The sequence below is a fragment of the Lathyrus oleraceus genome, chromosome 1, assembly GCF_024323335.1.
Source record: "Lathyrus oleraceus cultivar Zhongwan6 chromosome 1, CAAS_Psat_ZW6_1.0, whole genome shotgun sequence".
Taxonomy (NCBI): Eukaryota; Viridiplantae; Streptophyta; class Magnoliopsida; order Fabales; family Fabaceae; genus Lathyrus; species Lathyrus oleraceus.
This window is the reverse complement of record NC_066579.1, coordinates 29,513,972-29,586,060: the sequence shown is the minus strand read 5'-3', so window position 1 is coordinate 29,586,060 and position 72,089 is coordinate 29,513,972. Positions and strand designations below refer to the sequence as shown.

At 36.3% G+C, this 72,089-nt stretch overlaps 1 protein-coding gene across 4 annotated transcripts; it reads right to left on the bottom strand.

Annotated features, from left to right (window-relative positions):
• Positions 1–36,645: 36,645 nt before the first annotated feature.
• Positions 36,646–52,775, bottom strand: LOC127075871 (regulator of nonsense transcripts UPF2). Of its 4 annotated transcripts, none has more exons than XM_051017406.1 (18): positions 52,560–52,775; positions 52,252–52,349; positions 51,348–51,438; positions 49,379–49,581; positions 45,239–45,583; positions 44,956–45,060; positions 44,690–44,817; positions 43,569–43,742; positions 43,285–43,366; positions 42,361–42,648; positions 42,061–42,258; positions 41,863–41,964; positions 41,288–41,539; positions 40,956–41,174; positions 40,460–40,630; positions 39,771–39,956; positions 38,218–38,682; positions 36,646–37,898 (listed from the first exon to the last, which is right to left on the bottom strand). In XM_051017406.1, the coding sequence occupies exons 2-18, from the start codon at positions 52,327–52,329 to the stop codon at positions 37,392–37,394; spliced, it is 3,594 nt and encodes a 1,197-aa protein (XP_050873363.1). In that variant the 5' UTR covers positions 52,330–52,349; positions 52,560–52,775; the 3' UTR covers positions 36,646–37,391. The 4 variants fall into 4 exon arrangements, with proteins under 4 accessions (XP_050873363.1, XP_050873437.1, XP_050873510.1 ...); XM_051017480.1 differs by having other exon boundaries at positions 51,348–51,435; positions 52,560–52,760; XM_051017553.1 differs by having other exon boundaries at positions 52,252–52,322; positions 52,560–52,760.
• Positions 52,776–72,089: the final 19,314 nt, after the last annotated feature.

Genomic DNA, 72,089 nt, shown 5'->3' with positions numbered 1-72,089 from the left:
CCTTAGCCTTGGCTTCAGCTTCCTGAATCCTTAGAAGTTCTGCTTCCTTTGCCAGGCGTTCTTCTTCCAACCTCTTAGCTTCTTCTTCAGCTTCCCTAGCCAATCTTTCTTCCTCTAACCTTCTGGCCTCAGCTTCTCTAGCCAGTCTCTCTTGGAGCCTTTCCTCAGAGTCTCTGATGTAGCCATTTCTGACTTGTTCAGAGATACTCTTCAGCCTATAAGACTCAGAGGTCATCCAACTAATGACTCTGTTCCAGTGTGTCCTAACAGATTTAGGATCATCACTTACTTCAGAGTTTTTAGCCAGAGACTTGATCTTCTGGACTGAGGCTTCTGCAACCTGTATAATGGCCTCCTCAAGGGTAGGTATGGTAAGTTCAGGTTCAGGTTCAGGTGAATGAGGTGGAGAGTTTTGAGGGCTGAGATTTAGAGGTTGAGGTTCAGTTTGTTGAGGTTCAGATTGTGGAGGTTCAGTTTGTTGAGGTTCAGATTGTTGAGGTTCAGTTTGTTGAGGTTCAGATTGTTGAGGTTCAGTTTGTTGAGGTTCAGATTCTGCTTGAAGTTCAGAATCTGCGTCTGGTTGAAGACTAGGAGATGAAGCATATAATGGATTTAGGTCTAAAGGGTCAGAGTCTGGTCCAGGTACAGCGGGAATAATTGGTGGAGTGATATTAGAGGTGAAGGGATCAGATGGTTGAGTTTCAGAGGGTAAGGTTGTTGTTTGTTGTGGAAGGGAAGTTTGATTTTCAGAGGAGATGGTTGTTGTTTGTTGTGGAATAGAAGTTTGGAGGGTTGAGGTTACTTCAGTTTGTGTTTGAGTTTGTGGGGCGAAATTTTTAGCATAAATTTCAGCTATTGTTGGGGAGTTTGGGTCAGAGTGTTCTTGATCAGAGGACTCATGATCAGATAACTCTTGGTCAGAAGAAGGGGAAAGGTAAGGGGGTGATTCATATTCAGAGGATGATGAAGAGCTGTGGTGATATAGTTGATTAGGGTCAGAGGTTGTTGTGAAATTACGAGCAATTTTTAGAACAGGTGGAGGTTGAGAGGTTCTGGTGATTGAGGGTGGTATTTCAGAGGTGGTATATATTGGTTGAGAGGAGAGAGGGTTAGAGGAAGCCATTATAGATTCAGAAGAGACAGGAGGAATAGACTTACCAGAAGAGACATCCAGAGGTGCTGAAGCTTTGGTGCCAGAGGTTTCTCCAAGTCTGGCTTTCTTTGCCTTCCTTGCTTCCTCAGCTATCTTCTTCTCAGAAAGACCTCTTTTGTATCTGACCAAATCTTCTACAGAGTCCAGACAGTCTTCAAGGCGGAAATCAGAAATATCAATGCCTTCATCCAGACGATCCTGGAGGTAGATAGCAATGGCATCTCTGGGTTCATTCTTGAAGAACCTTTCAAGGCCATGAGGCATCTTTCTCTGATCCTTCAGAGCTTCCCAGGTCACTTCCATAGTGGGCTTGACTCTGATGTCTTTGATGATTCCCATACTCCTCAGATTTTTGGCATTCAGAGGCTTTCCAACGTCAATTGCCAGATCATCCATACATCTGGTCTTCTCCAGAGCATCTACCAGCCCATGCTCAATGAAGATGTCAGAGAGCAATCTACCCAGAGGAATGTAGGATCTGGGCTTCATGTTATTCCTCGTTTCTCTGACTGAATCCCTCAGATATCTGAAGAGGAGAACAGGGAGGTTGATTGGAATACCCTTCTGAATACAGTAGAGGATGCATTTCTGGTCAGCATTTATGTAATCTGAAGAGTTGGAGGCTGGACGATGATGGATTGTTCCCAGAATAATCTTCAGCCAAACTCGGAGGTTCTGATGAAGCTCCTTGTTCTTAGATGGGTTTCCTTCAACATTTGCTTTGAAGATTGTAGGGTTAATGACTTCTGTGATGCGCTTGGACCTTGGAGGAATGTTGTAAATCCTTTTACCTCCAGCTTTCTCCATGTTTAGCAAGGAAGCAATTGATGCTTCAGTGATGACAATCTTCACACCCAGAACAAACGAGACAATGAACTGGTCATCAGCATCTGCACATCTCCAGAATTCTTTCACCAGAAGAGGATAAATTGGGCCATAAAGCCTGTTGAAGTAGGTTTCCCAACCTTGCTTGTGAAGATCTTCAGTAAGATCAACACCGTTTCTTCTTAAGTTCTCAAAATCCACCAGCGATTCACACAGTACATCTAAACCTTCAAAGGGAGTTGAAAGGTTTATGTGTTGTTCGCGTTCCAAAATGTGAGGTTCTTTGTAGACTGGGGTTGTGGTAACGTCTACAACCATGGGTGTTTGAGTGTTTGAGGTTTGGGGATTAGAAGCGGCTTCCATTTGTTGGGAGAAGTTAAAAACTGCTTGCTCTTGAGGATTCATGACTAAGATTGATGAAGAAGATGAAGAACTGAGAAAGTTGCAGAGAAAACTTCGAGAGAGGGTTTAGGGTTTAAGAGTGAGTGAGAGTGATAAGTGTGTGAAATGTGAGAAAAGTGTTTATATACTTAAGGGTAAAAACACATGCAAAACGACACATATACCAGCGTTAGCACAAAAACCAAAATAGCACGTTTGGGGGAAAAATGATTACAGCTCATTAATGAATGTCTAATCCCAACAGTAAGCACACTGCTCGAGGAGATTTCAAGCGTTCTGACCTTTGATTTCTTTTGACAGCTGTCTAGAAGTTCTAGGGTTAGACGCATGTTCCCCACGTGTTGATGTTTCTGATCTTCAGGAATACCAAAGGATTTCTGAAGATTTCTAACTCAGATATCTTCTTAACTTGGTAGAAGTATCAGAGTCAGAGGCAGAAGTGTATTTGTTTTTATCAGAGTCTCATTTTACATGTTCAGAGCCAAATTTTACTCAGAACAATTTTTAATGTTCAGATTTTCTAAGATGAAAAGAAATCTATCTTCAGCTAGAGGCTTAGTAAAGATATCTGCCCATTGATGTTCTGTATCAATGAATTTCAGCGTTACTATCCCTTTCTGAACATAGTCTCTAATAAAATGATGTTTTATTTCTATGTGTTTGGCTCTGGAATGTAGAATGGGATTCTTACTTAAACAAATAGCAGCAGTATTATCACAAAAGATAGGAATGTTACTCTCAAAGATTTGTAGATCTTCTAGCTGATGTTTCATCCAGAGCATCTGAGTTGTGCACAGTGATGCTGAGATATATTCTGCTTCTGCAGTTGATAGAGCGATAGTTGACTGTCTTTTGCTAGCCCAGGAGATTAGATTGTTTCCCAGAAGCTGGCAATTTCCAGATGTGCTTTTTCGTTCTATTCTATCTCCTGCATAATCTGCATCACAATAACCAGAAAGCCTATACTCTGATGTTTTCTCATACATCAGGCCCAGGTTAGGAGTTCCTTTCAGATACTTAAGAATTCTTTTAACAGCTGTTAAATGAGATTCTCTAGGATCTGATTGGAATCTGGCACAGAGACAGACACTAAAGAGAATATCAGGACGAGTAGCAGTCAGATAGAGAAGAGAGCCTATCATACCTCGATAGAGCTTCTGACAAACCTTGTTGCTTACCTCTTCCTTTTCCAGAATGCAAGTTGGGTGCATAGGAGTCTTTGCAGAGTTGCATTCAGACATATCAAACTTCTTCAGAACATCTTTAATGTACTTGCTTTGATGAATGTACGTGACTTCTGGAGTTTGATTGATTTGAATTCCCAGAAAGAACTTTAGTTCTTGCATTAGACTCATTTCAAATTCTGCCTGCATTAACTTAGAAAATTCTCGCGACTGGAGCAAAAGTCTCATTATAATCAATACCTTCTTGTTGACTATAACCTTGAGCTACCAGTCGAGCTTTGTTTCTGACAACTTCTCCTTTCTCGTTCAGTTTGTTTCTGAACACCCATCTGGTTCCAATGACATGAGTGCCTCTGGGTTTAGGAACGAGATCCCAGACATCATTCTTGGAGAATTGATCTAACTCTTCTTGCATAGCTGCCACCCAATCGTTATCTTGAAGAGCTTCATCACAGGACGTAGGCTCAATCAGAGACACTAGTCCCAGAGGAATATCTTCAGAAGTTCTGAAGGTAGATCTGGTTCTAACAGGTTCATCTTTGTTTCCCAAAATCAAATCTTCAGATACGTTGCTACGACTCTTGACTTTCCTTGGAATTTCTGGAGATTTAATTTCTTCAGAGTCTGGAGTGACAGTTGCTTCTGGAGTTTTCTTAGATTCTACCAGAGTGATCTCTAAATCTGCAAACTTTTCAACTAGCTTTGACTTTTCAGGGTCAAGCTTATCATCAAATCTAACATGAATTGATTCCTCCACAATTTTGGTTTCTGTGTTGTATACTCTATAGCCTTTAGAGCGTTCTGAGTATCCTAACATAATACCTTTCTGTGCTTTGGAATCAAACTTGTTCAGATGTTCTTTAGTATTTAATATAAAGCAAATGCATCCAAAAGGATGAAAATATGAAATGTTGGGTTTTCTTCCCTTACACAGTTCATAGGGAGTCTTATCCAGAATAGGTCTAATAGAGATTCTATTCTGAATGTAACACGCTGTATTTACAGCTTCTGCCCAAAAGTGCTTTGCTACATTTGTTTCATTGATCATGGTTCTGGCCATTTCTTGGAGTGTCCTATTCTTCCTCTCTACAACTCCATTTTGTTGTGGAGTTCTAGGGCAGGAGAAATCATGGGATATTCCATTAGAATCAAATAATTCTTCAAAATCTTTATTTTCAAATTCTCCACCATGATCACTTCTGACTCTAACAATTTTAGAGTCAAATTCTTTTTGCACTTTAGAACAGAAACTGGTGAATACAGAGTGAGACTCACTCTTGTGCCTTAGGAATTTTACCCATGTCCAGCGGCTGTAATCATCAACGATTACTAGTCCATACTTCTTTCCATTGACTGATGCTGTTTTCACAGGACCAAATAGGTCAATGTGAAGAAGCTCCAGAGGCTTGGAGGTAGAAACAACATTTTTCTTTTTAAAAGATGTTTTTGAAAACTTTCCTTTCTGGCAAGCTTCACACAGAGCATCTGAAGAAAACTTCAGTTTAGGTAGGCCTCTGACTAACTCAAGTTTAGTTAGCTGAGAAAGTTTCCTCATGCTAATGTGGCCTAAGCGTCTATGCCATACCCATTGCTCTTCGTGAACTGACATTAAACATTTAACATTTTGATCTTTTAAATCAGAAAGATTTATTTTATAAATGTTGTTTTTCCTCTTGCCTGTGAAAAGGACAGAGCCATCGTTCTGACTAATGGCTTTACACGTTTTTTGATTAAAGATTACATCATAACCGTTATCACTTAATTGACTTATGGATAACAAGTTATGCATTAATCCTTCTACATAAAGAACATCAGATATAGAGGGAAGAGTACCATTACCAATAGTTCCGGAGCCTCTGATCCTTCCTTTCTGATCTCCTCCGAAGCCTACAAAGCCAGCGTCTTTAAGTTCCAGGCTTTGGAACATAGACTTTCTTCCCGTCATATGTCGCGAGCATCCAGAGTCCAGGTACCATGACTGGTGTCTGAACTTTGCTGCATAGGATATCTGCAACATAGATAATCTTATCTTTCGGTACCCAGAATCTCTTGGGTCCTTTCAGATTAGTTTTCCCAGAGTTTCTTACAACTTTGGGTCTTCTAGCATTTTTAAATTTGTGTTCTTGTGTGTGTGTATAGTGGTATGAAAAAGGTGATTTAATTTGGTTACTGGTAGAAGTTTTATCAGAATCAGAATCATACCCAATTCCCCTTTTATTGTTCTGACTTACTCCATAAATCATGGATGCCATAATACTCCTATCTATTCCACTCTTCAGAAACTTCTGAAAGGCTTCTTCATATTTATAAATAATTTCATTTGAAGTTTGTGGTGCTTGAGACAACGCTTCTTCTAATTTTAAGCTTTTTGTTTTAGCTCCATCTTTTTCTAACGTTAAAGATTTGATTGTATCTTCATGTGCTAGAATTGTTGTCTCAAGTTCACTACATTCTTCAGATTTTGCTTTAAGAAGGCCTTTAATGCTTTTAACTTTTTGTTTTAATTTCTGAAGAGAGGTAAGAGTTTCTGATAAACATGATTCTAAGTCAGATCTAGAAAGTTCAGAAAATACCTCTTCAGATTCTTCATCTGAGCTGCTGGATGTGGTAGCCATAAATGCTACGTTGGCTTGTTCATCAGAGTCAGATTCTGATGATCCTGATTCACTATCGTCCCAGGTGGCCATTAATCCCTTCTTTGTTCTGAAGGCATTTTTCTTGAAGCTTTCTTTCTTAGAGTTATCTTTCTTCAGCTTGGGGCATTCATTTCTATAATGACCTGTTTCTTTACATTCAAAACAGGTAATATCTTTATTAGGTTTACCTTTTGAAGTTGACTCTGATCTATCCCCTCTGGGTCTTGATCTTCTGAAGTTGTTGTTGTTCCTTCTTTTCCAGAGTTGCTTAACTCTTCTGGTTAGTAAGGACAGTTCTTCTTCATCATCAGAGTCTTCAGGTTCAGAATCGTCAGTATCTGCAGTTTCTGCCTGGAGAGCTTTGGTTCTGTCTGACTTCCGTCTTTCAGGTCTGGACTTCAGCGCCACTGACTTGTTCCTTTTCTGAGGCTCATCCTCCTCTAGTTCTATCTCATGGCTTCTGAGAGAACTAACAAGTTCTTCAAGGCTGATATTGTTCAGATCCTTTGATAACTTCAGAGCAGTAACCATTGGTCTCCATTTTTTTGGCAGACTTCTGACTATCTTCTTAACATGATCTGCAGTCGTGTATCCTTTGTCTAGCACTTTAAGACCTGCAATAAGAGTTTGGAATCTGGAAAACATAGCTTCTATAGCTTCGTCATCTTCCATCTTGAAGGCTTCATATTTCTGGATCAACGCCAGAGCCTTCGTCTCCTTGACTTGGGAGTTTCCTTCATGGGTCATCTTCAGAGAGTCAAGTATATCTTTAGCCGTCTCTCTGTTGGTGATCTTTTCGTATTCGTTGTATGATATAGCATTTAGAAGTATTGTTCTGGCCTTGTGATGATTTTTGAACTCACGTTTCTGATCTTCTGACATTTTGCTTCTGGGAACTTCAGCTCCATTTAAGGTTGGAGGTTTGTATCCATCTGTGACAATGTCCCAGAGGTCAGCATCATAACCCAGAAAGAAACTTTCGATTCTATCTTTCCAGTAATCAAACTTTTCTCCATCAAAAACAGGAGGCTTGGCATTGTAAGAATCTTTCTCATTTGAGTGGGCCATCTGTTTTTCTCGCACTGGATCTCTCTACACGGTTAAGTGTTTGATTTGAAAATCAATAACAGAGCCGGAGCTCTGATACCAATTGAAGGTGAGAAAAACAAGAAAGGGGGGTTTGAATTGTTTGAAAAATAAGCGCTTTTGCAAAATAAAATCACACAATGATTTTATACTGGTTCGCTTATAACACAAAGCTACTCCAGTCCACCCGGCCAAGGTGATTTCGCCTTCAACAAGGACTTAATCCACTAATCTTGAAAGATTACAAACAACCCCTAAGAGAGAAGAAAATCTCTTAGTCCTCTCAAGTCTACAGACTACAAAGAGTCACTTGAGGAAATCAAATAAAAATTAGATACAAGATGTGTAATCTAGAGTGCTTCTAAGAAAGCAAATATTACAAACTTAAGAACAAATTTTTCACTTGATAAGCAAAAGCTTAGTGAAAATCTTTGAAGAACAAAGATGTTTTTCTTGAGCGTGATATGATTTCAGTATAGTTTTGGCTAGTGATTTCTTGTTTTCTGAATGTTGATTTCTTCTCTATTTATAGGAGTTGAAGTAGAGTTGAAGTAGCGTTGAATCTGTTGGATATTGAGATGTAGTTACGCCATTCCATTAATAGCTTCTGCAGTAGACTTTTTCTTTTAGAAGTGACTACTTACCACAAGTAGTATCTTCTCTCTTGGAAGTGGAGATTAACGTCTCTTTCTAATTGAGGAAATCCATTTGCAGAACTTTAACTTGGCTTAAACGTTACTTCATCATGATTAACAATTCTGATTAGAGTTTTTGTGTATCTGGAGAATCTTGCTTCTGATGTCGCTGATAACTTCCAGAGTTTACAGAAGGCATTTGTTCAGAGTCAGAGCTTCTAGACTTTACTTCATGTTCAGATGCTTCTGATACTTTGTAGTTTTGTCCAGAGTCAGAGCTTCTTGAAACGAGATTCCACTTTAGATGCTTCTGATACTTGAGATTTTGCATCTGATCTTGTTATGCATCTGATGACATCATCAGATTTATTTCTTCTTTCTTTAGAACCCTGCACACTTAGAAACTTTTCGTTAGGGTGCCATTTTTGGTTTCATCCTTTGTTATCATCAAAATCAAGGAATCTGTTGTAGAACAATTTTTGTTCTTACACCAATAACCGAAAACAGTTGGTGAAGAGGATGAAACAAGATCAATCCAAAAAGAAATTCGAAAATTGGTTGAGATTCGATGAAGTTTGATGAAATTTTGTGTTTATGGTGTTCTTGAGATTTTGAGAGAAAACTTGAGAATTTGGAAAGTTTTAGATCCAATCTTGGTAAAAGTGATTTTCTGTTATGATTAGAGAGTGTTTATGTTTATATATGATAGCTTAATCCAACTCTAATCAAGTTAATTAGCAAAAATGGATTTGTTAATGAAAGTGTAATTTCCAAATGAGGGGTAAAAATGGAATTTCCACATGACAGCTCATTGACACCTGTTGACAGCTCATGCAAACTCTAAATATCATATGTGAACCATTGCAACTTGTCCCACTCCCATTGGTGGTGTAAATCTCAAATTCACTATGTGTATGCATTTGGTCCATTTTTACAACTTCCATTCTTCAAGCCAAATTCCAATTTACAAGGCCCATGTATGAAATGATTATTCAAACACACTCCAAATTCCATTTATGAGGTGTAGAAAAAAGTCCCATCTCAAAATTCCAATTATTTTGAGAGTTGGACAATTTTGCCCCTGGTCCAATTCAGCTGTCCAGTTGAAAAGTGACTTTTTGCCTTGGCCACTTTTGGGAAAATCCAATTATGCACCCTCAAAGTACATGTTAAATGGAGTTTGTGCATATAAAGAACTTGCAATTTGGACAAAGCATGTGGAAATTATGGCCTCCTGATTACGGGTCATTTTTGAATTTCACCGAGCCATAACTTTCCAACCATACATTGGATTTTCAAGTTCTTGGACTTTTTGGAAAGGTGAGAACAAAATCTACAACTTTCATGTTGAACAAATTTTCATTTGAAGCTTCCTTGGACACGTGGCTTTGAGGTCCAAAACTTTCCATTTTTGGAAACTTCAGTCACAAGTCACTTTCTATTTTTGGCAGTTTTTGTCCTGACTTGATTTTCTTCATTTTTAAGCTTTGAGATGCCATTCAACACTTGTTCCAACATGAATGAAGTGTATCCAACTCATTTCCACCTCCAAATCCATCAGATCATGTACAGTTGACCACAGTTGACCTTTCATCCGATAGATGAATTTGGCAATGCATAGATCAAATTGAGCCCCAATCTCCAACTGAAATGGCTCAAGGGTGAAACCCTAGCCTCCATAAGCACAAAATAATCATATAATGAACCCCACAACCATCATAAACCCCATCTCCTGACTAAACCCTGCTTGGCCCAATGCAGCTGATTAGGGTTGACCAGTGGTCAAAACCCTAATCTCAAGGAATCTTCTTCAATATCCTGATGACATCCAACCATGATGATGATGATGTATCATTTCAATCAAAGTGAAGACCAATATCCTTTGAGAATCATGAAACCCTGATTCACAGCCCAATCCTCAGATGGCCCATGATCAATCAATAAAACCCTGGCTTGCACCTGACTTCCTCATCTTCTGATCAAGACTTGGGAGAATGGCTTGCATAATGTAACCACATGATATGCAACATGAAATGCCTAATGTCCTAAAATGAAATGCAAATATGTTAATGCTAGTCCCAAGAGAGGAGGGCAAATTTTGAGGTGTTACAGCTGCCCCTATTCAATCCACTGTGAACCTGTCGATACGAATAGCCTCGGCGTTCGGATGATCAGGATGAAGAGTGATTGAATACCAAGAAACAGATGAACAATTTGCACTCTGATGGGATAATAATTAACAACGCCTGTCAGCATCGGCAAAGAAACAAACTCTGAAAAACGTCGACCTGGATACCAAAATAAATGGTAACGCAGGGATAACCATGGTCTGATCACCACACATCCGCTCGGGATTATCATTCTCTCTTTAAGCTTTTCTTGAACCCCGAGAACTTTCTCTGCGCAAACGACCCTCGGATCTCTGCATTTGAACCCCATTCTCCTGTTTGCCAAAATAAATGGACCCCATTCTCCGATTTGGACCCCAGTCGCCTGACGATAACCCGCGATCGCCAATATGAACCCCGTTCTCCAGAAAATGCCGCAACATCTCCCTTTCTCCATTTGAACCCCATCTCCAGAAAATGTCTCCACATTTTCTTTTCTCCATTTGAACCCCGTTCTCCAATCTCTCGTGATAATTCCGCTGGCAACGCCGGAAATAACACCAAACACCACTCTGAGGGCGACATATCAGAGGGTACACCTTCACAAAAGGAAGGTAACATGTGCATCTCTTCTTCCGAAGACACCCGTAACGACCTCCACTGGCATCCGCCAAAGTCTAAGGTGACACATGAACAGAAGATAATCCCAAGGACCTCATCCCGGATATAATCTTCAACTCTATCTCCATTTGAACCCCAGAAAATGCCTCAGCATATACTCTTCTCTGGTTGAACCCCGATCTCCAGAAAATGCCGCAACATCTCCTTTTCTCCATTTGAACCCCGGAATCGCGCTGATCGCGTAACGTCTTCTGATATCATTTCCATCTCTGTCCGACGGAAACACTTCCTCCAATATCGCACTACTGGGGAACACTGCTGATCTGACGTCATGGTACCACACTCCTCAGAGTAACACTTTCAACCAGACACTGACTGATGACTGGGAGAAAACTCGACGTTTACTGAACATCGAACAATGATGTTGACAGGACATCGGACAATGATGTTTACAGGACATCGAACAATGATGTTGACAGGACATCAAACAAGGATGTTGACAGGACATCGAACGAGGATGTTGACAGGACATCGAACAAGGATGTTGACAGGACATCAAACAAGGATGTTGACAGGACATCAAACAAGGATGTTGACAGGACATCGAACAATGATGTTGACAGGACATCGAACAATGATCGACCAGACATTAAACAATGACTGGGAAATAACTCGACGTTGACTGAACATCGAATGATGATGTTTACTGACACCAAAGAAAACTCGACCAGACACTTACTGATGACTGGGAAATACTGTTGCTCCAAAATCCCGATGCTGAACTCCTCGGAGTATCGTCTTCACTATCCGGCAAAACCAAATCCCAAGCGGTAACCACGGCTTGAATCGCGCTGATCGCGTAATGATGTTGAGCTTATCCAAGTAACATCTTCACCATCCGGTGAAACCAAATATCAAGCGGTATCCACGGCTTGAATTGCGCTGATCGCGTCACATTTCCATCTCTGTCCGACGGAAAAGCTCCTCCAGTATCGCACTACTGGGGTACAACAAATCTCAAGCGGTAACCACGGCTTGAATCGCGCTGATCGCGTCATGATGTTGAGCTTATCCAAGTAACATCTTCACCATCCGGTGAAACCAAATATCAAGCGGTATCCACGGCTTGAATCGCGCTGATCGCGTCACATTTCCATCTCTGTCCGACGGAAAAGCTCCTCCAGTATCGCACTACTGGGGTACAACAAATCTCAAGCGGTAACCACGGCCCGAGTAACTGATGCTTGCAATGCTGATGTTGATCTTCCAACCAGTGAAACCACTCCTCAAACGGTAATCACGGCTCGAGTTGCATCTTCACCCACTGGCAGCACCATATCTCAAACGGTAACCACGGCTTGAGATTAGCCTATGCTTGCAATGATGCATGATTGATTTTTCTGCGTAATGCTCCATAATTATGGAAATGCTACGCGATTATTTATTTTTCTATGCAATATGATATGCTTATTTACATGATGAATGCATAAAAAGAAATATCCCCCTCAAGGGACTCTTCTGGGAAGCACGAGACACTCTGCTGAGGAACTCGCCATTGCTCCAACCCCAACCTGCTGGGGAATAGCACTGCTGCTGGGAAATAGGCAACCCTTGCTGGGGAAACCTCCTTTGCACCCAATCCACTCGAGAAACTGCTGGGGATAAGAACCACCAATGCACTCTGTGGGGATACAACAGTCTTTGACTTGTTGAGGACATCAATCCTGACTCTGCATTGGGAAAACCCTCACAGATACCTGTTGACTTCACTGGGGAAACAGCAACCTCCAGTCGTGACGACTGGGAAAGCATCGATTTGAAACCTGCTGGGGATAACCATCCTAACCCTGCTAGGAAACCGCATACTACTCCGCTGGGACAACCCATGCAATCCATAGGTAGAATCATCACAGCTGGGGATGCAGAAATTCGTCCACTACGGGAACTTGTTCAATCCACTGGTAGGATGAACACTGCTGGAGATATATTTCATTGAAACCCGCTCCGCTCGGGGAGTAACAACCTTCAGACCTGACTGCTGAGGAGACACCGTCTTAACCTGTCGGGGATAACCATCCTGACTCGGCTGGAGAAGTCCACAGACCTCGTATCTGCTGGGGAGCTAGTCCTATGATTCTGCTTGGGGACCTAGCTGGGAAATGAGAAAAATAGGTACAGAACACCCGTCGACTCGTCGAACCACGGTATCCACCTTCCGATCTCGTATCAGCTTTTCACTTTTGAGAATTCCCAGACTCGTCTGGACCTTTTCTGCTCCATCATCTTATATTCCAAGTTGCTCCGCGCTCGACGAGAGACGTACTCCTGGGAGTTATACAGAATTTTCAATTTTCGACTTTGAAGAGTCTTCTTGATTAATTTCAAGGGTTGTCAGACGTCTCGTCGTCTTCTCGTCATCCCTTCTCTACCCAGTCATTCGTCCCGGATTGGACCCTGCGGGGAATTACATACTTTCAAGTCTTCCGACTTTGAAGAGTCTTCTTGATTATCATCAAGGATCGTCGTACGCCTCAACGTCTCTTCGTCGTTCTTTCGTATTCATTCGTCCCTGAGCGAACTCTCTGGGGATCTGTTACAAAGCTTCCACATCACAACCTGCAAGTGAGTGAAAATATCCAACAGTACCTGCAAAACAGATCGTCAGATAAAACCGTGCCCCCAGGCGTGGCAAGGTTTCAACACTTGGGTCACTCAACCTTCCAAATAAGATTTCAAGCTTCAGTCTTATAGACATGCATTGGAAGGAAACCTGTATGTTTTAAAATGCAAGATTCTTTATCAAAAATATCCGGATGTTTTTGCAATCAAAGCGGTAATGAAAAACAAAAACAAAATTATTTTTTAACTGAATATGCATTTTATTGATTCGAAAAGTGTGGCTCAAATGAGCAATACAAAGGAAGCAATTCCTGAAAAGAGGTAATTGCGCACAAAAGGAAAAATCTATCCTAATGGCAATGTGAAACCCGTGATCTCATCAAGTTCCAACTCGGTTACACCCCATATGTCCTCAGACTCTCCGTGCTTTCTGCCTTCTGAACAAGACAATTCTGACTGATCCCTACCGGGTATTATCCATGATGCCTTAACCAAAGCGCAAACGATCATGCCAGACGCAGTTATTCGTTTCAATCCCTCTTTTGCCTGGACCGCCCTTTCGGGTTTCAGTCCACCGGGATACCCTTTCTTGCCCAAGTCGCCTTTTCAGGTTTTCGACTCGCCGGGTGTACATTTTTCATTTTATCCCTAATTTTTGCCCGAACCTTTCTTTCTGTTTTTCGGTTCGCCGGGATGCCCATTTTTGCCTGGACTATTTTATTCTTTTCGTCCAGCGGGTCAGTTTACACGAAGTATTTTTTAACTGCGTCCGCATTCACAGAGGATGGAAAATCCTCACCATCCATGGTCGTTAGCAACAAGGCTCCGCCGGAGAAAACCTTCTTGACCACGAATGGACCTTCATAACTCGGTGTCCACTTGCCCCTTCGATCGTTTTGAGGAGGAAGGATCCTTTTCAGCACCATATCACCTACGTGATATACCCGAGGTCGTACTTTCTTGTCAAAAGCACGCTTCATCCTTTGCTGGTATAACTGCCCATGACAGATGGTTGCTAGCCTCTTCTCTTCAATCAGGCTTAACTCTTCATACCGGGTCCTTACCCATTCATCCTCTTGCAATTTCGCGTCCCTCAGGACTCTCAATGAGGGAATCTGAACCTCAACGGGTAATACAGCCTCCATTCCATATACCAATGAGAAAGGCTTTGCCCCAGTAGGCTCCAGCACCGAAGATCGATACCCAGGATACCAGTTTCATGCTTAATCACCGTCGGTGTATTCAAACGTTATCCGGGCAACAAAAGCTCATTCACCTTAACCTCCCCATCAGACATCAGAATCCGTTCGGATTCAGGGTCAGGCCCCTCCTCCGGGATCGGTTACCCTCAATCTTTCGATTAGAGCACCTCGAGATGTCCTCATCAGGGAATTCAAACTTCATTGGTTGATAATCCTCAATGGGTTACGGGGCAATTTAATCGGACAATACACTCCCTTTGATTGCTTTCTGAGAGATATATCGAATATCGTATTCAATCAAAATCATTGGCCCTTTCGCAACTCGTCCGGTCATTGCTGGCTCTTCAGATATGTACTTGATCAGATCCATCTCGAAATCCACAAAGTGGTATGAACCAGCATAAACTGTCTCAGTCGGCGAGCAGCCTATGCCAAAGTACAGCAAGTTTTCTCGAACAGTGAATGTATTGTTTCACAGTCGGTAAACTTTTTGCTAAGGTAAATTGCATGCTCTTTTCGACAAGACGCGTCATGCTGACCCAATACACCTCGTAGACCCCTCGAAGGCCGTCAAGTACAGATTTGACAAACACTCCTTCCACAGAAAGTATCAGAATCAGAGGTTCCTGCAACTTATTCTTTTATTTTTTCAATGCCCCTTGGCAATCATTATTTCACCTGACCGTTTGATCTTTCTTTTTTCAACATCTCGAATATAGGTTCGCACGTGGCTGTTAGATGAGATGTGAACCATGATAGGTAGTTCAATCTATCTAGGAAACCACGAACCTCTCTTTCCATTCTCGGTTCAGGCATTTTTTTTTTTTGAGCAGGATCAACCTCGATTCCTCTTTTCCACTTATGATGAACCCCAACGTCTTACCGGACCGCACTCTGACAGTGCACTTATTTGAATTCAACCTCAGTTTGAATTGTCTCAACCAGTCAAACGACTTGACCAGATCCACCAGATGCCCCTCTTCTGTTTGGGACTTTGCTATCATGTTATAGCATTCGATTTCATGCTGAATTTCTATCATGAAACAAAGTCACCATGGCTCTCTGATAAGTAGCACTGGCGTTTCGCTTCTCTAGAGGACAGTCTCCTCTCCAAGGTAGCTTGTGAGCAACGATATCGATGTTCAACCCTGGCATATCCTGACATAACCAGGTGAAGGTATCCACATGTTCCTTTAACAGGGCTACCATTCTGCTTTCGACTTGCCCCTGAAGCGGCCTCATTTTCCTATCCTTTCTAACCTCGGCGGTGCTTAGAATAACAATCTCGCATCGCCCCTCGAGCGGCTGAATCACCCTCTCCTCTTGTTTTGACAACCTGGCTAATTCCAGCAGATCACAATCTTCTTCGCCTCCTTCTTCAGCAAGATAGATCGGTTTGTCGAAGTCATATGAGGTGTAACCAAATTGTTATCAGCGAGATCCGGAGAATTATTTTTGAAGTCGGAACGAGACAAATCAAAAAGGAAAATGAAAACAAACATTGCCATTTTTATTTGTTTTTTTTTAAAACTGCAAAAATAAATGAAAAACAGGGAACACCGCTTTTTGACTGAAAAACATCCATTTATTTATGATGCAGAAAATGCAAATTTAAACATGAGGTGGCCCTTACAATGGACCATTACGTGTCGGGCAACACATATGGCTTTCATGCAGATAACAACTGAAAACAGGAAATCATTACTCTTCGGGATGAGTGTCAGTGATGATCTTGTTTAGGCCTTCCAACTTCCTGGTACGCACGATTTTATCCATTGATCAATCTCCCAGTCACCGTCAGTTTCTTTACCCACTGTATAGGCGTGATCTGAATCTAGCATTCTGGCACTGACAAAGGTGAACGACGGACGACGTCCTCTGTTCTGCTCAGACGAGTCTTGACCTGGATGATAACCAATCCCAAACATATCCGCCTTTACCACAATGCCTATGATTTGTCCCCAGCCTGGAATCCCTCCATTTCTCAACATCTCCAGTGCCTGTTTATAAGAAGACACAGACGGTTTCTTCTCTTTTCCAACACCAATGTCATTTTTCACCTTGATGGCTCCAGCTACCAGATTGAGTGTTTCAAATTTTCCACCGTCCATTTCTGCTTTCATCTTTCTCTGGATCATATCCCCCATCGGTACACCACCCTCTGTGGCGATGGCCATACAACAAGTATCAACACTAGGGAAAGTTCCCTCTTTCCTCCGAGGTTTTGGGACCACAGGCCTCGGCATTTTTAACCGATCCCCATTCACCAACCCAATCGTCTTCCTATCCTCAGAAATTGCATTCATCTCCACCTCACCATGCGCGGGCATATGATTAGCATTATCATTGGGAAATTGTGCAAAATTAATGGCCTTGGAATCCACCAGGTCTTGGACAGCATGCTTAAAAGCTCTACAACCCTCAATGTTATGCCCAGACGCCCCCGAATGGAATTCGCACTTAGCATTCTCATCGTAGTTGGTTGGCCTCTGATCAGGTTCTAATGGAGCTAATGTCCTCAATTGTACCATTCCGAGATCTTTCAACTTCCTCAAAAGAAGAGCATACGGTATGGGTGGCCTATCAAATTGACGATCAACCCCCTTCCCTCTTACCTGGTTCCCAGCTCTCTGTGCTCCCGGGCGAGGTGACGGATGTCTCGGTGGTACAGATGAACCACCAACAGGAATGGTTGCAGTGGCAGCATAAGGGTGATAACGATCCTTACCGCATTCTCTTTTAGTCTGCGCACCACCTGATTCAACCTTCTTCTTGGGCTGACCACTGTCAAGGGATTTCTTCACCACAGAGCCAGAGAGATTTGTTACTTCGGATGACAGAGCCTTTCCCTGAACTTTCTCCTTGATCATCCAGCCCTCAATCCTTTCCAATCTCTCGGCCATAGCTTTCTGCCCCAAGGCAAGCCCTTGCATAACACTGAACAAATCCCTCACCATCTCTTTCAGTTCGAGGATGTCGGCGTTGGGAGGATCCATCAGTTTGGATTTGTTGCCCCCAGCAGGATATCTGAGCAAACAAGCTATGCGCCCCGGTTGACACCTACAAAACAGCAAATGGGTTAGTATGCATGAATGCAACATCTATCCATATGAGGAAGATTTCGTCCTTTGATTCTGGTTTCATCGAGACAGATAATATTTCACCAATAACATTTTGACATCCAGATGTCTCTCAACCAGATTCTCAATCCATAATACTCCCCATATGGCTAGACGTAGTTTAGGTGTAGATGAATGCAAAATGAGAATGATGCAGATGAATGAATGCAGTGCATTGCCATCCCCCAAGTCATCTGATCATCTGTTTCTCTGAACTACAGCTCGGATCCCTGGACTGATCACAACCATCTGAGGAATATGTAACCACAAATCCGACTCAAGGGTTCCGAAATAAACGGAAGACAGATACATCATCATCATCATCAGCATCAGATAAACTCTGAGCAAATACCCATAACCATCTGAATCGGCCCGGGGAATCCTGAAATAAACGGATCCCCACTGATAAATAGCTCGGCCCGGGGAATCCTGAAATAAACGGATCCCCACTGATAAATAACACGGACAGCACTCCGGCGTCACGGCAATAAATGGCCATAAATCCGACTTATAAATAGGACTCTGATCCACGGAACAAAAAGTCACCATCTGAGTCACCATCTGAACATGCATCTGACAGAATCACCCTCCCCTCACAGGTAAATTCTAAACAGGTCATCCTAAGGCGGACAATAGTCTCGACAATCGGGCGGAGATACTCAATGGGTTTGCCCTTTCGGGTGTGCCATTGTAGCTCCCTTAAGACCGTCTAAACCAAAGATCCGGGAAATGATCGGTCACCAGAGTCAACAGCTCAGATGAAGTAACTCAACCAAAGTGGAGTACCCCACAGAGGAAAGCACTATCAAATGAACCTCGTCTGGCTTGTGGTATGTCACGTTGCAACAATATGCTGATCCAGCAAATGAGGAACATGAGACCACACTAGTCCTAGGTGTATACTCGGGCCTGGGTTTTAGCCCCACTCAGAACACCCACCCCACACAGAGGAACCACCTGCACAGAGGACGGCAACAACATGATAGTATGATGCATGCAGACATTAATGCAAATATATACAATGGTTAGAATAATAAATGCAATAAATAACACACAAGAAGCAACCCAAACTAATCCTAGAACGCTAGGAAAGACTCGCTTAGGGACGATGGACCAGCACAGGTCTACATCGATATTTCCCCAGCAGAGTCGCCAGCTATCGCATCCTGCGAAAAATCAACCGGCGAGCCTAAAAATAAAAACACACAGAGCCGCCACTAAACGTTATTTATCCCAAGACAGGGAAAGGAAACGCTCAGAGAAACCTGGAAAGACATGGTCTCGCGACCAGAGAGAAAAGGTTCGGAAGTCGGTTACGCAAGGGGAAGGTATTAGCACCCCTCACGTCCGTCGTACTCGACGGGATCCACGTCCTAGAAAAGAAAAGGTTGCTAAACATCACACACACACACAAGGGAACGCAGGTGGGGTTAGGAGAAACGGGCTCGATAAGGTATCGCACCTTATGCCTACATATCTTGTCTGGAACAAGAATCAGAGCCACTGTAGTTCGGCTTACGCACGCCAAACAACACAAAACATACAAACAAGCAAGGGTGGCAAACATGGAGCCCGACAACCACTGGATGGAGTTACGTCGGCATCCGAACCAAAACACGCACAAAACGGCAAACGTGGAGCCCGACAGCCAATTATTGGACTTACGTCGGCATCCGAGCCAAAACACACAGTCATATAACAATTAAACACACGCAAAAAAGAAAAAGGTTGCCCGGAGTGGTCTCGCACGACCACCTGCCTACATACCTCGTCTGGCACGAGGATCAGGGTGATGTAGTTCCCCTGAAAGGGACTGAATTGCTAACCAGAAACCGGGGAAAGATACACAACTAGGGAGCTGAGACTCGAGCCTAATGTTGTCATGCATCGTTAACCCTAAGTTCGGTTTTCTATCCTACTTGCATAAGCAAACTAACCTAACCAGGAAAGAAGCTAGCACACAAGCATACAATCATATATCATCAAATGAGAACAGGTATCTCAAACAAGCATGTCAATCAGATATCCACATAACACGCACTATAGCCAAACAAGGGGGCTCAATCAATCAGGTTTGACTGCCTAAGCAAGTCGTCTGTACAGGCTGGTTTTGCTCTTAACCTTGCCATTACGAGGCTAAGGTGAAGCAGATGAAAGGATGAAGTGAGGATCAGACCTCACAGCTCTTATCCCTAACCAGGGAGAGCTGACAAATGAGCATGGGTCCAGAATAGGGGAACCCTTTTATACTCGATGACTCTGACACAACGGATCTTGGGCTTTTGATCTCAATGCTACAACCATGTAATGGGAGCAAGGAGAAGACTCAACTGAATAGTGGGGGGTAGGCTGCATACCCCTACCTTCCACCAATTGCCTTATTTAAAGGACTTTCACCTGCTTGGGCTTAAAAATAAACAACCACAATCATTGCCTCTTAAGGAGGACTTCAGACATTTATTTGCCCGGCCCGGTAACAGCCGGGTCTCCAGACTACATGAAGTTAGGAAGTTATACCTCAATGCAAGTTGCTTAAGCAAAGCAAAGCAAAAGTTCACAAGGAACTGAGCAACTAAAAGTACCTGGAAACAGTCAAACACAGTTAGTACTCAGACAGACAAAACCAAACAGCAAGTGTTCAATCAATCAAACTATACAAAGCAATGCACAATAAAGCAAGCTCAAAGCTCAAGCCTAAGCTTCACCACCTACAAAACAATGTTATGTTAGTGTACAAACATCAACAACACCAATTAAAATTGATTTGGATCATTCTCCATGTGCATTATGCTTTTGATCCTGAAAAATCAAGCAAACATTAGCAACTAGACCACTAGGCCAAGCCTAGGGTCCAAAGGCAATAAAAACTCCTAAACAGCAAGATATCCACCAACCAATCTCAAATTAAAGTCAAACAAGAGCAAACATCCTTGGACTCATGTTTATATCATTCATTATGCTCATGTTGTGCACAAAACAAGGCAAACTAGTTCAAATGAAGCATCAAGCATGCAAACAGAACTATTGCATTCAAATCCACACCAAAACAAATCCAAAAAATCTCAAATAAATTACACCTAAACAGGGCCTAATCCAGGTATGGCACACCAAATTTCAGCTTAATTGGGCAAATGGAACCATGTCAATGAAAATCAACAAAACAGACACAATTATAGGCTCCAAATCACAACATCAACACATGAACTCACTTCAAAAATTCATAACTCAATGAAAACAAAAAAGAAATGAGTGAGACAAAAACAGGGATGTCACATTATGTGTCTACTACAAGCATATCAAATTTCATGACAATACAATACCATATGAGCATTTCTCATTCAATCTACCAACCTATGTCAAACAAGCTTGCACAATTGACCAACAAAAATGAAAAATCACAATCAAATTGAAAATGCAATGTAAAATTCCACAAAAATTCATACAGCATCTTAACATGTTAATCAACCATCATGCAAAATTTCACATTAATCCAACAAGTATAGGTCACTCAAAAAAATCCAGCAAGTTGACATAATGAGGTGTGACACAAATTGTCACACCTAAGTTCCAGAATTTGCTGCTCATTGACCAGGTATCAAAAATTCATGAAATTTATATGGAAATGAGCATCAATGAGTCCACAATCATCACAAAAATTTTCAAGAATTTATTTGCAAGCATGTGCATTTTATGAACAAAATGGTAGAATGTATCAAATATGAGTACATGTGAGACAAGCCTAAGTCAAACAATAATTATACCATGCACAACTTTGACCAATAGGTCAAAAAGATCCTAAAGTCAACAACAAAGTCATAGAAAAAATTTCCATATTTTTCTGAATTTTTTACTATTTTTTATGAATTATTCAATGTGTTAATGAATTTTTGTGAATTAAACAAATTAATTAAAATTGCCAATGGCAGTTTTGTAATTAGTGATGGCGCGGGAGGGAAACACTAAATTCGAATTTTCAAACCAAAATGAAGATCAAACAGTGAAAATGACAGAAAATATCGTCTTCTTCGCGCGGTACCTACTCCACCATCTCAAAACCGGTTTCAATCAAACCTCAACCAAAATCAACAAATGGATATGCGTTGGAATCGTCTCACCGCGTGGAGTATGAATATGAACTTGGTTTCAATTAATTCTTCCTAAATATTCCGGATCGAGCGTTTTAAGTTTTGCATTCAAAGCTTCGAGTTAACATAACTTTCTCTACACTAATCCGTTTCACAAACCAGAAGCATCGTTGAAATCTACACGAAACAAGCTACAAAAAGCATACAACAATTTGGAAAACCGTGACATTCGAGTTTTTGGAATACCTGAAGTGCAGCGCTGTTCTTGGTGATCTTTGCGCTCAATTTAATGAAACAGATGAAGCATAGGCTTGTGGAAGTAGGATGCAAAGCTTAGATTCGATGGAAATCGCTTCTACCGCGCCAAATCACAATTCACCATTGATGATGCTTCACTTGGACAGTCGTGTTCATGGCTCTTTATGCTCCAATAACCGAAAACAGTTGGTGAAGAGGATGAAACAAGATCAATCCAAAAAGAAATTCGAAAATTGGTTGAGATTCGATGAAGTTTGATGAAATTTTGTGTTTATGGTGTTCTTGAGATTTTGAGAGAAAACTTGAGAATTTGGAAAGTTTTAGATCCAATCTTGGTAAAAGTGATTTTCTGTTATGATTAGAGAGTGTTTATGTTTATATATGATAGCTTAATCCAACTCTAATCAAGTTAATTAGCAAAAATGGATTTGTTAATGAAAGTGTAATTTCCAAATGAGGGGTAAAAATGGAATTTCCACATGACAGCTCATTGACACCTGTTGACAGCTCATGCAAACTCTAAATATCATATGTGAACCATTGCAACTTGTCCCACTCCCATTGGTGGTGTAAATCTCAAATTCACTATGTGTATGCATTTGGTCCATTTTTACAACTTCCATTCTTCAAGCCAAATTCCAATTTACAAGGCCCATGTATGAAATGATTATTCAAACACACTCCAAATTCCATTTATGAGGTGTAGAAAAAAGTCCCATCTCAAAATTCCAATTATTTTGAGAGTTGGACAATTTTGCCCCTGGTCCAATTCAGCTGTCCAGTTGAAAAGTGACTTTTTGCCTTGGCCACTTTTGGGAAAATCCAATTATGCACCCTCAAAGTACATGTTAAATGGAGTTTGTGCATATAAAGAACTTGCAATTTGGACAAAGCATGTGGAAATTATGGCCTCCTGATTACGGGTCATTTTTGAATTTCACCGAGCCATAACTTTCCAACCATACATTGGATTTTCAAGTTCTTGGACTTTTTGGAAAGGTGAGAACAAAATCTACAACTTTCATGTTGAACAAATTTTCATTTGAAGCTTCCTTGGACACGTGGCTTTGAGGTCCAAAACTTTCCATTTTTGGAAACTTCAGTCACAAGTCACTTTCTATTTTTGGCAGTTTTTGTCCTGACTTGATTTTCTTCATTTTTAAGCTTTGAGATGCCATTCAACACTTGTTCCAACATGAATGAAGTGTATCCAACTCATTTCCACCTCCAAATCCATCAGATCATGTACAGTTGACCACAGTTGACCTTTCATCCGATAGATGAATTTGGCAATGCATAGATCAAATTGAGCCCCAATCTCCAACTGAAATGGCTCAAGGGTGAAACCCTAGCCTCCATAAGCACAAAATAATCACATAATGAACCCCACAACCATCATAAACCCCATCTCCTGACTAAGCCCTGCTTGGCCCAATGCAGCTGATTAGGGTTGACCAGTGGTCAAAACCCTAATCTCAAGGAATCTTCTTCAATCTCCTGATGACATCCAACCATGATGATGATGATGTATCATTTCAATCAAAGTGAAGACCAATATCCTTTGAGAATCATGAAACCCTGATTCACAGCCCAATCCTCAGATGGCCCATGATCAATCAATAAAACCCTGGCTTGCACCTGACTTCCTCATCTTCTGATCAAGACTTGGGAGAATGGCTTGCATAATGTAACCACATGATATGCAACATGAAATGCCTAATGTCCTAAAATGAAATGCAAATATGTTAATGCTAGTCCCAAGAGAGGAGGGCAAATTTTGAGGTGTTACAAAGGCTACCTCTTCATCTTGCACCCTCACTTTCATTAGTCCATCATCAATATCAATCATCATTCAGGCCGTTTTCATTAGGGGTGGCAAAACGGGCCCGACCCGCGGGCCATGCCCGTTTTACCCGTCATTTTTGGCGGGTCGGGCCATGGATTTAGGCCCTCACCCTCAAATGTGTCCACCCCGCCCCGCCCCGTTTTTTTCACGGGCTTTTGCGGGCACGTGTATTTACATAAAATTTTGTAGTTTTAGGCTTAAAGAGGTAGGCTTAAAATTTTGCGGGCACGTGTATTTACATAAAATTCCGTGGGTTTTCCCCGCCCCGCCCTCACTTTTTTGCGGGGCGGATCAAAGTTTTAGACCCACATCCTCAACTATGACCGCCCCGCCCCGCCCCGTTTTTTTGCGGGCTTTTGCGGGGCGGGCCTAAATGAGGCGGGCATGCCCGTTTGCCACCCCTAGTTTTCATGAATGGTCTTCCAAGAATTATAGGAACATCACGATCCTCATCCATGCCTACTATCACAAAATCTACCGGAAATAAGAATTTGTCCACCTTCACTAACATGTCTTGAGCAACTCCATATGGTGAAGTAGTAGACTTATCAGCTAGTTGTAAAGTCATCCTTGTAGATTTGATCTCGACATTTCCCAATCTTTTGACAATGGATAGGGGAATTAAATTGATGCTAGATCCCAAGTCAATCAAGCCATTACCAATATAGGTGTCTCCAATGGTTACTGGTAAAACGACTCAGCCCGGATTGGATTCCTTCCTTGGGAGAGTCTTTTGAATGATGGCACTACAACGTGCATCGAGCAAGATTGTCTCGTCTTCCACACGTCTTCTTTTCTTTGTGAGAATATCCTTCATTAACTTTGCATACCGCGGCATTTGCTCTAATGCATCGGCAAATGGAATATTGATTTGAAGTTATTTGAATATGTTCATAAACCGTGCATAGTGTCTAGCATTATCCTTCTTTGATGGTGCGTGCGGATATGGTAGATGTTGAACTGGAATGACATTCACTCCGTTGTCTCTTTTTTTATTTTTTGTTGGTTCAATTTCCTTCTTCATTTCCGCTTCACACTGTTGTTCCTCCATCAATTGCTGGTTCTGCTGTTTTCGCGACGCGAAGGGAGATCGCGGCAAGAACTGAGCAGTTTCTGCCACTTTCTCCTTTCCACAAGCCACATCCTCATTTTCCAGTACAACATCCATATCATTCTCTACTGTAATTTCCTCACTTTTTCCACTTGTCAACTCTCTACCGCTTCTAGTAAAAATTTCTTTACAATGCTCCTTTGGATTAGTTTGAGTGTTAGCGGAGAAGGAGGATCCCGCAGTTTGTTCCGACAATTGTTTCGCAAGTTGGCCTACTTGATTTTCCAGATTCTTAATTGCTGCTTCGTTACTCTTCTGATTTTCCATGGAAGCTTGCATGAATTATTGAAGAGTGTCCTCTAGCTTGGAATTTTCTCCTTGCAATTGTTGTCCCTGAGAATTTGGATGTTGATAAGGACTTTGCTGCTGAAAATTTTGATTGTTGAACCTTGATGGTTGATAGCCTTAATTGTTTCTTGGTTGATAACCTTGAATGTTAGGAGGTTATCTTTGATAGCCTTGATTTTGATTGTTCACATAACTCACTTCCTCTAGTGGAGGACAAAAACCAGTAGGATGATCTCCTTGACATAATTCGCAACATGCTACTTGATGTCGAACTTGAGACCCTTGAATTTCCTTCATTTGTTGTGGAAGCTTGGCCATTTGTTGAGTAAGTAACTCCACTTGTTGAGAGAGTAGCTTGTTTTGAGCAAGAATGACATCATTGGTATTTAACTCAAGAACTCCCGGTTTCCGTTGTGAAGGGCTACGGTCATGTTGACTTTGACGATCATTGAGTGTCATCCGGTCAATAATGACTTTTGCTTCTTCCGCATTCTTTGACATAAGAGAGCCACCCGCGGTAGCATCCAAAAGTGTTCTGTGAGTTGATTGGAGCCCATTTAGAAAAATATGGATTTGAGTGAGCTCATCAAAACCATGACCCTTGCATTTTCTCAACATTGACTTGAATCTTTCCAAGCCTCATTTAGAGACTTGTTGCTTCCTTGAGTGAATACCGCAATAGCCGTTTTGACTTCCATGAATTAGGATTGAGGGAAATATCTTTCTAAGAACTTTTCTTCTAGCAAATTCCAATCCGTCATCACTCTTGATGCTTGATCAAGGTACCACTCTTTTGCCTTTCCCACTAAGGAGTGTGGGAACATCCTCTTGAATAATGCTTCTTCACCCGCTTCATCAATTCCCGTAGAACCCATAATCTCATAGAATTTGATGAGATGGGTATACGGATCTTCATGGTCCATTCCGGTGAATGGATTTGCATAGAGAAGTTGGAGGATTCCGGTCTTCATCTCCGTATTTCTTCCTCCACGGGCAAATTGAGCATTCCTTCTTGGACTATTAGCGGACATTTCGGTACGATTGTCATCTGCCATGTTTCCGTCACAAGCCTCTACAACCACTTCTTCGATTTGAACAAGTGCGGAAGTAGATGCTTCTTCTCTCCGGTTCCTCTCTTCGGCTAGTTTCCTTCTTCTTAGTGTTTTGCTATTGAGCTTCCTAAGTGTTCTTTCAATCTCGGGATCGAATTGAAATTGCTCCTCGGTAGCTTTTCCTCGCATGCACTAGAATCTACAAAACTAACAAACCAAGTGAAACACAAGAGGGATAGTAATAAAAGTAACAAAACTTAAAACAATGAATTATTGCAATGCTTGTAATATCGAACACCAATCCCCGACAACGGCACCAATTTGTTGAAAAGTATATCTTCGGCAAATATTTTTATATCGTATCCGCAGAGATTGATTGTTATTACCACCGTTCTATAATCCAAATTGTTATAAGTTTAGAAAGTAACAAAATTGTTTTGTTTGGAAAGTTATCTTTTGAGTAAAATGTCACTAAAACAATAAAATGGTTTTAATCAAATGTAAAAGCTTGGCAAGATTGGAGTTCACTATTCCAAGTGCTTATGTTTCCTTATGATAACTATATAGATTTAAGATTATTGATGATGTTCAAGTATCCTCTCAATATCATTTATGTCTAAATGATATTGTGATAATCACTATATTGATCCTTAGACGATCTTTCCACCTAACTATCAATATAGCAATCTTTAATGATTGATACTGTCATACCCCAAAATTTGCCCGTTAATCTTGCAAGACATTTTTCAAGGCACTCCAACTCATTTTTCAAGACATTGATCTTAAAGGAACGAAGACCCAGCACACAGGTGGCCAAATCCAGAAAATGACTTAAACTGGCTTGCTCGCTAGGCGAGCAAAATCCTTCGCCTAGCGAACTCTTCGCTTCACCACTCGCCTAGCGAAGCCTGCGAATACCAGAAATTTTGGGCTTCATTCTGAGCCCATTAGGTCACAAAAAACTATTATAAATACCAAGACCTCATTCAGAAAAAGGGGAGAGGGACAGATACGGAGACAGACAGCAAACCCTGGAGGCTAACCAAGAGAATTCAGAGCAACCCTAAAGGAAACCTCGAAGGAAACTCATATGCCCAAAGGTTACCTCCGCCCAACTCAATCCGGCACCAACCCTAAGAGTGATCTGCCAATTCAACGTTGCAATTCAATTGCAAACATGTTTGCCTTACCACTACCGCTTTATGCTCCCAATTTACATGTGACGTAATGATTGAATTTATAAATATATCTTAGTTTTTGCATGTGGATTTAAGTATGCATGGATGCCTTGAATGTTTAACCATGTAATTTCTGTAATGGATGTCATAGGGTTTAGAGCTTGCTGAAATCGTACTGTTATTAAACTCAAAACCCGCAGCCGTTCGCTAGCACATCGCTAAGCGAACATGTAGCGAGTGTTCGCCAAGCCTTCGCTAGGCGAGGCAGTAGCGAACATGACAGTCGCTGTTTTTTTTCTTTTCTGTTCTGTTCTGTGTTTATCTGACATGTCATATCATAGCTGTGCATCATTTGCCTGACATTATTACTGCTGCGATTCCTTTGTTCGGTGCAACTATTGATTGCACCCCATTTGGTATTCTGACCTGTTTGCTGAATTTTGTGAGGGCTCACATACTCCCGGAGAAGGTAGCTTGCTAGGTATTCCACTTTATTTGTGGGATACCCTTGTGGAGATTCATCCTAATTACCTAACTGATTATAAGTTGTTGCTTTTGAATATATGATCTTGGCCCTCTTTTTGTTGCCTTACGGTATTGCGGTCATGTCCCGCGAATGTGGGGATACACTTAGCAAAGACCCTTCGGTTAAATCATCATGTCCCTATAAGATAAATCATAGTCCCTCGGATGTCGCCTACGAATATATGATTTTGTCCCTCGATGACCCTTCGTTGTAGCCTACGAGTTAATGATGATTGTCCCTTCGAATGCTAAGGTATCCTTACAAATGTTGCCTCCAATGACCAATCGATGACCCTACGATGTCCCTTTACATCCAAAGGATAAGACTACTTATTTCTCAATAGTAAGGACAGTCTTACCCTCCTAAGGATAGGAAACACCTATAAAGACCTTGGTTAGGTACAACTCTTAAATGCTGATTCACAACTTACAATACTTTTCACACCTCACACTTTGCAAAACATCTATTAGAAAATCACCACTTGGTATACATTCGTACTAGAATCATTGCCAAGTTATATTTTTCTAAACAGCTTTCAAAATTAAATGAGATAAATACTTTGTATACATTCGTACAAGAATCATTACAAAGTTAAACTCTTTTCAAAACATTTTCTAAACAGCTTCCCAAACACTTTTTTCAAACAAGAAAAACATAAGTGATCAAGCAATTAAGAGCCCATGGATAACCATGGATACAAAGGGTGCTAACACCTTCCCTTTGTATAATGTACCTCCCGAATCCAAAATCTAATCAAGGTCTTTCCTGTTCTTTTCCGCCTTTCCTTATTGGATAAAAGAAAAGTCGGTGGCGACTCTTGCTATCCGCGACATTTGCTTTCCAAAGCAAAAGCACCCAAAGTCAGTTCACCGTATGACAGATACAAAAGAAGAGTAATGAATAAATCTATCTCTACAACTTATTCACTACTTGAAAATTTATTTTATGTCAAGACTTAAATAATCTCTTTCAACAACTACTCAAATCTGATTTTCAACTTAGGGCAAAAATAGCATTCAATACATCAACAATCTTTTATCATATATATGAATCAAATGGAATACATAAACAAATGAGAATAGCTACTACCTCCAATCTTGACAAAATGGGGTTTAGCTCCTCATCATCATTTTGGAAAGCAAAATGCAATGCTAGAAAACTCTGTTTTTCTCTCTTACAAAATATCAAAACTCTCAATGAATGTGTTAACAATGTGTTAGAATTTTTTTAATATCACTTTCCATTCTGATTTTCTAAAAGGGTTGACATTTCCTAAAATGATCATTTTCATCCAAAGCAGAAAAGCTCCCCTAAGGCAAACACCAAAATGGCAAAACCAGTTGGCATTGTACTAACCATTTCAAGGACTTAGGGATTTAACTTTACTCTGTTTTGTAAGGCTATGGCTTCCAGGAAGACCATCCGGATCAATCTTGTGGCGATCTCTCCTCAACTCAAGGATTTAGTGTCAGAACTTCCCGATCATGCTCAGTTCATCAAGAAACATGGTTCTCTCCTCAATTTGGTTACCACTGGTTTCAAAGAAGATATGATGAGAGTCCTATTCCAGTTCTTCGATCCTAAACATCATTGCTTCACATTCCCAGATTATCAGTTGGTACCCACATTAGAAGAATTCTCCAGGCTGCTTGGGGTACCTATCCTTGATCAAACACCTTTCAGTGGTTTAGAAAAGATTCCGAAGTCTGAAGAAGTTGTCGCAGCTTTACACATGACAAAGTCCGACATTGAAACTAATTGGGTAACAAGAAGTGGAGTTAAGGGTTTACTTGCCAAATTTCTGATAAATAAGGCCCGAGAATTCTTAAAGGTTATGAATGTCCATGCTTTCGAGGATGTTCTAGCACTACTAATCTATGGTTTGGTTCTATTTCCTAATCCGGATCAATTCATAGACATGAATGTTGTTAGGATATTTCTCACTCATAACCCTGTGCCTACCTTGCTTGGAGACATTTTGCATTCCCTTCACACTCGTACTATGAAAAGGCAAGGGACTCTCATGTGCTGCGTACCTTTATTATCCAGGTGGTTTATTTCGCACCTTCCTCCATCAGTCTTGAAGAATGAGCAAAATTTGAAATGGTCTCAAAGGATAATGTCGCTCTCCCATTCAGACATCCGTTGGTGTCCTCATCTCGAAGAAAACGTTATCATCATTGACCGTTGCGGAGAATTCTCTAACGTACCACTCCTGGGGATAAGAGGAGGTATTACTTATAACCCAACTTTAGCCCTACGTCAGTTTGGTTATGCTCGAAGAGATGGTCCACATGAGATAATTATCCAAGGCACTGTGTTTGACTATGACAACGATTCCCAAGGTCTCCTTCAAAGATTTGTACGAGCTTGGAGCATGGTGAAAAGAAGCACTTTAGGACAGAAAAACTCTATTCCTATGGAACCTTATCTCAGATGGGTACGCGCAAGAGCTCGTGAACTTGTCATGCCATATCTTGCAATTGGACCTCTGATTGTCGGACCGGAAGTTGAAGGAGGCGCTCCTCAGATCATTCCTTATCCAGATATGCCTACCAATGTTGAAGAATTGAAGAAATCCTGGATCCAGTTGAGAGAGGAAAGGGATACTTTTGAAACTCGGTTCGGTGCAGAAAGGAAGAAGGTGTTAGAGCTCACCAGCCAGCTTAATGAGGAACGAAGACTCAATGCATATCTTCACCCAAAAAGAAGCCGTCCCTGGGAGACTTGAGCTTTCATTGTATTTTTATTATTCTTTTTGTAATGAACATCGATTAAAGAAATTATTAATAAAAGTTTCTCTCTTTTTGGTGGTTTACGCAAAGTTAAATTCCAAAAGTCCTTGAAAACATTTCATACATTGCATAGCATAACATTGCATAACAGGTATTCTAAAGGATCAATATTCTCACGGTCTTCCTTCTAAACAGAAAAATGGCTCTCGAACAAACTGTCAAAGATCTCCAGGCTCAAAATGCTCAATTCCAGGAGATGATCATGAACTTATCCAAGGGGCGGGAGGAGCTGAAGACTCTCTTGCTCGAGAAGAAGAAAGACAAGAAAGCTGTGAGTTACATTAACCCAGGAAGAAGGCTTAAATGACAGGCCGCAGGAGCCAAGATTAGAATTCTGAAGGATCAAGAAGAGGAGACAGAGAATGATTCGGAAGAGGAGAATGGTGATCCCTTCAACCCTGAGGACGACGATGAAGATTATGAAAATGAACAGTACTCTCCAAAAGATGATAAGTATAAGTTGCTGGAAGAACGCATGCTAGCTATGGAGGGTCAGAAGGCGCCCGATCTGGATTTCGAAGGCTTAGGTCTGGTCCCTGATGTGGTCATTCCCCGCAAATTCAAGGTCCCCGCGTTCACTAAATATAATGGTGCGTCTTGTCCTCAGATGCATCTGAGAGCTTATGTGAGAAAGATTCAGCCGTATACCACTGATAGAAAACTATGGATCCATTTCTTCCAAGAGAGTCTGTCTGGCACACAGTTAGAGTGGTATTATCAGCTCGAGAGTTCTAACATCCGCACCTGGACTGATTTAGAGACAACTTTCTACAAGCACTACCAGTATAATTCTGAATTAGCGCCTACTCGGCTACAGTTGCAGAATATGACTATGGGATCTAAAGAAAGCTTCAAAGAATATGCTCAAAAATGGAGAGATTTGGTTGGCCGAGTCAAACCCCCTATGACTGACCGAGAATTAGTGGACATGTTCATGGGTACACTGACTGGCCCATTCTACAGCCATCTATTGGGAAGTTCCTCATCGGGTTTCACTGAACTTATACTAACAGGCGAACGTGTTGAAAGTGGCATTCGAAGTGGAAAAATACATGTGGCTACCTCTGCAAGCACCAAAAAGTCCTATCAGGGGAAGAACGACAAACACCAAAGCAGAAAAGCTCCCCTAAGGCAAACACCAAAATGGCAAAAGGGTTGACATTTTCTAAAATGATCATTTCTAAAAGGGTTGACATTTCCTAAAATGATCATTTTCATCCAAAGCAGAAAAGCTCCCCTAAGGCAAACACCAAAATGGCAAAACCAGTTGGCCTTGAACACAACACCCTTGGCCCAAAAACAGCTTGCTGGATTCGCAGGCTTCGCAGCGCGAACTGAAGCTACCTCAGCTTCCTTGCTTTGCAAGTTTCATCCAAATAGTCTTCGAAGTGGTATTCTTCCAAGTTAGGCCTCCAAATTGCATTCAATACTTCTTTAAAATTATGATTGTGCAATCCAAAGCTCTCTTGCCCAAAAATTCTACAAAACTAACAAATATGTGAAATAACTATTCAAAACAACATAAATTAAACTTAATTGCATTTATACAACATAATGAGAATAAAAGTGTGTAATTACATCAAAACTTGGTAAAAGGGACCAATAAAAATGATATAAAAAGTAGTACTAATTGGTCCCTAACAGTATGCGTCGACCTATAGGACATATGTGTCACCATATAATGCCTTTGGATATGAATGCAGATGCTAGAGTGGCGCATAAACAACAACACAAACAAAATACTCAAAATAGAAACCCTAACACAAAGATCTTCAATACTTGCACACATTTCAAACATTAGGTTTGAGACTCTGTAAATAACAATGCAACTTTTGGATTTTTCTCTAATGCGCATAAGATTTGATCATGTCCAGATTTGTATTATGTTTTGATTTGTTTTTCAAAAACCTCCAACAAAAAGATTTGATTTATTTTGATTCAAATTTAAATCTTCGACCAATTAGATTTTATCTTATTCAATCTGCCAAACAAATCTAATTAATATATTGCTAAAAGATAGCAACAAATCTAATTGAAAAACAACCATAAATTTCACTAAGAACAACAACAATCATGGTCTGCTGACAAATGTCAGATGTTGCACACATGTTGGAACATCGTGTCCCACATGTGTCCTTTCTTAATCAAAATATCTTGTATACTCCATATTATTTTGCATAATGCAGTCAATCAAAAGGAACAATAATCATATTTATATGTGTGCAAGTTGAATGTTAAATACTTCCCTATATTACTATAACTAACCTATAAACTCAAATTAAACAATTGAAAGAGAACTAGATTGCCTCAATTGCAAAAGTAGTTGACTAAAAAAATATAAAAGCTAAGTTTGTACAATTTTATTTCACTTTAACTAAGACTCTAATTAAAAACAAATAATATTTAAAATAATTCGTCATTATTTGTGCTCTCCAACAAGTTTCAACCCCCAACAAAATAGTAATTTTTCCTTCCATCTCCATTTGAAAACTTTTAACTTTTACTTTTATGGTAATTTCACATTCTTGTTTTCTTTGAACTTCTTAGAGGTTCTCATTAAGTAATAGGCCAAAGAAACTATTTCATATATCCACTAGGATACTTATTTTTCCAATTTCCATGCAGTACTTAACACACAATATATATGTTCCACCTGGGTATTAATGTTGACAATAGCAGTTATCAATTTCTAGTATAAATAAATAATTTAATATTTGTAAAATAAACAAGAAATTCACTAAACAAAGAAACAATTTGATATACCTTTTGTTGATTTGAAACAGATTCCTACTGCCTCTAGTGAATATTTGTGAGATGTTTTAGTAATAAATCCAAAATCATTACCATGTGTCTATTGTTTATGCCTCTACCATAACAGATACAAAAAACAAAGATTAAATAGCTATTATTTGATTTCAACATCTTGAGGATATGAGAAATGGGACATCTTAACAAATGCTTATTTTTGCAAATCAAAAACTTTAACTATATATTTGTTGATAATCTTTAAGCGCAATTGCACAATATTTTTATATCCTATTTAAAGTTTTAAGAGTGCGGTTAATATAAGCAAGAATATATTAAAGAAAATTTATTACTTCATAAAATCTTCATCACGAATTCTGCTGATCGAAACTTCTGAACTCTGTTTAAGACAACACAAAGGAAACTACATAGATTAATTTCAACAAGTAAAAATATAAAGAGACATTGATTTTATAAGGGCTTCATCTTCAACTTCAATTCTTTTCTCCTAACAATAATAAACAACAAGGCTTTAGTCAAATCATATGCGGCAGATATCAAAGCTAATATCATAATTAAAACCAACTCACACACAAAGAAATAAGAAACTCATAAAAACATACTCCATCTTTATGCCCCTTCTTAAGAAAATAATTGAATGTATGCAAATTCTATAAAAAAAAATACTTTATTTACTAAAATACCCTTATAAATAATACTGTTAGGTGATATAGATACAAGAAATGAGGATATATTAGTAAAATAAAGTAATTAATACTTCTTTATAAATAATCCAAAATTGAATAGGTTAAAAATATTCTGAGATAATAACTTTACCTCGTCGATAATATCTTTCTTTTTCGAATTGAACTTTGTTCCTTTATAAATGTAATTTTCGAAGGGGTGCATCAAACGCGCATGCGGAGTATCATACGAACTTTAATTTTTAAATCTTTAGATCTTCTTATTCTAGAAAATTTGGCAGGATCGAAATCATGCCATTAGTATTTCTTCAAAACATTCTTTGATCAGTGTATTTTAATACACCTTATTTTACTTTGTGCTACGAATTTTTTTATAATTTCTTGCATTATTTTCATAACTTCAAGGTAAGTTTAAATTCGTTCTGATTTTATTTTTATTGTTTATTTTCGGAATAAACTATAGTTTGATATCTTCTCACTGTGCAGATCATAATTTGATCTACGAGATTGAGTTTGACGTGTTCTAATATGCGTTAGAAAACTAAGAAAAATAGCTACAAATTTCATATTAATGTCAGAAGTCAATTCAGAACGCAAAGGATTCAAATTATCAGTTTAAATTTCAGACTTAATAAAAATAAAGACATAATTACACCAATGGTCCTTTAAATTATTTGTTTGTAACCATTTAAAATTTGTTTATAATAACTTTGTCTTTTAAATTAAGAAACTTTTGCACTGTTACAATTTTTTTAAAAATCTTTGACTAAACCAATCACACAAAATACATAAAGTAGCACCAAACTAAATAAAGCAACATCCTAAATCCATAAAGTAAGATCCTACTTCAATATGCATATTAATTTAAAGGACCAAACAAAAAAACTTAAGGGTCAATTTATTACAAACAAATAACTTAAAGGATCATTTGTATAATTATGTGCATAAATAATCATACGCACGACTTTACGGAAAGAAAGAAAATTTTGATGCAATTTATGAGTCTCTTGTTCATTACATTAGTGGACCGGCACCGAAGGAAAAATGGATGTGATTTTCTGAAATGGGTCATCTCATAGCAAATATGTATGATATAGTGTATTGATCTTATAAGATGATTTTTTTATAAAATCTCATTGTACACTGCCCCACCTCAAAATTCAAATGATTGTATTATGTGTATTGGATGGCTTTTAAAATCACGATATTTTATTCAAGTTTATTTGAAACTGGGATGCCTTCACCAAATTGAGCGACATTGAAGGAGAATCAAATGCACAAAAGTCAAAGGGGAAACCACTCATACTTGTAGATTTAGTCAATGAGAAATCTTTCGATTCGTTTAATTTTCCATCATCAATTAATTATATGTAATTGTGTCTTAATATCAATGAAGTCTAATATATATATTTTTAAATATTTTAATACATTTTGATGTTCGTCAAAAAACTTGTCAATTTGCCAAAAAACCACACCGGTTCTGTTTTTCGTCTGGATCAAGAAAAGTTCTGGAGATGGATCTTCAGAATAAGAGAATAAGGTGGTACCGGAGATGCATCTTTGAAACCTTCACTAATACAAGATAGAATTTTTGAGGTCCTTACTTATCTACACCTACTATAAGTATAGGCTTTGGTATACCGTAAATGTCTCCTTTTCCAACGCGACACCTTGACAAAAATTTAAGATTAATGAGTGCACCCATTTCATACATCTACAATATGAAGTGCAAAATCTCTTACCTTGCAGAGATAATTGAAAATTTGTGAAGCTCAAGTACTCTCACTCAATTAACAACAAAGGCAAGATTGAGTTCGACAACTATGTGCTTAAAACGGATGCAGATGTAAAGGATATATGGGATATATTTTTTCATTTCAAAACAAAAGTTCCGAAAAGGCTATACGGAATATATTTTTTCATTTCAAAACAAAAGTTCCGATCAAGGTGGAAACAACGATTTTAAGATCGGTCAAAGATATTGTGAAAACATTGAAGCATTCTATATTGAAATGTAATGCTTGATTTTATGTTAACATCACCTATCTAACATTGATTTTATATTATATGAATGATAATTTTATTGTCAAAATATAACTTTTTTATTTTCTATTTCTATTTCAATATGCTACAGAGATTCATCTACGGACATGTTATGAATATACATCCCGATATAAAAAAAAGCCACACTTTTGGGACGTGACTCGGAATTAATCTCGATATAAAAAAAAAGCCACACTTTTGGGACGTGACTCGGAATTAATCTCGATATAAAAAAAAAAGCCACACTTTTGGGACGTGACTCAGAATTAATCTAGGATATGTGTTTGGAGTGCGTCAGGAGATACTCTCCGAAATTTGAGGGCATTTTTGTATTTCACATTGTGCCCTAGTAATATATAGGACGCATTAAGAAATACCTAAATAAAATGGCATAAATATGAATATCAGCAGAAACTCAATCCAGTTAAGTAACCATATTAACAACACGCTTCACGCTCAAGTAAATTAATCTTGGGGAATTTAGACCATTATCTCAAGTTTTTACAAGAGGAAATCCCAATTTTTAAATACAGTACAATCTACACTTAGACCCCTCTCAACAGAATGGGATCAAATAGATCCATACTTCAGTCTATAAAGAATTACTCTGAACTAGAATGTAATGCTGATGATATGTATAACATGCATGGGAGACATTCAGTAACCATGACCAAGACAATAGAGGTTGATTCTTAAACTGATGTTTGATAGTTTTCTGCTACAAATTTTGCCTCTACTCATTTTTCCTTCAAAGATACAAGCCAACCTCGCCGACTTGACAAAGTAACAACAGTCAAAACCCAAAACCATTCATTTAGTGATTTTGTCTCCACATAGAACTATACATGAGGTTTGGAGGCCGTGATATAATTACAGGAATCCACCAGTTACAATCCTGCACATCAACTTAGTCAAGAGTCCAAAATAGTGTGCACAACACCCCACAAGCCATGCATTATCTATGCACCATACTTAAAACCACCACTTATCAAAAAGATAAGGGGACATTGCCAGTAATAGTTTGAAGAGTATAATATGATAGTGGCACAAGAAGAGGTCGGGCCATAATTAATCATGAATATCTGATGGACTTTGTTTTCAAATATTTGTCGTGCTGAGGGGAAGCAGATTGCATAAAATACCTGCCTTCCATATTCACTCAACTATCATTCACCTTCTTCTGCTATAGTAGATCCCACCGCCAGAATAGTAATTATGATGACGATGCCGTGATCCGCCACCCCTACCACTGGTTCCTTCAAAAGAGTTTCCACGACCACCAGCTTTGTTACCTCCACTTTGCATCCAGTTTGTTGGTTGGGCCCCTAATCCATTAAACTCTTCCTCCTCTCTATCATTATACTCCAAGATAAGCCTCTTAATGTCTTCTTTTTCCTGAAGCTCAGCTGCTTCTTTTTGTTTCGTACTCTGCACCAATGAGGAATCACTGGGGATGTACATCTGCTTTGTTTGTTGTTTGTTCCCACGCTTAACCAGAACTTTCACCTGAACCTCTTTGTTTATGCCAGTATCATCATCTAAGGCTTCATCGCCACTTTCCCCACCAACTCCTCTCCCATGATGATCCTTGGCAGATCCTTCAAATACATTCATTGGAATCATCATATTCAATGTAGGACGACCCCGCAGCTCCAGTCGTCGCTGCTCCATACTCTCCTGCATAAATTATGATACAAGCACCATGAATATGTTATAAAACCAGCAGCCAAACATTGTACACATCAAGAAAATGCTAGCCCCTCCTTTACAAAGAAAATCTAACCTTACAAAAGCTTGTTGAGATTTAGGAATTTGGTGGGCAAGAGAGAAGACAAGACATGATATATTTTGAAAATAAGGCTCTAACTAAATGAGATATTGTGCCATAAAAAAAACTAAACTATTTTGAAAACAATCTGTGTCCAGGTAAATCATGAAACTTTGCAGAAAATAAATCAGGAGCAAGTAAACATGATAAAATAAGTAAAAGCCTTACCTGTAAGACAGCCTTGAGCTCCTGATCAAAATTGGCTTCTTCCAATGGGTCGACTTCTGTCACCTTCTGTCTTACGTGGACTTCATCTTCATCATCAGAAGCAGGTCCATCCTCATCCTCGTCGTCATCCTCAGTCTCACACCCATCATCATGATTCTCCTCATCCAACTCTTCATCATCATGTTCTTCTACATCAATTACGTCACTCCCGGAATCATGCTCACCGTCATTAACATTATCTTGCACTCCATTTTCCTCAGTGCCGTTATCATTGTTCTGTTTATTGCGAACCATCGCAGTGGAACTGGTCCTACTTAAGGGCTTATCAGTGTCAGAAAGTTTTTCACTACTAGCCTTATCAGCAGAAACTATTCGATCATGCTCCTCGAGTTCCACTAGAGCTGCATTCACCTCATCAGCAGAATTGTAACGAACCATACTTGGACGCAAGTCCGCAAACAGATCCTACAGAACAATCAATTACCCAAAAATAGCAAATGTAAGAAAATGAATATCCATCGGTATACAAAAGTTAGTGACAGTTTTTGAAATCTACTGACAAGCATTCTAAAAAGATATATAAGTCCATTGTTGCCAGTTGCTGGAATGAGGGAGATGATAAAGAGGTGAAAGGAAAATGTTGGCAGCTACATTTTCCCACAAGTAATACCATATTTTTCAAGATGGTTATTTTTCAAGATGGTTATACCATATTTATTCTTCACTCCATATTAAAACATACCCTGTTACTGGACTTGTCAAATTAAACTATTCGTCATGCTAGTCATAAACAGATCCTATTTTATACCAACACTTAATTCTACAATATAAAGGTAGTACATAGCAACAGGGTCACTCGGATAATATTGATAAAAATAAACAAGAAAAAATAATGTATCTTCTGGAGTACCAGAATAAAGAACAAAAAAGATATCTTCTAAAGTCTAAAGTGCATTACCAAAATAATCACAAGCAACATAAATAAAAACAACTATTAATGCATAGAGCTACAACATCTCGGTATATCCAATCCTAAATATTCAATTCTAAACATATCCTATTACTGTACTTTGTCAAATTAAAATATTCATCATGTTAGTCATAAACAGACCCTATCATATATAAACACTTAATTCTACAATATCAAGGTATTAGATGGCAACAGGGCCACTCAAATAAAATTGATAAAAATGAACAAGAAAAAATAATATATCTTCTGGATTACAAGAATAAAGAACAAAAAGACATCTTCAAGTCCATTACCAAAATAATCACAAACAAGATTAAATAAAAACAACTATTAATGCATAAAGCTACAACACCTCAGCATGTCCAATTCTAAATATTTTAATGTTAAATATGATGCCATCCCAAAGACAGAATATGGTACAACAATACCATTCGAGTTTTCTCAATTCTATTGGATTAAACTCAATACTGATGCATAGATAAACTAGGATTACGACTGCTAATATAAATCATCATATACGTAAATAAACACATCAGTCATTCACTCGTAATGAAATGCAGTAAAAAAAGGGCTCCCAACTGACCTGCAAGTCAAATTCAACATCCAGAGGCAGTGCACCTTTGCTTAAAATATACCTTTGGAAGTGTGTCAGGAACCGGTCAAGTTTCTTCTTAGAAGAGCCGTGATCAAAGTAATGGCCACAAGTTTCAAGTAGAGTAATGATCAACCTTATACGGAAAAAATCTTCTGGTGGATCGAGTACATCTTGCTGACAGGATAAATAAACAAATTGACTGAGATCATGAGAAGGCTACCATATGTATAATTAATTAATTAATTAATGAAACCAATAGAGTTCAAGTGTATCTATATTCAAGTCATGTAGTAGAACACATCTATGAGATCAGTTGACTTCGGCATTCATCATCTTGCGAGTCAGTTTTGCGTGGTTGGGTTAGACCTAAGCCCAAATTCTAAGATGGTATCAAACGCTATCCTAGATATGTAGTTGGGTTTCCCGTATTGTCCCCACTCCTGACCAATCAGGCCTGGGTATGATGGGTGTATTGGAAATTCCAACCTTAATTGGCTTCCACTCCTAGGCTTTAATTGTGACAAATACGGGCTGCATTCATTGCAGTCTTAAACACCTTGTGTTGGGTGTAAGGGTTGTGTTTATTCTCGCATTGTTTAGAAATATGGTCAGTCCTAACCTTGAATCCTAAGCCTAAATTCTACAACTCTCATAAAAAGTTAGTATACAATCAATACCTCTGGTGTTCCATGGCCATATATAAGAATGAGATATAGTGTCTCAAAAATAACAGATGAGTCAGCATGCTTGTAGTTGTAAAGCTCCCCTAAAAATCGCATGTTGGCAACGCGTCTTTGTTGCATCCCATAGTCATTTAGTTCCAGCCCAACTCTAATCTCCTCCAAAACCTGAAACCAAATACCAAAATCAACGCCATAAATGTTTGGAAAGTAATGTCTAAAAATTCACATAAAAAATGTCCATTCTCCTGGGGTTGATTTCTAGAATTTGAAATAGTAAATTCAAAACTTAAATCAGAGAAAAATAATAATAATTATTGACCATGTTAAATTAAGTGAGCAACTTAAAATTGTGAGGCATCCTTGCTCAGTCCGACCAAATTTACATGGAAACACAAACAAGAGCTAATTAATAAGTAGGTGTTTCTAAGTAGGCATCCTTCAAAATTCAGATGAATAAGAGATGGCAAATCAAGAAAGTAAAATACCAAACCTCATCAACTATAGCTACAGCAAACTCATCGTGATAGCGACTTAACCCAGCGGCAAGAGAAGCAATCAGGTGGATCTGACCATATTTTCCTTTGTGAACCTTCATGAAGCATTTTAAAAGATACGGTTCACAATCACTCCATGGTAATTTACGAAGCTGCCTCAGCACATGCTCAATGGTAGACTTGTCAAGATCAGAGAAAAGTAATTTTCTGATATACTGCAATTAAGATATCATTATAATGTTATTTGAGATTACTAAGTTATAAGAGAAAGAAAAGGAAGTTGAAATAAGAATTGCACAAGAAAAGGAAGTTGAAATAAGAATTGCACCTGATGCAACGGAGGACGGACTTTAGCTACTCGAGCAGACCTTTCAGGTGGCTTGCAAAGGTAGTATGCATTCTCCACCAAAGTGCTATGTCTAGGATCCAAGTTTTTAACATTTTTCAAGCGCATCAGTATCTCCAACATGTTACCCATGCGTATACTAGTTTCTGGAGATCGATACAGAAAACGACCACATGTTTCAAGAAGGTTGCAAGCTACATCAATGTTGTGATGACTAAAATCATCTAAACAGGCCTGAAATGATAATAAAACATAAACTGAGGGTTCAATATTTTACAATTATTTGATATATTCATACACAACTATTTGATCTAAGAACTAGTAAAATGGAGGATAACAGCCTATTTCACATGAGTATAACTTATAGGACTTCTGTAACCAAAATAGAATAGAATTTAAAAAGCTAGACAAAAACTGTATAGTGGGTGAACCTGAAATCTACTGACATTATAAGAACAGCTCCAAAACAGAGTTTGCAAATTTAAGGAAACTGTTATTGACTTTTGTATTAAAAGGAGTTAGCTATGATATATAATTTGATCATTAGTCTCTTATACCTTCAAACAAGTGAAGACCAGGCCAGCAGGAGCAACTTTGAACTTGCAAAGTTCTCCAATGAACCTGATATTCCTGATCTTTGTCTCAATATTCATCTGGTCCTGTTAAGACATTCCAAAAACAAGGTGACAAAAAGTAATTAACTAATTAAAGGGATGAAAAAATGATTCATCTCCAAAGATATATGTAAAGTTAACCTTTTTATTTATTAAGAAGTTGAACTCCTCCTCCAACATCTGCAATAGAAGGGAGGAGACATCCTTCATACAAGTTGAGAGTGTAGCAACCATGCGTGAGTAATACGCTAGCAGCTCTAGAGAAGTCCTTGGAACACTAAACAAAGCCCTCACAAGCTTTTTCCGATTTGATTTTGAATTTAGATAACAGAACTCTACCTAGCATTTGTTTAAACGGCAAGAAATAATCATTAATAGTGATGTAAAAAATAGCATACAATCTAAGAATATAAGTAATAGAGCTCAATAAGATATCCTCACTGTTAGTTGATCTATAAGGTCCCGGCTCACACAACCCGGAAGCCTCTGCAATAGAGCATCCAAATTTGTTCCTTCAAGACTTCTGAGTTTCTCTTTGTCATTTTCTCCTTTTTTTTCACTCTCTTTTTCTTTTTCCTTGTCTATGTCCAAATCTTTAGACTTTTCTTTTTCTTCTTTATCATCCACTCTCTCAGTGCTTTCTCCCTCTGGTAAAACATTACACTCTGTGGAGCCCTCTCCACTTTCAAAGGTGATCAGTTGGCTTTTGTCTGATTCAGGTAATATTTCCTAGATAATATCAATCTCGGAGTCAGAGAATAGTTGCAGAACGTAAGTAAGAAAAGGAAAAAGCGCCCAAAAAGATGGTTCTCTGTCAGAAAAAGTTTCATATTATTCTATAAACAATCATGCAATGGCAACTTAAGTTGCTGAAATTTGGAAAAAGTTCCTAAGTAAGGAAATGAGAAGTACATGCTCCAAAACTAAGAAGTACGGGAAGAAATATGAAACAATACATAGTTTATCAGCATTTTATGAAATTGATGAATGACAGAGGTTTTTTGGCTATATATGAGAAATCAATCTATTTTTGCTTAAGATCAACTTTCCTCAAAGGTTAAGCATCTTGGTAGAGGTCCAATAGATAATATTAGCATCAAATTTTTAGTGTGTAGAAAAACAGATAAAGACTTACGTAATGAAAATTGGAAACTAAACTGAGTCACACTATAATAATAAGAAGAAGAAAACAGTACATGACTGAGTTTCAAAGACCTAAGTTATAAGAGTTGGATACACATAGGTTTTTACCTTCATCCATTAGGGGGAAAATTAAAAAGTATGAGAAGACAATAAAAAGAAGATCCTAAAATAGGTTTAAAAAATTGCCAATGTTTTTTTAGAATTGCCAATGTGATTTCTTACAGATGGTTGGTCTTGACTCTTCACAGATTGCTCATTGACTTTTGGCTCTGTTTCTCCCAAAAGCACGGCAGGAACGAAAGCTCTGGAGAAAAGCAACCAGGATAAATTTCCATCTAAAATAAAACAGGAGTAAACCAACTAAAGAAATTTTTAAGCCATTGACGTTAACATCAAAGTTTTAAACATGTAAGAACACAGTGATGTCCAAGGACTAAAAGATGGATTTATATATGGAGGGCCCATTGGCAATTTGAGAAATAAAGAGGTTTTTTGGAAATACAAACCTAAGATCTGGAAAACATTCATAAAAAGCCCTTGTGTCTTCATCATCCCATATGGGTTCAACAGAAGAATCTTTCCCAGAAGCAGAAGAAACGGCCTCCTCGCCACTAGTAACCCGTGTTGTGTGGCCATCCTCTGGCATTACAGGAGGCTGCATATCAAGTGCTTCAGCTAATCTGTAACAAAACAATCATAATTACAGGATAGAACAATTAAAAGGAAAGATTAGAGACACCACAGCAACATTATACTGAAGGATGATTCCACTTATAGTATATACTAGACATAAAGAAATCGGCAGGAGGAATGAGAAGTCAAAATTTAACAGCAAGTAAAGCAAGACTATTTTACAGAGACGTTACAAAGTATCCTTTTTATCAATTTTGGGGGGAACCTTGATGAGAGACATGAAGATCACCTCAGGGCTCAGACAACACATGGTCTAAACTCTATATATGATCCTGAATGTGCTTACGTTTTCAACCAACAGAGATCTTCCTCATAAACTATTCTAACCCAAAGACAACCACATCCATATTTGCCTCAAATCTGATGAGCTGTGTCTCAATAACTCAGCATTTATGACTTTTCTTAATGCATAACATGTATAGGCAGCATGTACACTTAAACTGGAGCCATAGGATTTTTGCAAAAACATATCGATATACAAAAACAAAATAGCTGTTAAGAAATGTGGCCGGGCCTACAAAACTGGTTGGTAGGGTGAGGACTGCCCCCACTTATAAACTCATGCTCAGACCATATATTATCCGATGTGGGACTCTAAACACACACCCTCACGCTCAGGACTAGACAACTGGAGCGTGGAAATAAATGGCGGGTGGCCCAATAGTGGAAACCATGATAGGTGGTCCACCGAATCTCAAACCAGGCTCTGATATCATGTTAAGAAATGTGGTCGGGCCTAACTCAACCCTACAAAACCGGTTGGTAGAGTGAGGACTATCCTCACTTATAAACTCATATTCAGACTATATATTATCCGAGACTATATATTATCCGATGTGGAATTCTTAACAATAGCCAATAAGACATGTGAACATGAAAAGTCAATTTTTTTTGAAGGGCCTGAAAATGTTGAAACTAAACAAAAGCAACTTACGATGAGACATTGCGGTACAAATGGTCATACGATTTACGAAGTTTTTCATATGAAGAGAGATTTTCATCGCTTAGCTCTCCTTTTGCATTCAAAATCTTAGAATTTTCATGCTCCATTAATCGAAGTGCCTGTCAAGAAATAAAAGGCATCAATAATTACAAGGCAAACAAAACTATTGGCACATACTTGATGGAAAAAAGAAACCAGAAAAGAAAAGGCAAAGACAAACAAAATTAGATAATGTTTACAAATACAGAAATGCTTACAGAATGCTCAGACTGAAGTAGTTCAGCTGCAGCATCATAAAATGAAAAACATGCTTTCCGGATAACTTTCTTTTGATCTACTGTGATGTTAAGGCCTTTCAAAAACTGTATCAGAATGTCAGTGTAGAAGTATTTAAACACAGTTCTGGGCAGACAAAACAATCTTTAATACAAATAAAGGTCGGAAAAAATTTGCAATCATAAACAAGGAGGACATTGAACAAAAACAATTAATAGAAGCATTGGTAATATAACTGATATAATGAATTAATAAAAGAAATACCTCTTCCTGAATTTCGGGCCCACTAACAGAAAGTCCTAGAAAAATTCTTCCTTGCCGAGCAAAGCTGGAAAGAAGGGTTAAACTTGTTTGTGTAGCTTCCCGGTCTTTCAGCTGTTCGACACTGGTGAGATCTTTTATGATATTGATAAAAATTCCACCATCTTCAATAACACCAACAAAAAAAAGCTCCATTAGAAGCTTCAGAGAGCTCCGCTTCTTCATTGCCTTTAAGTTTCTGTCTGAATCTGTTTCATCACCAGATTTTCCAGGAGAGAAGACTTTGAGAAGCCCTTGAATCAGAGTTGGCACGAAATCCTTGTACCTTTGATGAAGCAGAGAGCATATCTTTCCAAAAAATAGCAATGGTAATATATCAGAAATCAAATATTTTAGGTAACATGCACAGCATAAAATAATGGAAACTTTTTAAAGTTCAGTAGTAGAAGTAATTCACGTGCTAGACTAATCAATTATTTGATTTTGATTATCATTGTATAATAGAAGAATTTATTAAGATAGGAAAGACAAGTACAAAGAAACATAAATAGAAATTACTAAAATAAATAATGCAACGACAGGCGAAAAAATGAACAACAATGGAATACAAGAGATATAGAGTATAGATTGAAAAGCCATACCAATGACTACAAGAGAAAATACACGCATGCTAATTTACAGATTCGCAAACTGGGTGTGCAGTGCCTGTGTATATGTATTGTAAGCATTAGTCTCCTCTAGAAAATTAGTGTTATGAGAGTTATTGTAATAGTGTAGGCCTGGCCTCATACTAATAGCACTACACTAACACTACACATGGCCTAAGCAATAAATTGGAGTGGAAGGCTTGTGTTTTGTATCTTGTATACACCTTATTAATGTGACATTATGGAGTCCTAGTCCTACTGCCTCCCTTTTCCTCCTTCCCTCCCTAAACCATAAAATTTCAACGGTCAATAAGATTTATGTATATGTTTAAAAGGAATTTCTATTAAAATAAATTAAAAAACTCAACGTATTGGATTGAGATTTCAAGAATAATCTTTAAGATTTTAAAAGACTTTGTAGGATTATATTGACTTTTCATACTTTTTTTAAGAAATTGTTTACGATCAAGATTTTCCAATTTGGATTTCAAATGATTTATAATGAAGATTTTAAGAATTCGAACTATTTTATGGATTTTAACAATTTGAAAGAATTCAATGAAAATATAATAAATACATAATTCATGCAAGAACTCAGATCATCTCACACTTATTTATACTTATCATTCGCTCCATATCCAAAAAAAATAATACACCTCGGATTCTTGTCTAGCGCACTGCTAGCAAGGCACTCACAAGTAAGAACACTCGCCAAGTTCAACAAGAACAACGACAATGTTTTAATAGATTCAACTTGAAATTCACTAAAACACAATTATTTGCAAATAAAATTTCAAATGTTGCACATGTCAAATAAGTGTTGCTTCTGTTTTAAATAAAATTGGAGTTGTTGACTTGAAAATTGTGACTAAAATTTAAAAATATGAAGCATTTTGTATCCTCTCAATCACATGAATGTATGAGATTGAATAAGAATGGATATTAGAGATTGAATAATTATTCTTCAAAAGAAAAATTAATGTTTTCTAATTATTATAAGTATTAGTGAAACATACTGAATCATAATTTAATTAAAAAAATTAATGAAAAAACACCTAATAAAAAAATAATATCCCCTTATAAAATCTTAATAATATAAAAATAGCACAACATAGTATTAATTTAAAAAATATTCAAAAAAATATAAGCAACAACTTAGACAAACGTTGAAGATCTCAAAAAAAAATTGTTACTTAAAAATATTAGATCAAATTGAAAGTGTAGGAGAAAAATCATAATAATCGATCGGTATAAATAAACATAATGCTAGAAAAAAAATAGAAATACAACATCAACAACCATGCATTATCCCACTAAGTGGGGTTGGCTACATGGAACAAATTTTGCCATGATATTCTATCCAAAACTATGTCATTATCCAATTCGTTAATTTCAAGATCTATCTTTCTTAATAGTTTCTCTTATAATTTTTCGAACTCCTCCTCTATTTCTAGTTATTTGACTCCTTTCCACCTAATCAATTCTCCTTACAACAGTTACAAAATCTACAGATCTTCTCTCTACATTCTCAAACCATCTAAATCTATTTTCCACCATTTTTTTACTATACTGGCTACCCCAACACGCTATCTAATATTCTCATTTATAATCTTATCTCATATAGTCTAACCATACATCCAACGCAACATCCTCATATATACTACACTTATTTTATTCTCATATTGATTCTTATCCACCCAACATATCGCAAGTCTGACCGTTGTCCAATAAATTTTTCCCTCAACTTGAACAGTACTTTTGTGTCCCATAAAACTCCTCAGACCCTCTTCATTTCAACCACCCAGCATGAATTCAATGATTTACATTCTTTTCTATTTCTCCATCGTTTTGTATTACGGATCAAATATATTTAAATTGTGTGACTTATAGGAGGATATGGTCTCCAACTTTCATTTCTAGATTAGAAACGTTTCTCTTTATGTAGAACTTACATTTCATATACTCCACTTTACTTCTATTTAAGCGAAAGTCATGCGTTTCTAAAGCACTTTTCCAAGTTTCCATGTAGGACTACATCATCTGTAAAAAGCATACATTTCAGTGCTACCTCTTTGATGTGTTTCGTGAGTACATCCAAAATTAAAGTAAAAAGGTAGAGGCTTGGATTTGAACTTTGGTGCAATCTTATTTCAATGGGAAAATCATTCGTCTCTCTGCTCTATATTTGATTACTAGTCAATGTCTCTTCATACATATCTTGGCCAGCTCAAATAATCATAACCCGTTTTTTCTCTAGGGTTATCCACAAAAATTCTCTAGACACTATCATACGACATAGTCAATGAAAATTAAGTGTAATTCCTGTCGGTTCATGTAATATTGCTCCATCACACGCCATAGTAGATATATCGTTTCCATGGTCGACCTCCCAGACATTAAACCAAATTGATTCTTAGTAACTTGAATCTTTTTTCTTAGTCTCCGTTCAATCACTTTTTCTCATAACTTCATGGTATGACTCAAAAGTTTAATCCCCCTATTATTTGCACAATTTTGTATAACCTCCCTTGTCCTTATAAATTAGAACTAAAGTGATTCTTCATTCATTTGGCATTTGCTTTGACCTCATTTCCGTTAAAGAGTTTGGTGAGCCACTCAATTTCTCTTATCTACAAGAATTCTCTGCATTTCAATAGGTATGTTGTTTTCTCCAACCGCCTTATTGTTACTCATCATTTTCAACACTTTTTTATTTTTTATTTTTGAATCTGACAGCAGTATTATAATTTTGATCTTCTTCCCTAGTGTCGAGCTTGTTAGAGTCCGGTGAGAGATCATATCCTTCATTAAATAAATTGTAGAAATATGTCTTCCACCTATCATTTATATCATTTTCCTGAACCAAAATTTTGCCTTCTTCATCTTTAACACACATCACTTGATCCAAATCTCTTGTCTTTCTTTCTCTTCCCTTTTGCAAACTTATATATTGATTTTTCTCCCTCCTTTGTTCCTAAAGATTGGTATGAACATTCAAAAGTTTAGATTCTTGCTTCACTCACCGCCTTTTTGATCTCTTATCTTTTGTATACTTTTTCTAAATTTCGGCATTTTTACACCTTGACCATTCTATAAACCATTCTTTTTTTACTCTAACTTTACTTTGAACACTTTCATTCCACCACCACGATTCTTTACCCCTAGGTCCAAAACCTCTTGATTCTCCCAACGTCTCTTTAACTACTTTTCTAATCTCTTGGGTCATCTTGTTCCACATAGCATTTGCACTTCCTTGATTTCAATTAAAAACATTTTTTCTAAAGAGAAAAGATCCTTGCTATTTCAACAATTTGAGCTTGAAGTACTATAATAATATATGAATGCCGATCAATGAGGAAAACACAAGGTAAACAAACAGTATGAATTTCAAATTCACTGAGCCAGAGCAAAGTAAGGAGTACATTTAGGGATATCTTTTCTTCCAAGGAAATAGTTTCTTTTGTGTAGAAATAGGAGAAAAAACGGATGCGCATACCTGAACTGCTGCTTGTATATCAGAACTTCTAAGCTTTGCATCACATATAGCCGCCACTGCTTCGCTAACAAATTTGCTTAAGTTGACACTTCGCAAGTCGTCCATCAGTGATTCACGCTGCTCTTCATTAATCTGCTTCAGTTTCTTAATAACTGCAGTGTTGCGCTTAATGCTGGAATCCAAGGTCCTAAAAAATCCTGAGTCTACATTGAACATCACTGTATTACTATTTGTACAACAAATATGTGCAACAATAGGTATAACAAAATAACAGCCAACTAGTGCTCAAAGAGATTTGAACTTAAGGGTGACTTGTTTCACATTATAAAGTCCCAATGCCAGAATGATATTCCTTTATATATTGTTACTGGGAATGTTTTTCTGAGGTATAATTCATATCGTATATGGTAGAAACTTAGTACCCATAGGACATTTTTCAAAATACTAGATTGAAAATCCAAAAATTAAAATAAAAAATAGGTGGAAGAGAGAAGTTACAAATCTTGAGCTTTAAACTTAACATTTAATCCATCGGAATGTAAGATTCCCAACCTTTAACCTTTAATACAGGAATAAAAGGTATGGAAAACATGGGTAAACACTAAACAACACTCCTGGGAATCAATAAAGCTCGAAACATTTTTTATAAAACTGCAAACAAATATGGGAATGTTTCACTTGCATTCCTTACCTATTAAATAGCTTTAAACAATACAACCTTAAGATGATAATGTTAAAACAACAACTTAGTCTTTTCCTTACTATGATTGAGTACACATACTAAATGATCCGATTGAGTACACATACTAAATGATCCGATTGAGTTTAAGTAAATACCAAATTCTCAGGGAGACCATTAGTTCAAGTATCTCATTTGCACTTTTTCTATGTCTCAAAATAAATGTCTCTTTAGAATACCAATACAACATTTATTATTTTTTTCCACTACTATATCCCTATTTTTCAACTACTCCACTAACGAATAAATAAGGATATTTTAGTAAATAATATTAACTTTATCATTAAAATCAACACCTAATCATCTTTTCAAGAACCACGCAGAGATCAAATAAGACACTAATTATGAGATGGAGGGAGTATATTATTAGGTGCAGTTACGTTTTATTAACTTTGTGTGTTTATGAATAAATAGGGAAAGATAGGAGAGAGTTTATTATATCTGGGGATTATTGGGAGGTTGGTGGGAGAGACCCAACTCTCGAGTGTTACAGCCCATATCACGTCCCCATGCAGAAGCAGTTGTAATAATCTATATGCTTAATCAAGACTGCAGATGTGATTTTGAGTGTAATACTACTGACTCCTATACAAACAAAAATTATACTATTTAGTTATTTACTTTACTTCTATACTAATGTAAGTATGCCATCAAGATTTAATTTGTTGAGGATCCAGGTTCCAATTTATCTTTCAAAACACGACAATTAAGAAATACATTATGTCTAGTTAGTAAAATGTATCTAGCAGCAACAAATGTCCAAGTCCTATCTGAAGTTTCGGCTATTTTGTTTTGTTTAGTAAAACGTATCCTGACTATGTTAGCCTTGCTATGCGTAGTCGGTCTCAGACCCGAATAAAAAGAGAGGGTTATGTTAGGCAGAAGACAGACAACGTAAAACTTTGTTGAATCTCTATAACATAGATCAAATACATAAATGGCAGAATTTGATCCATATAACCGACCCCACTTAATGGGATAAGACTTGATTGTTATTGTTGTATGTTTAACTATAGAGGAGGACCAAGACCTAGTGTCTAGGCTAGGATTCAACTCATAGAATATGTAAGTAGTTTATTAAATGACTTGGGAAGTTGGTAATCACTTGAGCTACAGCTCAAGCAACTCTGCATTAAATTATTCTAAACATTCCTATTTCCTGCTGGCAGCCAAAAAACTAATTCACATATCCGTAATTATTATTAAAAAAAAATAAAGGAATAAACAAACCAGGCCTGTCAGGATTCAAATTGCTTTGACGTAAAGCCATTTTTGCCTCAATTGATTTCTTGATTTCTTCAAGGTGAGCAACAGCTTCCTGCTGATGATTAGAAAAAATAGGACTCAACTGAGTCAGTGTATAACAAAACACGACCAAAAAAACTTCATTAACAAATATACAAATCATAAAATCCATTCATTTGCATATAAGAATGAACACAAAAATCACAGCAGTTTCATAGTTACCATCTGGAAAATGTATAAATTTCCTCACTGAATGCCCGTAAGGAAAGAAAACAGTGTGACAAACATCACAAACCATTGTTAAACAACCTGAGCCACTGTTATTACTTACTCCCTCAATCTCACATTAAATGTCACATTTCATTTGTGTGCTGCTATTAAGAAAATGGTTAGTTCAGTTGATTTTAATGGTGAAAATTACTATTGTTTACTATAATACTTTTATTAATGCTAGTCAGTGGGTTTTAAAAAATGGTCCGAGACTGCGAAAACGGACACGACAAAACGGTAATGGCAGGTGCCGATACCGATACCATTATTCACCGTTTTATGTTAAAAACAAATTGTAGTTAATTCAACCGCGATGACAGCAACTAGTGTCGCAACACTTGAAATGACCGAAATCGCGAAACCCTTTACACGACCGCAACGCGGCCACGACCGTTTCTAAAACCTTTGTGTAATAGTGGAGTGGAGTGAAATTCAATTTATAATAAGGATTGGATATATTCGTTGGGAAAAAAATAAATAATACTTATTGATATTCTAAAGTGATAATTACTTTGAGAGATTGCATTTTTCACATCTACTAGTAATAAGACTGGTTAAATAATCATATGAATAAAAAAAACGCAACAAAAGTGAAGTAGAAAAGTTGAATGATCACAACCTCATCATCTTGTTTGCTGTTACTTTCACCTCCATTACGGCACTCATCCTCATGTTGATCCATACCCCTATCTAGCATTCACAAAATCACGCAACGCACTGACAAATCAAAAAAACGGAATTAAAAAAATCAGCACTAGGGTTTCGAGTGAGTAATGAAAATTATTAATTAACCGCATCGAATAACACTATCAAAAGAATAGAAACAATTGGAATCAAATTACGATGGAAAAAACACAGTGATAGAAAACCTAACGCGGTCTAATCGTGAAATTGTTAAGGAGAAAAGAGAATCAAAGATGACATTACCAGAGTGAAGTAGGGATTTGAGGGTGAAGAGACGGAGTGGGTAGTGTCGCAATCGTTGCGGGTGAACAGAATTGGAGAAGATGTTGATTTCTGCAAGAAACGGAAAAATGGTGGTTTTGTTGAGTTTTTTGGTCTCGTTCTTTTGGAACCACTGTTGCTATGAAAGTCAGTATAGGAAACTCTTATTTATTTTTGGGTTATTTTTCGATATATAATAGCATATGAAACTATTCAATAACTAAACTAACATATACATTCCCTAATTATGAATTTTAAGAATTATGTTTATGACAATTTACAACTGTGTATATATTAATCGGAATGAATTGTTGGAGCTCAATTCACTTTTAAAAAATTTGTAAAAGAGATATATTCTAATTTTTTTAAGTTATTAGATGTTTTTTTTATGTTTTTTTTTAAATCGTTATAGGTTTGTATACATATTAGAAAAATTAGATAAACATAACAAAAATAAAAGGCGATGAGATGATAAAGGTTGTGTTCTTAAAATTAATTATTTTTAAAATTATGTATATTTATAGACACTATTGTTATTTAAGACTCTTTAAGTTTTTTTTTTTAATTTATTATCTTTGATGCCGAAATATTAAAAGTGTGAAATATATCAGAGGTTAACAAATTCAAACTTTTTTAAAATGAAAAAAAGAAATAATGCATTAAAATAATTATTTATAAATTGATTATGCCATAGGCTACATATTTATACAAAATGATTACATAAAATATCATAGTATCTACATTAATCATAGTTATTTATTTGTGAAACATGTAACTGCTAAATAACTTACTTGATAGTCTTTTGAACAACTTTTTAACTAACTAATTGTCTTCTAACCACCTTTTATATTTGGCAATACTATCCAACTACTTTCTCACCACCTCATATATTTGACAATATTCCATAAGTTAGACATTGCTAAATATTGATCAAATTCAACTTGGATAATAAAAAGGAGAAAGATTTAGGCAACAAAGACTTAGTAAAGAAATCGTTAATTTGATTATGAGAAGACACGGGTAACAACTTTCTTATACCAATTTGAAAAAAAATTCTAACAATGTGACAATCTATCTCGAGGTGCTTGATTCTTTCATGGAAACTAGATTAGTAATTATGTGTAAAACATTATAATTATCACAATACAAAATTAAAGATTTCAGACAATTAACTCGCAGATCATGTAACAAATAAAGTATACATTGAAGTTCACATGTTGCGCTAGTTAGAGCTATATTTGCCTCCATGAAATGAGTGATGGTCTAACGAATAAGCATGACCATGTCCTTTTAGTGTCGACATAATCAATCTGACTAGCTTCTGAGAAACCTGATAAGTGAATGGATGAGTCTCTAGAAAAGAATAGCCCTCGATAAAGACAATTTTTTAGGTATCTCAGAACTCTACATGCAACATTGTAATAAACAACACATGGCTTAGATAAAAACTAGCCCAGTTGTTAAGTGATGTCTAGCCTTATGGTGCTAAGATAAATAAATCCACCAATGAGCCTTTTATATGATGGTATAGCTTTAAAAAGATCATTGTTATCAAGGCATGATTTTATAGAGGGATCAGATGTTATGATGACAACTTTGAAACAAGATGTTGTGATGACAACTTTGAAACATGCATTTATTAATCACATAATAAAATAAGGTAATACTATGGAAAATGTCTGGTTTAAAATGTGCAACTTTTAAACCTTAGAAGTATTTAAGCAATCAAATATTATTAATGTTAAAATCTTAGGGTAAAACATATTTCATGTGTTAAAATTGAAATCAAGAATTATCAGCTAAAATTACATCACCAATAAGATAAATAAGTTAGAAAACGATACATCTTTTCTTTTAATAAACAAAGTGTGGTCTGATGTAGCTTGTGTACAACAATGTTGAATGAGTAGAGAAGTTAGTTTTTCATACCACTGTGTCCTAGCTTTCTTGAGACCATAGAGAGGTTTAATCAAATTTCACATGTGATTTGGTTTATAAGGTTTTAAATAAGGAGGAACAACAACGTATGCATCTTCATGTAAATTACCATGCAAGAATGCATTATTTATATTGATTTGGTGTAGTTGTCATCTATAATTGGAGGAAAGTGCTATGACAAGGCTACTTATGGTAAGTTTGGCAAAATGGTGACTATGTACCAAAATAATTCAAGTCTTTCATTTGGTTGTAATCGTTGGCAACTAACCTTGCCTCAAACCTTTATGTAGTTTCATCTAATATGTGCTTGATTTTATAAACTCATATGCATCATATTGGTTTAACATTAGGTAGAAGATCAATAAGTTTTCAAGTATCATTTTATAAAGATCCTAAAGCTCAATTTCCATGGCTTGATTCCAATAGTTAAATTTTCTAATCTCATTGTATGTTTTGGGTTTAGTATGTGTGATAAGTGAAAGTTTAAAACTATATTAAGAAGGAGATAAATCGAAATAATAAATCAAATTAGGAAGAGGATAAGAAGTACTTAAATAGGATTGATTTTGTGTGGCATTGAAAGAAGCATATACATCGTCTTTTAGATTTGATGGTTGGTGTCTTACTCTTGATGAAACACACTGAGTATGGTGTGATGCAATAGAATGACCATTAGTTGGACTACAATGATGGGGAGATGCTTGAATACTCTCATGTGCAAGAGTAATTTTTTGAATGAGTGACTCCAAATACAAGAGAATGGTGAATTGTCGTGTTTAAAATCTCCAAAAATGGTTTATAAAAACTTTTGAAAAATAAATATTTTTTGAATAATTAAGAAAATAAAGATAGAGCAACAGAGACCTAAATACGAGAGAAGAAAAATTTATATACGCAGGGGATAATGAAAAAGATAAATAAGAAGCTAAAATCATAAATGATAGAAAATAAAGAGAGAAGTGATAGAAGGATTACACAAGAGAATTATACTTATTCGACCTAACCATTTGTTAGACATGCAATTTCTGAAATAAATGTCAATGATTTTAATACCTTAGAACCATCTTTGGAGATTTTATTTATTTTCACTTGGTGTATTCATCCATTCCTTTTTTTATCTTAATTGGAACTTCATAGATTTCTTCAAATGTGTCTCACACTTCTTTAGCAGCGATGATGTTTAAAGTGTAATTGTATTCTCTAGTGCTTAATGCGCTTATCATCAAGTACTTATCTTGAAACTCTTGTTTCAATTTTTCATTTTCTTCAGTGGTTCATGTATTTCAATATTTGTTTACTATTTCATTATTAATAGAATGAATAGGAACAAAAGAATTATTTGAAACATAATCTCACATATCAAAATCAGCATAATCAAAAAATATGTTTATTCTCGCTTTCTATATAGTAAATCTTTCACCATCAAACAGTGAAATATACTACCTCCTAAAATTATTAATCTTATAACATAAGTCACGCGTTGATGCCACTTGTTGACTAAGTGACTCCAAACACAAGAGAGGATGAACGATGATGCTTAAAAATCTCCAAAATATGATTTGTAAAAAACTTTTGAAATTAACATATTTACTTTTTAGAATAATTAAGAAAATTGAGATAAAATAGTGGGTAGGTGAATAAGATATTAAACATCGGGATAATGAAAAAGATAAAATAAGAAAGAAAAATTATAAATGACAAAAAAAATAAAAAGAGAATGGATACAAGGATTATGCTCTGGAGAATTATACTCGTTTGACATAACCATTATATCTAGTGTTGTCTCCAAGAGTTTCCTCTTGAGATCTCCACTAAAAGAAACTTTAAGCTTTTCATAGGGTCATCCAAACAACTTTTACAACAATTTGATATTTTGCACATGATCATCCCAATAACCGTCCATAAACAAATAGAACTTTTATAAGGGAACAATTTAAAACATAAACTAGACGTTTTCACAAACTTAGCTTAAAACCTACACCAGAGCTTTTTACAAGCTTAGCCCAAAACATAAAGTCAAACGTGTAAAAGGTTTAGCTTGCAACTTTCAAATTCAATACAAATATATAACAAGAGAATAACACATTTAAGTAAGCGCTTTTAGCACACACATCAATACAACAATTCTCTAAAGGAACTTTTCACTTTTTTTGGCACTAAGGCAACTTTGGTGAAAAAGCAAGTTTATAAAAGAAATGAGAGAAAGAAATTATAAAAGAGTTTTAATTAAGAAAAATGGTGTATTTGAAATGAGTACAAGCCTCCTTTATATAGAAAACAAATGTCTCAAAAAGGAATTAACATATTGCCCATTTTAATGTGTTAGTCGATTAGCCAAGCTAAAATTGGATTGTTTGAAAAACTACGTCACATAATTGATTATCAGTCTCCTTAATCATTTAGGATGCGTTACACTTAGATTCTAATTAATTAGAAAGATCCTTCAATCGATTAGACATTGTATAATATCTTATTGATGATTAAACAAGTTCGTAATCAACTAAGTGCTTAACTGGACTGTTTTTATAAGATTTAACAAAAGAGGAGAGGTTTTAAAAATATTATGTGTGTGCGTGGTTGCTTGGTATCTCAAGACTTACTCACGTTCCTTTTACAATAAAATGATCAATACTAAAGAAAAACCCTAAGCGCAAGACCAAGTGAACTTTTACATTTTCACACCTTCAAGCCTTTAAGCTTTAAGATCACGAGTTCAAGTCTTTAATTTACTCTACTTGATTCAACAACTTCATACATTGAACTTGATCTTTTTGACCGGTGATACTTGAGATATTTCTTCTTTGATTGGATGACATCATCAAGAACCATTTGAAAAGTCATCATGATAAAAACCACTTTGGCATATGTCGTTAATACATTTGGCTTTAGTCATCATCAAAACCATATTGTTAACGTCATCAAATCCATAGTGATACATGTAAAACATATAGAATCATATTTTCCCCTTTTTGAGAACGACAATGCATCTCTTAGGAAAATGGTAAAACATAAATGGTTGATTAAGAATTTGGAGTGGTTAAACCATATTGTTGATGTCATCAAAACCATAATTATGCATGTACAACATATAGAATCACATGTTCCCCATTTTTTAAGATGACAATGCATCTCATAGGTAAGTGGTAAACATAAACCATTGATTAAGGATTTAGAGTTGTTACCCCCCTGTAGCGGATTATTCGTTACCATTAGAGATATTGACTAAATCCAAGGTAAACCATACAAGTCGAGTCGCCACCGCACTTCTATTTATCCAAAGGAATGGTTAGAAAGCGAACAAAAACCTAAAAGTTTTATCGAATCAAAAACTAGTAAAAATGTCAGGGATCTGGGTAAGGGGGTTGGTTATGCAATGGGAAGGTTTTAAGCACCCAAAACATCCTAGGTACTCTTAGGGAGCCCTTTTCATAAGTGTTGTTCTAGTCTAAAGGGTGTAGGTATATCTAAAGTACTATTTACTAAAAGGAAGGTTAAAAGAAAACGACTCGCAAGGATGTCGCATCCACTACCTACGTATCTCATCTGAGTATGAGAATCAGAGTCTTCGTAGCTCGGCTACCTATGGGTTAAAGAGAAGTGTGCTCGGTAAGACGTCGCGTCTTATGCCTACGTATCTCATATGGAATGAGAATCAGAGCAAAACGTAGTTCGGCTAACTAGGGGTTAAGGATTTCCATCTGAACATGGACTTACAAAAGAGGACACCAACTGTGTCAAAGGAGGGTGGGCAGTGTGTTCAACGTCCTAGCAGTAGGTGTCGCAGCTCGCTGAATCGAGTCTTAGGCAGTTACCTCTTTGCAATAGAACGGATTGACATGCCACAAGATCGGAGACGCACGGAAGGTCTAAAAATGGGGAAGCTCTGCTCTAGAGTTGTCATGCAATATGGACCTATGTGTTAGGATTTACAAAAGGGAACATCTACCTAATGTTAGCATGCAAAGAATAGGGGAATTCTACCTATGTTATCATACAAAAGGTTCTACCTAATGGGTGCTACCTAAACGGAACAAGAGTCGACGGATGGAGCGCGGAGAGGAGTTATGGATAAGGGTAGATGGCGATGCCAGAGGCAATCGACTTACAGGTAGATGGCGATGCCTGAGGCAATCGACTTACAAGAGGATGGATGAATGCGTGTTGGTTCTGTTAAGTTTTGAAAATGATTATTCGACGTTGGATCGAGCTTTTGATCTTATTTTGAAATGGTTATCGGATGTTCGTTTTAATTCTTATATTAACAGGTGAATAAAGAAATAAATAGTATACACTTTATGGGAGAGGGGTACATTTGTTATGAATGGGGATTGTTCATGGCAAACAAACAATAAGAATATATGCCTCATACATCATACAAGTAGGCAACAGTTATCAATCAGATCGGATAAATAAACAATATATAATCAAACCAAAGAATCAAATAATGGAGCATTTAAACAATGCATGAGAGTATGAACATGTTAAATAATCAAGCAATAGAAAGCATGAATGAGAGAAACAAGTATAAAAGATAACAGATGAATCAAACCGATGAAAATATGCACACGAAGGGTCTACTGAATAATTTAATCAGGTAATGAGGTAAGGACCAAATAAAATCAAGGTAAAAGGCCTCTAATACATGGCATATGAGATGAACAAGGGAGGATCAAAAGATCTCTTCAATTTCCATAAGCAATCCCTAAGTCAAACATCGATCATAAAGAAGTTAACTGAAAATTCAAGTCACCTTAAAATATAACAAATAAATAGCAAATTAATTAATAAAATTATGAAAAATTAAACTAAATAAGGTGGGGTCAGGACATCATCATTCCCCAAAAAGATTTAAAAATAATGAAAATTGGTATGTGAATTAATTAAAATAAAATAGAAGTCAAATTAAAGGTCAACCAACCAAACTAGGTCAAAAATAAATCCAAAATAAATTGAAAATGTGAAATAAAATTCCAAGAAAAGGTCAGGTTGACCATGAGACAGTGGTCAACCTTCATCCCAAAGATCAAATGCTAACAATAATTTTAAATCATAAAAATAAAATCAATAAAAAAGTATGTTAAAATGGACCATTTAGAATAAATAATTAAAATAAAATATTAATATTAAAAAAATACGAAAATAAAAATTATATAAAATTAAATAAAACGTTAAGAAAAGTGAAAAATATTTTTGGGTAATTTTATGGACGAAGAAAATATTTTAAATAAGAAAAAGAAATATGAAAATGGAAGGATTAATGGTGATGAACATGGTAAGCAAGCATAGATATATCAAAACATGGCCATGGAAGAGATGATTACCTAATGGAAAATAGAAGTGGAATGGAATATGATATGTGATGAAGCTTTGCCTCCTTGCCACGAAATTCCAATGCCCTTTTAGGGTTAGGGTTTCAGCTTCTTAAATAGGGTGGGTTAGGTGTTCTCATGGGCTTTTTAATAAGTGATTTATCCATAAGAATAAAAGTGTGAAGTGAGGTGTAAAATGTTGTTATTTTGGGCCAAACTTAAGTGAATGGATGTCCAATGCATAGCCAAAAGAGTAAAAAAAAACATGACTGGTTTGTGCAGCATGCTTAGAAAATCTGATTGGGTCAGCCAGACCCAAAATCTGTCTAGAAAATCAAGTCATGGTGCCCACTTTAAATGAATGTATCTCTCAAACCATGGATCCAAATGAGATGATTCCAAAATTATGTGAAAGAGGACATGTCAAGGTACAATTGTTGTGAAGAAATTATTTTCAAATAATGCCTTGAAGTGCAAGAAAACTGGCCAAGAAGTCTTGACAAATTTTGAAGATTTTGGACTTAGAAATTTTTCTAAGTGTCCTAAAAAAATGTCTCACTTTGACTAAGCATAACTTTCTCAATTCTAATCCAAATGGAGCAAACTTTATATATCTAGAAATCTTGGAACAAGAGGAACAACTTTCATGTTGGAGAAATGTTCAAATGGAGATTTTATCTTGATGCAAAATGGGCTTAAAGTGAGTGCAACGATCATGAAAACTTGCCCTAAATGGAAAGTCAACCATTTCCAAATTAAGTAACTTTTCCAATTCCTGATTAAATGATGAATCCATGATCCAACCTTGATCAAATTTCACATGTAGGATCCCCTAGGCATGGATTTTGATATTCCACTCTCAAAATGTCAGGAGTTGACTTTTCTGGCCCCACAATTGACTTTTCCCAAACTGTCTAATTCCCGATTCCATTGATCAATTGAAGCACTTCTAGCTCAAATAAAGAGCTGATTTTTTGTATGTAGACCCTTGTGGACATATGGAGGTCCATGGAAAAGAGTTTCACCTAAAGAATTAGAAATAAACTAATTTTATACCAAGCCCTAGTTTTAGGGCAAAATGATCAGGAACTGATTGCACTGATTGCCAATGGATCTTTCTGAGATAATTGTGAATCTTCTTAGGCCAAGATGCCTCTCTAATCATGACATGGATGAGCTCCTCTAATTCCAACCAAACATTGCCTATTGTAGGTAGCCATGAAACCCTAATTTCTGATTAAATCTAGATGAACACTCTGATAGCTTTGAATCCTTCACTGATGAACTGAGGACCATAATAAGATACTTGGACCCCCCTGAGACCCTTGAGACTTGTATACTTAGAAAATGAAGTCCAATACTCAATCTTGCTTTGTGTGGGCTCCTTCTGTTAAGGAATGATCGATCAAAACCTGATCTCCAGTCACTAATGCAGTATGCAATGAGTATGACCTAATGCGATGCTAATGAAGTGTAAAACATAATCCCATGCTTCCAGGAAAATGAAGGGTAAATTTTGGGGTATTACACCCCCCCCCACACACACACATAAATATAGTATACTTTACTCCTACTGAGAGTATACTTCTTCCCCTTTTACATTATTAAAAAGGAAAATAAAGTAAATATAGAAAACTCATACAACATATAGAACTTGTCTAACACATATAATCATAGCTAAAAACAACTGACTATGATGAAAAAATTATTACAAAAAATGGGCGAGAAAATAAGACATTCCAAAACAAACAGAAAAGAGATTCAAACAAAATAACTATCCATTATCATCAATAACATCATCACCATCATCATTAATGAGCCTCGTGTTTTCATAAGTGCTTGCAATAATGGTGGATATCATGGCTTCGTTTGAAGAAGTTCTAGGAATATTAAAGTCGAAAACATCCATATCTAAAGGATTATATTCCTAATTTCCATCATTGTTTTTGAGGTATATCTTCTTTAAAGGTTTTCTTGCAATCACAATCAAGGTCGAATCTGATTGTTCTTCTTTTAACCTGGCTCCAACATGACTCGTGATATTTGTAATCAATCCCTCATAAGGTAAAATTATGGTAGTCCTTATTTGGCATTCTATCATATGTTACCTTACTTTATTTGCCTAGTTGGTTTTAATATTTTGAGTTAGCAGCCAAGTGACATCTTTCATCCGAAATTCATCATGTTTGCCTTTTCTCATAAAGAGCACATGTGATATTAAGTGGATAATGAATTGAAAATAAGCTTTCATATACTTGACATTGATAAAAAAGCTTTGACCAACTTGTGCATTTGTGAGGAAAGATTGAGCAGTTAGGAGAATATTAAAATGTCCAATACCGATTTGACAATTACTTGAGTAATAAATCCTAGTAGTATAAAACTTACGAATACTCCCAGATTCCTCAATAGAGAGACAATTTTGAGTCCTTCTTACTTTTAATGTGATTATTCCCATTTCAAACTTGATATCCGCATTGAATATCTTCAGTAATCTGAGATACATCTTCTTTGGTCTACTATAGGCAAAATACTTAACTCTTGCTTGGAGAAGAAAGGCACAAAAATTTCTAGAATACCTCTCATCAAGGTAAATTTGTTTGATATTGTGGCGATCGTGATACTATTTGTCGTGAAAAACCTTATGAATAAGAGATGTGAAATCTTTGAGCTCATGAATATTCGATGATCCACTTCTAGAATTGAAGATTCTCTTTGGTGCCATTTATTGATGATTATGATGATGACAGCAAGAAAAATAATAGTAGATAAAAGAATGAAAGAAAAGAGAAGATAATTATCTTTGAGCTCTATATTTGAAAAATATATAGACTTAATTTATTTAATTATTAGGTTTAAATCGATAAAGTGATTTAATTTTTTAGATCTTTCATTATTTTTGGTTTTGGTGAGTGCTTTTAGGACCCAAATTGAAATTGCATTGTAGTTGGTATCTTTTTATTTTGATGTTATGTCAAAATTTGATTTGTGTGTGTAATTTGAATTACCATGTATTTGTAGTTAGTTTGTAATTAGTTTGTAATTTGTTTGTAACTTTATCACTTTGATTGCTTAGACATGTACCTTGAAACACCTCTACATTTAATCTATTGGATTTGGACTCTTGATAATGTGTTTTTTTAGCCTTTGCAATTTGATATAAGTCAAAATATCGAGTTTATCTTGAATCACATGTTAGAATACTTAAATTAAGGTTTTTGTGAGGCTTGATTCGATTCAGATAGGTTATAATTTGAATCAAACATTTGCTTGGAAATTTTGAATTGTCTTCAGCCAATTTGATTTGAATCAGGAAAATGTGTAATTCGAATCACAACACTTCTTGAATTGAACCATAGTCTAGTTGATTTGAATCATGTGATTAAAAATGTTCTTCAAAATGAATTGTGATTTGAATCATGTTTTGTGTGACTCGAATCACATACTCAAACACATGATTCAAATCCAACTAATGAATTCTTCACTTTGCTACCTTTGATTCAAATTATTCTTTCTTGATTCAAATCACAATCTCATAATTTGACTCGAAACATATGGTATTTTAGCTCACTTGTTGTTCCTTATCTCTAGTACATATTTAAATATTGTCCTAGTCTCTTTAACAAGAGTTGATTTTTTTGTTTTGATAAGTGGTTGATACATTTAGGGTAAGAAAATCAATTGATAGTTCTTGATCATAAGTTGGTCAATTCAATTAGATTGATTAAACCCATAATATTAACCAACAACCCAATACTTATTTATCAAAAATCTTGAGAGAAACCATGAGAGTTTCTCCATTCATAAACACATTATCTCCTTGATTCAACATTGTGAAAAAATTCATAGAATATTGAGATTGCGAGAAGTTTGTAGCTGTGTTGTGTGAGATCCTTTAGATATTATTCATCATTTTCAATCTTGTATGAAGAACTCGTTATTATGGTGTTGAACTATAAAGATTAAGTGTGAGAGGTAGATTACATGTACATTAAGGAATCTAATATATTTTTTGTGAAGTTTTATTGTGTGTATCATGAGATAGGATTGCTTCTTATTCATAGTATTGGTAGTTACTAATAAAGAAAGATAAGAGTTTCTCCATACTCCAAGGAATACATTGGTAGATCCGAGTAAAGGTATCCACATAATAAAGTTGGGATTTGTCCAATCATTATTCGTTAGAATAACCACTCGGACAAGTCTTCATCATATCTGAGTAAAGGATGTTGCAGAATTAAAGGTGGGAGAAGGATTATTGTGTCTAGCAAGTTTGTTTGATCAAGATCATTGAAGATATTAAGTATTAGCATTTGTGTAATCTGCATTAACTAAAGTGATTATCATTTTAGTTTTGTGTTGGCTAAAACATCAAACTATTAGTGTTCAGGTTGAGGATAATTCTTTGTACCACAAAACTTGTATCTTAACCTTTAAAAATAGTGGAAGACGCTGTCATTTCCAATGGTGAAAACCATTAAAGAGCTGAGTAGGAATAACGAGGATGAATTGTTGAACAACTATATATCTGATGGACATTTTTCTTTCTCTATCTCTTTTAATTTTTTGCATATTATGATGTGTGTTATATATAGTCCATCTTTATAATGCCATTTAGAATTAGATCTCACTTGTGGTGTTTTATCATATAAATGTAGGTATGAGATGCATCTAATTCTTTAAAGATTTGTTACTTCAATTAAGATTGTATTATCCCTAAGTCGTTGGATTTAAATTGCTTGTTAAAGAAACTTCATTTTTATTTCGTAGTTTATGATATTGATTGAATCACTCTTCTTATGAAGAAAATGAAACATATAATTTTTTAACCCATTTGTTGTATTTTGTTTCCGCATATCACATTTAGCTTATGTGTTTTAAACTCTTATTTTGTAAATGAGAATGTTTTTGAAATTGGTTTAAGAGGACAAGTCTATTCACCCCCCCCCCCTTTCTAAACCGTATCATCTTCGTATTCTTGCCCAACAATTAGACTCAAAGTTGGCTTTTTAATCAAGTTTAAGTGACTCTAGAAGTTGAAGATATGGGTAATTTGATCCTAATGGTATTTTATTTGAAAAAGGTTTTTTCTTTTAAACAGATTCAATATATTTCATAGTCATCTGAATGTTTTATTCGCATCCATTTTTTAATGGACTATAAATATTTGAAGTGATCCATTACTAGTATGTTAATTAGTCTTTAATTATGAGTTATAATCTCATTGAAATTAGATTCATCCAGTCTTAAGCTATCATTATTTTAATGGCCAATAAATATCTAAAGTAATTCATTACTAGTGTGTTAATTAGTCTTTAATTGTAAGTTAAAATCTCATTGAAATTAGATTCATCCAGGATTGAGCTATCATTTGAGTTATCTGCAGGTAACCGGAAACTTAGCCGTAAAACTTAAAGTTTTTGTTCTTACGTTATGATCATTCGTAAGTATAACAAATTTCATCACATATTGTGTATATGTTTAAAATTTATAAAATAATTATGGAAAAGAATAAGAAGTGTCTCCTCGTTGACCTACTATTTTAAGATCGTCGTAAAAAAAATTAAGATAGTATCATGAAGATTGGCGTGTTCACTGACTATTTAATAAGCATCCAATATGTTCAAAGCATCAAGTTTGAAAGAGGCTATCATTGTCAAAATGTTGATCAATTATCTTAGATCGTCAATACATATGTTCAAGCAACAAAGTAGAGAGATAAGGAGGATTTAAGATAGAGAGATACATGGATCAGGATAATGAAAAGGATAAATAAGTAACAAAACTTATAAATGGCAAAAAACAAAGAGACAAGGGATACAATGACCATGTTGCAGAATTATACTCGTTCTACTTAACCACTTGACCTACTATAGTCCCCAAGAGTTTATTTTTGAGATCCCCAATAAAAACAACTTTGACCTTTCACGAGGACAAACCAAAAAATATTTCAAAACAACTTGAGCTTTTACACAGAATCAACTCAACAACTTTCCACAATCAAATAAATCTCGGTATACACGCTAAACACAAAATCTAAACTAGATTTTTTCACAAGCTTAACTTAAAATCTGCACATGAGCTTTTTACAAGCTTATCTTATAACCTAAAGTCAAACTTTTAACATGTTTAACTTGCAACCTTCAAATTCAATACAAATATATAACAAGGGAACAACACTCACCAATTCAACAACTCTCAGAAAGAACTTCTTGGCACTAAGGAAATACTGGTAAAAAATAAAGTTTATAAACTAAATGAGATAAGGAAATTATATAAGAGTTTCAATTCAGAAATTTGGTGTATTTAAAATAAGGAATCAGTACACAGACCATTGTAATATGCTAATCGATTAGACATGTGTGTTAGTCGATTAACCAAGCTAAAATTGGAAATTTTGAAAAACCACATCATTTAATCGATTATCAACCCCCTTAACTGATTAGGAGGCATAACATTTTGATTCCAGTCGATTAGAAGGATCCAGTAATCTACTAGCCAAATTATAATGTCTTCCAAATGATTAAATAAGTTTTCAATCAACTAAGTACTATCTTGGATTAGCTTTTAAAAGATTTTAAAAAAATACAAGAGGTTTGAAAAATAGTTTGTGTGCATGTGTGTCGTTACCTCAATATATCAATACTTATTATCGTCCCTTTTATGATAAAATAATTAATACTAGAGAAAAACCATGAGTTTAAGACCATGATAGCTTTCACACTTTAACACCTCCAAGCTTCAAGATATTGACTTCAAGTCTTCAAATTCCTTTGCTTGATTCAATAATGACTTATATGAAGTTGATCTCATCATCAAAACCACTTTGATAAATGTCATCAACATAGTTCACAATTGTTATCATCAAAACCATATTGTTGACCTCATAAAAACCTAAATGATACATTTACATCACATAACGCCATATAATAGTCTATGTGACAAGAGAGTAAACAACATGATATAAACTGGTGGGTTATGTATGTTGTTATGCAAATTGGACTCTGACTTGTTATGCAAGTTGCTAAAATATTCCCATATATGCGTGACAAATGAATTTTGGATTTTGTATCATAATAAATGTTAATGAAAAGTAACATTACTATATATGGATACTTCTAGGGAATCAAGATATCGGAGAACATAACCTTTAATAGAAATTTCATATCTTAGGAATAGATACTTTCTTTCTCTACAAGCAAGTTTAGTTCTATGGATTTGTAAGGACTAAGCATAGCAAAGTGAGGCAAAAATATTTATTATACTTATATCAAGTAGATAATTATTAAGAACTTGTAAAGGATATTTAATGTTAAGTAAATTATTATTGACTCTACTAATGATGAAGGTAGCATAAGAAAAAACATATAACCAAAATGTTTAAGGAAGTTTAGATTGATATAATAAGACTCTACCTACATTAAAGTGGTGTTAATGTTTTCTTTTAACGTTCAATTTTGATAGGGTGATTCCACACAATATCTCTAGTGTATGATACCTTTCCTAGCATATAATTGAGGGACGAGTAATTCACGGCCATTATCAAATGTAACGAAATTGGAACATGTTTGAAATTGGTTCTCAATAAGGGTGATGAAGTTTTGAACATGACTAGAAACTCCATCTTTAGATTTGAGAACAATGATTCATACATATCTTCTAAAACCATATAATATTATAATAAAGTACTTATTGTCATGAATGGAACATGTGGATAATGGTCCCCTGTTGTAGTGTAGATCTCAAATGCAGTTTATATTGTGTCCATAATGTCTGATTGTGTTTCAAAAACCGATCAATACTTTATATTACTTTAAGTCTGGTTTATCAGAAGATTGTTTGTTTGGTGAATACTTGAAAAGTAAAATGATACAAAATAAACTTTTGGTGTTACATTAGTGAGAAAACTTTGTTGGGGGTTAGACTTCATTAACTTGTTCTTATGTAGTATCCTTAACTAGTAATATACAATTCTAATTAGTTATTAATATTACCATGTGTTGCTCTCATCATATCTCGTGTATAAGCAAAGGACGTGAGATCATTTGTATTGCCTAATAGACGATCTCTCGGTCTATTAACCAATACATCAATATTAAGTTTCAATAGTGAATGTATATATTAATGTTCCATTTCACTAATATCGTTATTTATGCGGATATCGAATCTAATTTATGTCTAAACTTTAGCGTCAAATAGATGATAGAATTAAATCTAGTAATGATCAATACCTTTCAAATATCAAGTCATACTATGAAAACATATTTTAGGTAGCTAATCCAAAACAAGCATTAATAATAAAAATCCATCAATATTAAAATTTAAGAAGAATTATATAGAACACCATGGTTGAGATCAAAACATAAGTAACATGTCATCTACATCTAACCCCAACAAAATAGAAAATTAGCCACTGTTATTCCTCGTAGTTTTACAATCAAGCCCTAGACGAAGGAAGTTGAAAACATCTATTTACAAATCCTCATACAAAACTTTTGCCCTCAATCTGCCTCTCATGTTGTAATTTGTGGTGCAATCCTAGCTAAGGAACCATCTTGAGTTCCACTAAATGTGATCCAATCCTTTTGAATAGAACTGAGTTGAATATCTTGAATGAAGGTCTGACACCCCTATTTATAGGCTTGAGAAAGGTAGGCTCGCTTAGCGCGTTGTCATACCCTAAATTTTGCCCCGCCTGATTCATATGCATCAATTCATAAACAATCATTCATCTGCATTCACTCATTTATATCCATTCATTTGCATTCATGATTAACTTGCATTTCATTTTACATCATGATCATTTCATCTGTTCATAAGATCCCATCTTCATGCATAGTTTAAATTTCAATAATCAAGGCTTAAATATCTTTGTTTGTGTTTAGTTTGATAAGCTCAATTTATTACATTTCATCATAAATCATTTAATTCATTAGGGTGATTGATTTGGATGATTCATGACCTTTCTGGATGCCACTTATGGTTGACTAAAGTCTTGATTTTCTAATCACAAGTACTTATAAATTTGTGATTCACTCATACAAACATCTACCATATATTATGTCATTCATGAATTTGTTCTTCCAAACATTTCTTTTTCATACATCCATAATTTACACTTGTTGCATTATATTTAGTATTTGAATATGTAGAGGTTTTGACTTGAATTGCATTAAGGTTTAACTTTACTTATTTAAAGTTATATCTTGGCATTCCTTAAAATTAGGTTCTTTTGGGTTTGCCATGGTGTTGTCCTTAGGTTATAGCAAGAGGTTTCTTATGTTGAGTAGAAGTAATAATAATATTTAAAACTTGTTTTACGGTTTAAAATTGAGCAATTTTTTTAAAAAAAGGGGTAATCATAGTCATGATAATTTATTTGATTCTATTAATTGGATTTAAGAAAAATATTTGGTCATATTTTATAAATAAATATCATTGCTCCACCTTAAAATTAAAAAAAAATAGTTACATTTAATTTCACTTTATCTTATACATATCAAATATAAATAAAAAGATTTCAGAAAATATAAAAATAAGTTTTTACATTATAATAGCGTACAAGTTTTCACAGTAACAAATTACATTAAAAAGGAAAGAGAATAAGTCCAAAAGAAGTAGATCTCTCAAGGCTTGAATAAATTAGGCCATGCTACCATCTCTACACCTCAACCATAGTACCCCTCTGCACTTGTGGAGCAGAATTTTGTGTTGTACATGTAGTAAAATAGAGCATTAAGTTAACACCATTTTAGAATAAGATACAAATCATAAGAGTCAAACTAAAAAAGGCAATACATAATAGTAGCAAGTTTTAGCATAACAGTCCCAATTTCATAAAAATTGCAAAAAAATTCAGACAAAAAAATTGATTCCTCTACTCTTTTCCATTTCACTCAACCCATGCCATTCAAAATTTTGATTTTTTTTCATTATATAAGGGGATTTCGAAAAAACAGAGAAGGCCAGTTTTTTTAAGAAAAAAATCCCAACAATAACAATCAAGAGATTAAAAAAAACAACAATCATAAAAAAAACCCATCACCAAGAACAACAACAAAATAACTATGCACATTTAAAAAAACCTAATTGTTACATTTGATATAAACCATTATACTGTTAGTGAACCAAGAAACTTTAAAGAGAAATTTTGAAGATTGAGTAAGGAAGAGAAAAAGTGACTTACAGTTATTGTTGAATCAAGTTATGTTTTTTCATTTCCACTTCTGATCCCCTTCCGTTTTGGTGTTATTTGTTGAAAAAAGCATTTGTTTGTACCAAGTTTTGCTGCGAATATTGATACAGACGTCAGTTCGGTTGGAGTTCTTCCTCGATGTCGATCGAAAGCTTTGGTTCAGGATTCGGTCTTGGGCCGGACGAGCATGTTATATCGAAACCATAACTCCATTTTGTTTTGTCCTTCATTTTATATCAGTTGCGCACGCGTTTTAAGGTTTTTCACCATGATTACAGATTTTGTTGTTAGTGTTACGTATAGATAGAACAAAAGGAATCATGTTTTGGATGCGGAAGTGGTCGCATATTGGTTTATTTAGGCGGATGAATAGAAACAAAAAAGAGTTGTTATAAGAAGGAAATGGAATAATTTGGATCGAGTACATGAGGAAGATGAAGAAAAAGCAGTGCTTATATAAGAGAGAGAAAGAGAGAGAGAAGCGACCGTGTTTTGTAAGAAGGAGAGGAAACAACTACTTGGTGTTTCTCAGGGTTTCCCTTTTCGTTTTGAGTTATAGTAACTGGGTTGGGTCGGATCCGACCCGCCATAGACTCGTCTGCCCCATGGCCCAATTTAGTTTTTTTATTTATTTTAAAAATTAGGTTAGTTTTATGTCTTGTATTAAAGAATGTACTTGACTTCCAACTAGTCACCCATGGCCGGGTGGTCGAGGCATTCGCTGCTTTCCACCAGGCCATGGGTTTGATCCCTCTTGGTGACAGTAAATCCTAATTTCACTTGTTTTTATTTTCATACTTGCCATTTTATTAAAAAAAATTATAACTTCTTACGATTTATTTTACCTTTTTGTACCCTTTTATCTAATCCCATTTTTTTAAATACTTGTTGATTTTAATTTTTCGATTTAATTTTTAAGTGTGTTATAAATAACTTTATTTATTTATTTATTTTACTCGGCTTTTTTTTTTGTCTTCTTACATTGAGTTTTTAAGCAATATCCCTTTAATTTTCAATGATTTCAATTTTCGTACATTGATCATTTTAATTTAATATTCAAACCATTTTCTTAATAAAATCGGAAAAAAAAGATTACTTGGGTGAAAGGTCGAGTCGTAATCCAGAATGTTAGGCCCAAGTTGTAAGAGCTTGCAAGCCATAAGTGTTCATCTTCCCTCAAAACACTTGTAAATATTCAAACCATTTTCTTAATAAAATTGGAAGAAAAAGATTACATGGGTGAAAGGTCTAGACGTAGTCCCGAGTATTAGACCCAAGTCGTAAAAGCTTGCAAGTTATAAATACTCGTCTTTCCAACCCAAAAAGACTTTCAACCAATCAAACTTTTTTCTCGCCGCCATGCGATCTTTAAAACCTTTTCAAATATGAAAGACATTTTATCTTAAGTTGATTCAAAGCAATGCTTCATCCATAATTGTTGAGTTGAGATAAATGACATTTTCTCGAATGTTGATGTAAATTCATTCGATGTGATGCAAATGTCTTCTCCTCACCTGTTTTGGGTAAAACAATGTTCTTCGTCGATTAATACAATATATATTTAGTTAAAATTGACCAACCAACAAACATTTTTTTACCCAAAACTAGGTGTGCCTTGAGTTCTCTATTGAAATACGTAGGAGCAGGATTGCGAATTCTTGTCAAACCCATTAATGAAAAACTTAGGTTTAGTCCCCTTCGTTGCAAAAATCCAAAAACATCTTTGTAAGACCCTAATTTTGACCCTAAGATCCCTCATGACATCATATCATTGCATATTGCATTTGCCTCAAGGATCATAACATCTTGGCTCCTTACCCTAGGGTGAGACTTGTGTGTGTTGGCTTGAGACCACCAAGCATGCTTGAATTATATATTATTGCTTTTCTTATTTTTTTTACTAACCAAAAGCACAAAAATATGCCACTAACCTCTTTTATTTTGAAGCTCAAGCAGTCATGTGATCCAAGGCTCCTAGGAGGCCCCTATGCTCATTGATAAGGATAGATAAAGGTGAAAGCAAGCATGAAAATGGTTCCCAAAGATCTAAATCATCATATATGCCTCCCA

Excerpts from the sequence above, each read along its gene's own strand:
- LOC127075871 (XM_051017406.1), bottom strand. The coding sequence starts at position 52,329 with ATGCTAGATAGGGGTATGGATCAACATGAGGATGAGTGCCGTAATGGA. Across the intron at positions 49,582-51,347 it reads TTTGAATCCTGACAGGCCTG|ACTCAGGATTTTTTAGGACC; the intron begins GTTTGTTTATTC and ends TGTTCAATGTAG. Across the intron at positions 43,367-43,568 it reads GAATGTTTTCCAGATCTTAG|AGCTTTCGTTCCTGCCGTGC; the intron begins GTTTGTATTTCC and ends GCTTTTCTCCAG.